The sequence below is a fragment of the Malurus melanocephalus genome, unplaced genomic scaffold (assembly GCF_030028575.1).
Source record: "Malurus melanocephalus ecotype Western Australia unplaced genomic scaffold, MMel_1.1 scaffold_335, whole genome shotgun sequence".
Classification (NCBI taxonomy): domain Eukaryota; kingdom Metazoa; phylum Chordata; class Aves; order Passeriformes; family Maluridae; genus Malurus; species Malurus melanocephalus.
The window spans coordinates 318750-384308 of record NW_026623567.1 but is presented as its reverse complement, the minus strand read 5'-3'; the positions used below and the strand labels follow the sequence as shown (position 1 = coordinate 384308).

The 65559-nt window shown below is 41.9% G+C and overlaps 1 protein-coding gene across 6 annotated transcripts; it reads left to right on the top strand.

Annotated features, from left to right (window-relative positions):
- Nucleotides 1–19447: 19447 nt before the first annotated feature.
- On the top strand, nucleotides 19448–57598 carry LOC130580453 (integrator complex subunit 6-like). Of its 6 annotated transcripts, none has more exons than XR_008966108.1 (19): nucleotides 19455–19693; nucleotides 19777–19854; nucleotides 37114–37263; nucleotides 37708–37797; nucleotides 38115–38298; nucleotides 39099–39227; nucleotides 41054–41217; nucleotides 42295–42447; nucleotides 43932–44064; nucleotides 49914–50008; nucleotides 50754–50864; nucleotides 52527–52742; nucleotides 53217–53340; nucleotides 53869–54011; nucleotides 54351–54582; nucleotides 55183–55575; nucleotides 56053–56146; nucleotides 56582–56883; nucleotides 57320–57598. XR_008966108.1 is itself a non-coding variant. In XM_057377956.1 (18 exons), the coding sequence occupies exons 1-18, from the start codon at nucleotides 19583–19585 to the stop codon at nucleotides 56679–56681; spliced, it is 2700 nt and encodes an 899-aa protein (XP_057233939.1). In that variant the 5' UTR covers nucleotides 19455–19582; the 3' UTR covers nucleotides 56682–57598. The 6 variants fall into 6 exon arrangements, 4 of the variants coding, with proteins under 4 accessions (XP_057233942.1, XP_057233941.1, XP_057233939.1 ...); XR_008966107.1 differs by having other exon boundaries at nucleotides 56582–56958; XM_057377956.1 differs by having other exon boundaries at nucleotides 56582–57598.
- The last annotated feature ends 7961 nt before the right edge of the window (nucleotides 57599–65559 follow it).

The following is a 65559-nucleotide window of genomic DNA, read 5'->3' as shown; positions in this document are numbered from 1 at the left end:
CAGMGTACATTCAGAAAATTATTATGTTTTTACTGAGTATTAATCCAATGGAGGGTGTTTCTCRTTTTGGAAACCTGTTTCAGGAGAAGCAGCAGACATAAACATGCCTCAGAGATATTCAAATTAATAACAAACAGAATGATCAAATAAAAGCATAATCTAAAATGGCTAGACTTAAAAGCACATTAATTAGACAAATTGGTATTTTCCCATTCATCCAGCTCATTTACAAAGAAAGGTCAGACTCTCTAAAAAGCAGATCTTATGTCTCCCTCTCTAAGTTTCCCAGGATACAACTTTTTTCTGTCACACCTTTAATAAGGTTTGCATCMACCTTTGGAAAATCAGGAATCGTGCTGGTCTTCCTCCTCTCCTGCCCATCGATCACTGTGGCTTGTGTCCAGATTGTTTTGTGATTTTTAAAAGCCCTGTGTTAACTCCATAAATGTGAAACTAACTGCGATTATCTCAAATCTGTGGGAAGTTCTCTCCTTTATCATTAGGTCATTGTTTMTTTTTCTTTCTCCTTTTTGGGCAGYTTTATTCTGCCCGAATAATTAATTATTTCTGGGTCCAGAGACAGACTGAGGTTTCATTCCTTATTATGATGCTGGTAGAGCAGGGAAACGATGRGAGGAGAAAATGTGGATGAAGATGACCACAGAAATACAAATACAGAGACATAAGATGCAGCAAAGAATCTGCAACAAGTTTGTCAGGTCATTTTAAGAGTGATCCAAGGTGTAAAAAAATGCTATTCCTGCAGTTTATATTTGGTCCTCTGATTTTTTACCTACCTTACAAACCTCTGTGAGTTATCTAAATGCATTGGTCAGTCTTCTGTTACATAAAATATTGCCTCCATRCAGCATGAAACCTGAGAGTAGAGTGTGCAGAGATGAAATGCTCCTGCATGACTCTGTGGTGGTTTTGGTTGCTGTGGTGATTATCCATCTGTTTAAATACTTCATATGGGAGATTCACAACTCATTTATCATGGAGAAAATTTTCTTAAATTGTAAGGAACACAGCATTATGCCTGATTCCTGTAATTTTGCRCATTTGATTAGCAAAATGTTACACTTTATCTGCCATGGCAAAAGAACATGGTGCAGCATTTAGAAAGAGAGGGTACCACAGTTGGATTCTGTATTCACCACTAGCCCAGTGGGCCTGGAACATTGGCCCRTGTGCAGTCACAGACACTGACTGCAAACACTTCATGAGGGACCTCCTCTAACGAATCCTCAGTCTGAAGAAGTCACACGGATTAAATTGTGTGTTTACAAATTCTGATAGGAAAAGAACAAGTAGATAGGAGAAAGCTAAACATTTTATGTATCTGAATATTACCAATAGCTCGTACTGCATTTAATTCTTACTCATGAATATTCTTAATGTGATGTTTTGTTTTTCTTGACAGTTCCCTTCTCCATGGCACAACATGGCAGATCCTCTTTGGCTTTGAAGTAACTCAGAAAAGGGAGTGACATATCTGCCTTTCATTTGCATTCATGTTTTCTTTCTGTAGAAACTCATTTGAGTTTTCTTTCTAATTTATACCATTTATTAAAAAGTCTCCATAACAGATTTTTTTTTTTGCTTTAAAAGACAAGCAGAAGAAACAACACTGTATTTAAACTACCACCTTAAAGCAGCATRCAACAGAAGGAAGAATTGCTCAACTTAAGCTGTCCAAGCCGTTTTTGTAACTTTAGTTCACCAACTAAAGTGTTTTGTTTTTTTTAAACTTGCTTATGTGGCAGGTTTTCAAATTTCCCCCCTCCAGTGGCAGCAAGCTGTATTCCCATTCTCTGTCACTGGGGACTTGGACGCATTCGTGTGTATTTTTCGTGTCAGAGGTTAGACTGTTTGTTTTTATGACTAATGATGTGGACCTTGGGAGCCACATATCTAAGCACCGTTGAGGAAATATCTAGACTTCTGTTAAAGTGTAATCCCTTTCAGGGCATGCCTACACAGGAGAGTTAAAGACAACTCGAAGCTCTCTCTGCCCATGCTCCCCACTGGCTGGAGCCAAGCCAGTTCCATCTTAGGAATCTTTTAGCTCAGTTCTCTGCCTGTGCTGCTGGGTCTCTGAGATGTGCCTATGGMCACAGTGAGCACAGCATGCCAGGGAATCACATTTGCTGCAGAACAGATAAAATTATTTGAGGAAAATATATTCTAAAGTGTCCCTGGTTTTAAAATAGTAAATGTAAACAAGGGCAGGTTTCATGCATGCTCAGTGAATAAGGCTAAGTGTGAGATCTAAAGGGTCAAGTCCCTGTCAGGTCTCATACTGAGTGAATTTTGCCCAAAATGTGTTACAGTTCAGACAGGCATCAGGGTTCACTTCCTTGTACTTGGTGTCTTACGGTTCTTCGTGTGGGAGCTCATGACATGCTGTGCTCCTAAGCCATATGAAAGAAGCCGTAATTGAGTCTTAGACACCGTGGTATTTATAATCATTTTGAAACCTCAGAGAGAACAAACATTTAGAGGTTTATAGACAGTCATCATCTTTATGAAGTGTAGGATCTATTTCTGCATTGTCTGCAGGACCCTGCTGAGAATCTCCATGTCCTGCTCATCAGAAAGCTGCAAACCCAGCATGGGCTCCATTTTTTTCCAAGGATGTGCGCATACATCTCTTATAAATAAGCAGTTATGGTTGTTTCGTTAGACCTCTAATAACATCTCTATTTTATTTTCCTTTCAAAGATGTTTATTCAGTGTTGACACATATTTATAATATCATCTCAACAGTAAGACTCTATCCTGTCAGATTTACAGCTATTATAAAATATGATGCTATCTGCATACAAATGGRTGGTGGGAGCCCTACAGACATTTCCCCTATTATTACTGCCTAAGGAAGCAATAAAAATTTAACATTTACCATCGGGAAACACCTGCAGAGATTAAATTAAAACTAGATTATATGCTTATCAGTTATATGTTACAAAAGCAAACTCTTTAGAGATTAACATAAAAATCATTGTTATCAAAATCTTATTAAAAGCTTCAGTTAATACGCTCCATTTTGCACCTCCACTGCTCAAGCATTCTCCAAGTGTGACTTATTGAGTCTTTGTGCAGCTGTGCTGGGGGGAGGCAGGGCAGCCTCACCGACAGCTTTGCTATCGCCTCAGCAAGTGCCTGCCCTGGTGTTTGGATTTGTTTGGATTTGTTGTTAAAAGCTGACCGCAGGTACCATTTGTCCTTCCCTCTGTGATCCCGGCCGCTCTCTGAAGGGCTCTCCACACTGCACGCTCTGTTTCTTGAGCATGGCGCCAAGGCAGGCTCCAGGCTTCCTCGTGGAGTTCTGCTGGGAATTACTCTGGAGAGCACTTGTCCTTCCTGCTGAACTTGTTCCTTAGTATGGTCAGCAGGACCAAGACAAGGGATTTTTAAGAGGCTTGAAGTTCAGGACAAGGAGCTGCTGTTGCTGCTAAGCAGATGATCTTGTGTTCAGTTCGTGCAGCCTTTGGCATTCTGCAAACTGGCTGCAGGAAAAAGAGGCCTGAGAGGCGACTGGGTTGATCTCTGACCTGGAAATTCAAAATGCTTCTGGATTTGGGCTTTGCTGCCAACCAACGATTGAGAAGCTTAGAGTGCGGATAATCTACCTGCTCTGGCTCGAAGAGGACACGCAGATCCTACCTGTGCCCGATTTGCACACACAGTGGTTAGGGTTTATTTCTCCATCTGGTATTACAATGACCCCTTTGACTCCAGGCATTAGAAGCAACCTGCCTTGGGCATATGCCAAACTGTGTTTGGGAGGGTACAACTCAGGAAAAACCTGAATTGCTTACACAGACGCCCAGGCCAAAACTCCCTTTCTGGAGATTCTTCCCACTTTGGTGGATCTGGAGGAGATCACACTATGAAGAGTTTGAGATCATTGTTTCTGTGACTGTAAAATAACCAGAGTCATGTAGCTTACTAAAGGTCAAACCCAGAAKAGGGTWAGGGAGTGTCAGACCATGGTTTCCTCAAGACATTTATTCTAAAGACACTTTTGATGTAGGGAATCTTCTGGCCATTTTTTTCAACCCCTCACCATCTCCTCTGGTGTGTTGGCACAGATTGTAATRTTTAGTTAAGTGAATGAGGGGTATTGGGGGAATCCAATTTAAAAAAGTCCCCAACAATAACTTAGGTTTATAAAAATAGACAAAAAYAGTGCATAGACCTGTGTGGTGGAGGATACAGAGCCAAAGCAGACCCAAAGATTATGGGAGTAGAAATGGCTGAGGGTTGCTTTGCAGGGCAGAAAAAAAGTCTGTGCAACCATGGCCTAACATTTTAAGTAATAAGGGTTTGCTGGCCCAGCTGATTTTTCACTGAAATAGGTTAGGGAGTGTTCAAACATGTATATCCAGATCAGAATGATGGTAACTTATTGCTGGGCAATGCTCACCAGCCTSTGGGCAGACTGGGGGAGGACTGTGCTGTCAACAGAGCTGGATTTGGGAGGAGAATCGTGTCCACAGGCTGACTCCCAGCACTGTCACAGCCTAACTGTGTGCCTCCCTCTCAAAGCAGCTGGACAGTGCACTTTGCCTTCCCTTGCAGGGATGGGCAGGACATCAGCATTTTTTTTAACAAGCTCTGTTTGAGAGGGGGCAATGACCAGACCTGGTCGCTTTGGCAGCAGCCATGGGCACATCCAGATTCTGTGTGGAAGCCTGAGTTCTGTCATTTTACTTGGACAAATCACTGTATTTAACTTGGAAAGGCCTGCTCATCCTCTCTTGCTCCACTTCCAGGCTCTGAGCAGTGTGAATTTCCAACAGRGGGATTTAAGATTTCATTTTTCAAAAATGACACACACTTTTGTATGTACATACCTATAGCCAAGATGTAGAAACTCCTTAACTGTAGTCTGAATTTTCCATAGTCATTATGCTAAATAATTCACTTCTGCAGCCACTAGAGGTATAACATTCACTTGAACAAATACCAAAGGAAACATTTAGTTGGAAACCTTGCCCATATTAATATTTCATTTTTCAAATAATGTTTTTGATCTGGGTTCTTTTGGAGGCCTCAGCCTACTTTGCCTATTCCTGTTGGGCAGCCTTTCTTTTATTGAACTACAGCTGGCTACTCCTGAGATGAAATGCCACTTTGTGATTAAAGGGTACAGAATTGAGTGCTCATTTAAACTGCATAAAAAGCTAAATTATAGTATCAGTCATTGTATCAATCATCTCTGACTACCTCATGTGCAGCCTTGTACCAACACATTTTTAAATCTAATTCCACATCAATTCTGGTGCAAATTTACATTTATTCTGAAATGCAAACATAACAACATTTATTTTAAATAAATTTGCTTTTTTTYCCCCCCATGTAATAACCAGCTCTCAGATATAATCTCCCTCTTGAAAGTCATGAAAATGTCAGTGAGGACAAGGGTAGCAATGAAGTTTCCAAATTTCCTTTGGCAGGGGAGGAGAATTGCTGCATAACCTGGGGTTTCCTGGCAGATCTGCAGCTCCTGCATGGTCTGAGTGCAGCCCAATGGATGGCTCAGCTCAGGGGTGATGGTTTATTGTAAGGACGTCCAACCTCCTTATGGGAAGATTATGGGAACATAATCTTTGTCTTTTTGAAGTTTGTAACCTTTTTTTCAAAATGTGCTGCCAGGCCCAGAGCCAGGCTCTGTGGGCATTTTAGGCACTGTAGGCATTATAGGCACTGTGCTATGTGTCACAGGAAAATTATTTTGGAGAGAAAATATTGAAACAAGATACTAGATGATCTCAGAAGTTTTCCTCTAAAATGAAATTTTGAGGAAATTATTGATTGCTTGAAGCATTTCATTACAGTAAAAGTGGGCTTTAGCTGAGAGAGGTGTTCCCAGCATAAGTGAAGCACAGATCCTCATTAAACTCCTGGCCKTGTGCAGTCTTTCCCCCATACAACACTAAAAGCACAGTTTGGTATAGACTACATACATAATGTGCTTGGTATAGCCTTATTTTTGTTTCTTTGTTAGTTTCTTGTTTAGTTTCTTAGTTCTTTAGTTACTTTTTTAGTAGTTCTGATAAATTCACCAAATTCTTATTACACTCGAGAAGTATTTTACTAAGAGAAACAGTGTACCTTTGGGTTACTCAAATTATATTAGGATGAAAGTCAATAAAGTAATACCACTGAAATTACAGCAATGGGAGCTAAAAATTAGATCYATGGAAATTATTGMAAACAACAGCACTGCTGTCTGACCTCATTTCTGCCCTCTATACAGTCATAAGCAAGACCATGCCACTTATTTACAGYTTCCTCCTTTTGCAGGCCCAATCTYAGGCACTAAATTTGATTGCAGAAATATTTGCACTGAAGCAGTTGTGTTCAGAATAAAATTACCAACATACTTTCTCCCCCAAATCAGGAAAACATGTGGCAACCTTGTATGCTTTGTCCACAATTTTGATAACTTCCCAATGATACAGTTTAGAGTCAAGTTGACCTTTATGGGTTTCACAGCTAAGGCAACAGTTACATAAAAAGGATGAATGAGCAACAACAAAAGAGGAAGGCTGGAATCATATAATCTGAACACCAGAACTGCCTGCATTTATACGTTACTATTTCAGTGAGGGAGGCAGCACTGGAGAGTGATAAAACTTAGGACTTTAAGTGAGGAAACAGAGGTTCTGCTCTCATTTCTGCCTTTTATTCCCTGTATTGCCCTAAGTCAGTTAAGATCAGACTGCAAATGTTACCTTGGATTAAAAAGGCAGAAAGTGTACGATACAAAACAAACCCCAATAAACCAAACTTCTTACCAGTAGTCAAAATTCTGCTGAGTGGTGAAGAAAAGGTGGAGTTTTCAGTCAAGGTGGTTTTCAATGACAAAAGTCCATTTGACTTYCACTGATAAGACACTCATTTCTTCCTCAGTGAATGAGAATAAAACACTGGCACCATGTGAAGTGTGTTGGATGTGAGTTGGTTGGTATGACTRTTAACAGTTGGGACTAATATTTGTCACTAAATTAAAATATTGGCAACTGCACAAGGAAGAGGAGAGCATCTCTTGCTCAGTCTTGCTGGTTGGTTATRCTCCCTTCTTTAGTTCTGCTGAGTTTATACACAAACTAATAATTTAATTATTACAAGAAATGTATGACATGGCCATAACCATGGTTGGTAGAAGTGTTTCAATTTGTTATGATCCTAAACCAGATTTGGGCTCTTCTGGAGAGCTCTTTCCAGCATGGCGATCCTTGGTTTTAACAGGACTTYCCTTCTTTTCTCTGCATTATTCTGGGGCAGGCATCTGGGATGGCTTAAGGAACTGGATAAACTTTGGGTCCCCTTGAGGGACTAGCAAAAAGCCTCTAGCTTTTATGACACAAATTCATATTTTTGTCACTGAGTTCTCAAAAATTGGCCTGTTTGTCCCTCTCTCTCAAGATTCAAAATGGAAGGGASTCCTTTGGAGAAGCAGCAGGTTGGCTTTGATGCCATTCAAGACAACAGAGTTTTTGTTCAGTTGATGTGTTTGAGGCCTGCCTACTTCTGATTTTAACTGTTCTTAAAATATTTCCACACTAACAATGCGGAATATTAACATGCATAAATCTGCRGGGCTTGCTGAAACAGTTTGCTTATAGTTTCATTGACCTTGACAGCAATAAACAATAGTGTTTCCAGAGGGAAAACTGAGTTTCTCTRTATGTTTCTTGGTTCAGGATTTTTTTTCCACTATGGTCCGTTAAAATTTGTTTTATCGCCTATGTGACATGGTAACTGGTGCTGAAAATCTCTGATGTCTTTTGGAAATGCAATAGAAGCAATTTCCAGCCCATGTYGCAGGAAATTTGCATGTTCCAATGAATAAAAATTAAGATGAAAGCAGGATGTGTGGGAAGACCTGGTAGTGACAGAATCATTCCCAGCTGCTTTCTTGGTTGCAGAGTAATCACAAAACGAGGATTTTTACCAATCTTGTTTAAATCCTCATCACCAGATTTTGAAAGGATGTGGCCACTGCCAGCTGCCTTGTTCTGTACCTCTGTAAAACTCATGATTAGGCTCTGACCAGAAAACAAACCTCAGTGAGAAAGAACAGTCAGCAAACCCCTAAAGTCTGCTGTCTGCAGAGTGCCCTTTCTTAAATGAGCTGGCTTTGTTTTAATGTTGTTCAGGAAAAGCTACCTTTGGGGGCAGAAGGCAGAGTGTAGCCCTGGCCTCTGAAATCAGATCGCACCCTTTTGCCTATCTACTGGGAAAGGAGCAGCTGAGGATAAAGCTTGCACACAGGCAGCTCCGGATAGTGTTTCAAGGAAAGCTTTGGAAAAGATAAGATTCTCATTTTGTACTTTGACAAAGAGCTGCGCTGACTGCAGGAGTCTCCATGTTACACTCACAGCAAGTACAGCAGTTTTCTGGTGTTGCTGCAGCACTGCCCTACCTCGTTTTATTGCCRTCCCTGGTTGCCACATCAGCAGCTCCTGGAGCTGGGGGTGCTGTGGATGTGCCACCCCAGAGCCTGGAGGCAAAAGATTCATGGGAGAGCTCTCTGACTCTCTGCAAGCAATGGGAACTTAAGGGTCCAGCCAGCCTTTGGTGCTTTTGTTTGAAAATAGTAAACAAGTAAGAGAAATATTATGGGTGTATCTGGTATGCAGCAAAGTTTTACATTTGATTTTAGTGATCTTTCAAGTGCTCCACATATCCCTTATTTGACCAGAGGTTTGCAAACGTGGCCCTGGGAGGTTGCAGGGGTAATTGGCTGGCAGCCTAGGACTGTATTTAATTAGCAAGGAATGCATCGGCCCTAACTGCATTCCCTGTAGGAGCCACAACCCACATGGCTACAGGTGCTGTCCTGCTCACTCCTCAGGCCCAGGGACTGCCCTTCCTCAGGCAGGRGTGCTGCATGTTGCAGCTTGTGCTGCCTTTTGAAAAGAATACGTTTGGATATCGYTATCAGGACAAAAGTCTTTCTGTTTTCTGTTTTTTTGCTCTGCCRTGATGGCAGGCAATATCCTTGGATTTAGGGTCCTGCTGCCCTCTTAGTACATGAACCYCTGGTTGCCATAACCTTGCTGGATTCACATTTTTCAATGCCTCTTTGATTAACCATTTTGGGACAGCTGGGTCTGACTCTGACTAGCATCAGCTGCTGATCTTTCTGAGTTCATCTGGAGTTTCAAGTGATTGATACCTCAGAGAATTAAGCTCAAAGTGCACCAAGCAAGACTGCCTAGAGCTAAAATACCCACAGTCAAAGCCCATTAACTGAAACGTCTGTGTTTCACTGAAAGTCTCTTTGGAAAGCTGAGGCTAATTTTTCCTTTGTTGCCACCATTCTGAAGTGTTCGGCCTTAATACACTAAGATGTAATATACTCTTCTGCTTTTTTTTAAGCAGTCAGATGTCTAAATTCTCCCTTTAGTGCTAACTTCCAAATTGAAAAAAAAAATTAACTTTTATTTCTATGGTGATTTTAGCTTTATCAGGTGATTGTTTGCCTGGGACATGATTCAGGTAAGCTCCTCTTATGTGCATCAAAGGGTAATTTATGGTTTCAGTGCATTAAGTTATGTGTTTTGCATCATGGTGGCTCCTCCTAAAGAACAACAGGGACCTTGTACAACTGTGCTTCTCTGTTTGTTTTCCCTCTGATCTACATGTGTTTATATGTAACTATTTGTCAAAAGTTTGTTCCTTTAATTTGCCTCTGTACATCCCTCTTCTCGCATTTTATTTTCTCGATCTCTGTTCCTTAATGTGTGGGCACTGAGAAYACCTGAGCAACTGGAGAAGGAAAAAGAGCTTTGTGAGCTCTTAGCTGGAAATCCCAAGGGATTGCACTGAGATACAAACCCTTGAGGGGCACAGTCCAGAAGACTCACACCAGCTGCTGAACAACTCAGGAGCCCCCTGCCCTCAGTGATATTGTACCATTTGCCTCTATTTTTCATCTTAATGTGCTCCAAAGCTGAGAATACAAGTGCTGTGAAAACCCTGATTCACCAGGAGCTCATCACAGATTTCCACTGTGCCAGACTGTCACCAGGTTTTTGTGGACTTCTCTACCATGTCCTTTTATCTTCACTCTTTGCTGCTTTCTCCTCTCTTCTGCTTTTCTGCTGGGCAGTAAAATGAGGGAGCAGGATGTGTGTTGGGAGGAAAKGGGAGTGTGCACAGGGAGATGGCAGGAGGTGGCAGGAGGGTGGGGCTGCTGGGGATAAGGGACAAGCTGCCTGTCCCTGGCTCGGTGGTGATGTAGAGTGTGTGTTGTGCAAGGGTGGAGAAGTGTTGGGGTGATGAACGAGCGTGTTGTGACATGGCACTGGCACAAAGTCCCAGTTAAGTTGGATTTTCCTTGCAAACACAATGGGTTTAGCTGAATAGGGAATAATTGAAGTTTGAAAATGTCTGGATGAGAAATGGCATTATTAGGCTTTTTTTTTTTTTTTTTTTTTTTTTTTTTTTAATAAAAGGGTGAGCATAATCATAATTAGAAATTTTGGTTCTTTATAGGAATGTAGAATATAAAATCTTTTATTGCAGATGCTATTTAAAAAAAAATTAACCTGAGTGACTTCAGGGTGGAGTTTCTGGTTTTTCCTTTTTGTTTGTTTTGTTTTCCTTGCTGTCTGATGTAAATTGTTACTTTCATTTGGCTAAGGAGAGCAGTTGTTTGGTTGCCTTTCTTTCTTTTCGTAGAAAGTACTGAAATATTATTGGGGACTGATGAACTTTTTGACCAGTAATGGAAGCAGCTACATTTTCAACCCCTTAAATATAAGATAAATGCTACAATTAAGTGCCAAAACATAAGATTGAAATTTTCCTTGGTTTAACCTGAGCTAATGCAATATTCTCTCTCTGCACAATTATGAGCGTGGTTGCTCTAGGGAAAATGGGGGGAGGGTTGGATTGCAAAGCTCTGCCAGAAGCATCTCCTGCYCTCAGAGAAAGTCTGCTGGAAGGCAGAGCAGGGCAGGAGAATGCAGAGAACATTCACTGCTCCTTAGTGATGTGCAACACCCGGGCTCACAGCAAAGCACAGAACAACAGGAACTGCCACGCTGTTTCCAGGAACAGCCAGCAGCACTYAGGGAGGGAGGAAAAGGCCAAATACCGAATCATCTTCATTTGGTGCCTCCTCCCAGCTCTGGGTAAGGGTTTGAAAACCCAAAAGTTTCACCAAAGCTCAGCGTTTGTTTGCTGTTGATCACATTGTCCCACATGAATTTGTTTAATGCCTTTTAAAATCCATTTTCAGTCTCCACAACCTCCTGAGGCACTGACTGCCACAATGCAATTATGGATGGAAGGAAAGAGTACTTCCTTTTGGGTGTGTTTGTTTTAAACCTGCTGCTAAATGCCTTTGTTGGATGCCCCTTCAGTTTTTGTACTGCAAGAGAAAGTGAACAATTACTCTGCATTTACCTTTTCCATTTGGTGTTTTACAGACTGCCATCATTTCCCTCTGCAGTCATCTTTTTTTTTTTTTTCAAATCGAAGCATCTTTCTCTATTTCATTTCTTCTTGCAGTGAAACTGTTCTGTATCTCAAAAAAAGACAAATGTGGGCTTTTTATTACTCCTCTCTTTTTTTTCTGTTCTCAGAAAAAAGTGTCAAAGAAACCCTATCCAGGAATGCCATGGTTAAAAAAATTTTTGGTACTTCTTTRTGCCAAAATAATTAGTTTTTGGCTTTGGGAAATTACCAAAAAATTACCAGGGAAGAGAAAACTATTCTTGTAACCCTCTCCGGTTTGAAATTGTGTTAATATCCAAAATTAGGTAAGAGAATGCAGCAATTAAACACAAGTATCTGGGTTTGAAGCTCTCCTTTGTTGCCAACAAACCTTCCAACTTAATACACAAAAATCGAGTGAGTGCAAGGAAGTGACAAAACTGGGGCCGGAGAGTTCAGGAAGTTCAGTAAATCAGTCTGTACTGAGCAAGGTCGGCAGCACTAACAGGACACAGAGAGCAGCTCCAGAGAGAGTGGGGCTCTTTATTCTACTTAGTCCAGAATAGCACAGTACCTTTTATTGTGTCTAAATCTGAAGTGACAGAGGACTAAAAGAGAGCACATTTTTATTTTAAGTTTCTGTGATCCTATCTGGCACAAAWACTCCATCTGAGAGAGGCAAATGCAAATGTCTCCAGATCTGAGCACAACCATCTGCAGGGAGCACCTTGCTGTCCTTTCAGTCTGGCAAAGTCACAAAGCTCTTCCACCTTGTGCCCTTTTTTCCTACCTTGTCACATTTGAGCTGACTCTTCAAGACTCTGCACACCTACTTCTTGCTTCCTGCTGTGTCTCAGTTCTTTGGATTTCCCATCTGCTGTGTGCTGTTGCTGCCCTGCACTGTCTGCTCCTGCCATCTCCTCTTTCCAGGTCCCTACACAGGGAGCTGCTTTCACAAGATGAGGTTGTGCCCCTGCCTAAGATCTTCCTGGAAACTTGTTTCTCACAAACACCTACCAGATACCTCAGGAGATGAGCTTTCACTTCCTCTTCCTCATTATCTATCTTTAAAAAAAAAAAAACATTGAAGAATGCAAAGATCTTTGTTTTATTTTCCCATGCACTTGCTTTTTGCTGAGTTTCCTGCTTAGCTCCCAGTGCTGCTTGGGCCTCTTTTCCCTCCTGTCCCGCCTCGTTGTCTTGTTACCACCCACTCATTAGATCATGGCTGAAATTAGCTGGTGAGAGCTGCAGGACAGGCTTGATTCCTCTTGCTTCTGGAGCAAGGGCTTGATATGGTTTTAAGTGATTAAAAAAAAAAAAAAAAACAAACCAAAACCCAACAGTGAAAACAACAAAATAAGCATTTGTGCAACTGGGGAAATTGAGGTAGGAAGGCCAGGTACCCGTGGAAAGTGCTGGTGAAGATCTTCAACAGAGCCAGTGAGAGCTGACGTGGCACCAAAGCCTTGTGTTCCAAATAGATGATTCTGTTCATTTCTGTAACTGTCTTTAATGAAAAATAATCTTCAGGATTAAATACAGGATTTCTTTGGGGGAAAATAATATTTTGTGAAAATTGCTCATGGTAAAATGCAATGCTTTTATGGYAGAGTGTTTTCTGTAGTATCCTTGGGTGTTTTGGAAGAACTAAATCATCATAAATACACTCATGTGATAGAAGTGCTTGGTTTCAGTAAGATGGTGATGATATGTTAAGGATATGTTAGAACTGTAAATATTCATCCCTAAATGATATATCATATTTCCTATTTGGGACCAGAAAGCTACTTTAGATGCCCTCAGCACAGAATTAACATCCCATAGAGTGGTGCTCARTATTTTGGAGACTATCCCTAACTTTTTTTTAAGACCCAAGGTGCCATGCCAGTGGTGGATAGTGGGTGTTCTCAGTGCAGTGAAATGATGGTGAGGGGTGTAAAGTGACCTGCTGAGCTGAAATCAGAGGGCTGGGGCTCCRTGAGGCTTCTAGCAGGGTCTGCTCTGCTTTGGATCAGGCAAAAGCAGCATGTGGAGTGCAGTCAGGTTAACTAAACTTTCTCTGTGGGAGATACTTTGAACTCTGCAAGGGAGAATTTCTGTTGCAGGCGAGCCACATATATAGTAAAATATCATAACTGTGCCCAGAAATGAAATAGCCAAGTGTGGCTTTTGCTTCATGATAAATCTTGTCAGTTTAGAGCAGGTCCCTAGCCCACAAGTATTTATTTATTTAAAATAAATGCTGATAGGTAATAGATGAAGCAGTGTGAACTTCTCAGTTGGTGGCACAAATCTGTGCAGCATAGTCTGGGAAAATGACTCTCCTAACCAGTCCCTGTTGGCTCCAGTCTATTTAAACATATGTATTTTCAGGTTTCAGTTCTGGTAACGATATGCTGCTTTTATGACTCTTCCTCACAGGCAGAAAGATGTGGTTTTCCTCAGAAGTGGCAATTTTTTAGTCTGTCTTTATATTTTACATTGTAGAATGTAATAAAATCCAAATCCTGCCACTTTGCACATTCATTTAATTCATATTGCTGCTTTCCACATCGGTAATACCCTGGATTTTTTTTTTTTTTTGATGCTTTTCATCCAAAGATCCCAAGCTGATTTGGCCTGATTCCCAGGTACAGCTTAGCAACTCTTAGCATAAGACCAGTAAAAGGGAATTTCACGCAGTTCTTGGCTGGCTGTCAATTCAAATGCACCTTCAGTTGGAGCATCCCTGGCCTGTGAGACCCRGCTTCCCATGGCTGTGACTGCCTTGTGCAAGGCTCCTGTCTTGGCCACAAATCCCTGTCCCATTCTCTTACCCCCCAGATCAAGCTCTGTTGTCTCCCAGTGTTTATGAGTGATAATTGATAAATCTTTCTGTGGGGAGAACTTGGCAGAACATCTGGGGGCTTGGGGCTGGGGGTGCCACCCCATTAATCTGATGTTATTTGTTGCTGGATCAAAAATATGCCCCAGGCTGAAGCACACTTTCAGTTTTGTGTCTCCCTGCATAGGTATGTGCACAATTTGAATTCCTGTTTCTCATCTTCAAGTTTAGACTAAGACAATTCTCCGGTTTGCTAAACCGGAGAGGGTTTCAGTTTCTTTTTCAGCAGTCAGAATGTTTTTCAAACTTCTATTCTGAATGTTGTTTTTTCTTTGGAGACACTCTTGGACTTTGAAACTTGTTCTCATATGGAAAGCCTTGCCTGCCTGGAAATCTGTTCCGGCTTGCTTTGCTGTTCAAAGTGCTGCTTCGTGGGTTCATTTTATGTCTCCTCGGAGACATTTTGTCAGAATTTTGCTTATCTACCAGTATTGCAAAACGATCCCCCATCTTAGGCAACCAATCACTTCCTCATCCCCTTCTCAATGGTCTTTAAAGCAAAATGGAAATTAAACCGTGTCTGCTGTTAGGCAGGTTGTGRATCTGGCTTTCACCTTTGGACTGTGGGCACTATTAGCTGTGCTCACATGAAAACCTCRCAGGAAGAGGAAAGGTGCTCTGAACTGCACACAGCAAAGGGTTAACACAGATCTAGGAGAGAAAGGGAGAAAATCAGGATGGCTGCACTCTGCCCCTTTGCAAAGTGGCTGTTTTTTTCTGAAGTGTGAGGAAGACAGATGAAAAACCTCAGAGTTGCCCTGAATTATCTTCCTGAGCATACAGCTCTCTCTTTTTGTGGTTAAATATGACAGTTATAGTGCAGTATTTATGCACAATCAATAAATCAGCAGAAAACGTGCTGCAGTCAGGGCATGTATCCATASTCTGCTTCTTATACTTTAGCTGAAAATGGGATTCCTGAATTTGCTGAAGCCAGGGAAAAGAAATTCAGGTGCACATCTCCATGGGAGACTTACACCAAGTCTGATGGCTCACTTGAGGCCATAATGAGGGTTTGCTCTTTAGCTTCCATTACTGCCCTCCCATCTGCAAACCCATACTCCTGAAAGGCCGTGAAAAGGCAAGTTTTGGATTGGGCTCCCAAACGCTTGAGTGGAATGATTGAAGAAAGGAGACGGAGTAAGTGAAAGGGACAGAAATCTTTGAGGGTGAGTTACAATTTTGTGGAAGTTTGTAGTGTAGTTACAAAACAGTGGGGACAAGAAAAGTCTTGCAGAGCAATATCCTGGAAAATACTGGTTTGGGGGTTTTGTTTATGTTTGTTGGTTTGGGGTTTTTTTTCTGCTTTGTTTTTCCAGAAGGGGCTATGTGACACACACTGGCAGAAGCAGCCTGGCCTTTTCTAGTGTTTGGCTTAAGAGCAGCTAACTGCTGACAGGGGAGAATATTTAGCCCTGATACAGCACACAATATCAAAGGACTTGAATTTGCTCAGCTTCTGCCATCTTGAATAGAACTCTGAAGGAGTTGTTACTTAGCACAATTTCTTGCCTTTCATACCTGAGTCCAGCTGCACACAAATTCTTTAAGTTAACAGGGGATTTCACCTTTCTGAAAGGAAYAGCACTGATCTGTGGCTGGCTAAGWGCTAAASCCTTCTGAATTCTCAYTGTGGTGCTGAAAATTGCACCTTGTGTGGTGCCAAGCAAGTCCCTTAGCTCTGGTGGCAGCCTATTTTCTTGTGTGATAGGGATCATACCTCCCAGCTCATGGCATGGATTAATCCATGTTTTTGTGATGATTTAGCAGTGACCACTTCTGCTGTGGCTGGAAGTGTTTTAAATTAAGCAGGAAAGTCATCAGGGCAGCTGTATTACACGACCAAGATGGGGAGCCACAGCAGCAGAGGTAGGTTTGAAGAGTTTAGCTGTTGATCCAGATTTTAAGTAGATAATTTCTGACTAATGTATCCAGTGTGCCCCAACTTCAGGTGGCTAATCAGTGCCAAAGCTGAGCACCTTTGGTGCCTAAAGCAGTATGGCTTCTGTCTCACACGTGTATTTCTTGTTCAGCTAGGTGAGAAAAAAGGTAACAGATGAAGCAATATAAAAGTGTTAAGAAATTAACTGTTAGTGCTAAAATCCTGTTAGAGGCAACAGCTTAGATGTTAAGCTGTGTTAGGATGAGAAACAGAAAACAAAATACCAGCACAACAGGGGAAAAATGCCACTGATCTGTTTGGTTCAAAAATTGACTGGAATTATTAATCCAGAATTCTGTTCCTTTTTACTGTGGGATGGAATATCAACACAGAAACTATTTCAAAATATTTAATTATAGGAGAGCTAAATCTGCTATGGCTTTGTGATTAACTTCCTCATAGAGACAATTTCTTTAACTATTGCGGTTGAAGAAATGAAGACGAGTGTATTTTCAATTAAAAGCCAAGAAAAGTTTAAACTTTATAGAGGTGATGAATGTTTGCCGCCACAGCTGCCAGGTAGTCAGCACCACAAACACAAATWGTGTGGAGGAGCAGTAAAAGCTGCTCTAGCTGCATTCATGCATGTTAGCAACCAYGGTGTCTGTAATTTCAGGAATAAAAAGTATCTCATTAAATTAAATAAATGGCTTCGTTTGTGCCTGGAAGATTGCTAGACTTCAGCTCTTGTGGTGTCCAGCTGGAGCAGGATCCAAAAAACAAGATCCTCAACAAAGAAAGAGGGAGAATAAGTGAACCTTGCCTGTTGCTGCTCTTGGAAAGGTCAACCTGTGACATGGGAAACAAGAGTTTCATCTTGACCTTTAAATACTATGTTTAGATRGGGAAAAGTTGCTTTTAGATATCTGGAGGTCTGGAATTAAAAAAAAATATGGTGAGGACATGAACTTGTAATTGTTTAGCATTTYGTACAGCCAGTCGAGGAGGCTGCTGGACACGGGGCCGCTGGGCTGCCAGCTGGAATTGGCTGAGGTCAGCTGGAGGCAGAAGGGAGTCTCTGATCTCATCTGGTTGACATGAGAGCAATGCAAAGGTGGCCTCATCAAGTTCCCRGTGTCGGGACCTGGCGGTGTTAGGTGGCATCTTCTACCAATAGTTCAGTTTCCATTCAGGCCTTTGCAAATCCTTTCCTGTCCAGGAGTTATCTTTCTAGACTGACAAGCAGCAGTGCAAAAATACAGTATCTGCATTTTTATCTTATCTATAGAGATTCAAATCCCATTGTTTCAGTCTGGCTCCATTCATGTGCACTAATCACTTACGTAAAAATATTTATCTGTTTATCCYTCCTGGTATTTCTGCTATGATTGTTAAAATTCAGAAACCTTGATCACCGATATGCTCACACATACACAGCTTACAGAGAGGGCCTGGATAACAGAATGGAGTCTCCAAATTTGAAAGGCCTTTTTTTCAAAATGAGCTCCTTTTCAACTATTCATTTACCCCCTTTTGGTTCAATAGAATTAAATCATGTGACAATTATTATTACTTGAAAAATACCTGAAGTCTTTTTAAAAGATAAACTTATTTTTAAAGCAAATACAGAGACTTTGCAGGTCCTGTGTGCAGGTGTTGGGCTGAGTACGTGTTTGAATTAAATGAGTTTACATCTCTGATTATTCTGATCAAAATAGGTAATGGTATCTTTACCATCATTCATATTTTGTAATGCTTTGTAATGGGTCCATTAGAATTCACCTGTGATGTTGTGCAACAACAGTATTGTCCAAGWGCTTCACAGAAATGGAATGAGAACTGAAACTAATTCTGCCTGCTCTTGAAATGAATGGCAAAAAAATACACGGAAAAAGCCTTTGAATTTAAAAGCACTGGAAAATATTATCAGTTTCTTTATTATTTTAAAGTAAGATCCATGTTGAYAGTGCTGCTTTTGTGTGTTTTGGATTTACTCCTGGAAGCAAACAAGCATTCATGAGTGGACATAGTGCTAAATGTTTCCTCAGTCCCCTTCCCCTTATCTGGTTACTGTCGGTGGTGGCAGCCAGGCCCACTGGAGAACACCCTAAGAGGAGGTTCAGGAAGGACCTTATTTCTCTGAAATTACCTGAAAGGGGGTTGTAGCCAGGTGCAAGGTGGGCTCTTCTCCCAGGCAGCCAGTAGCAGGACAAGGGAACATGGTCTTGAGTTGTACCMGGAGAGGTTTAGGTTGGACAACAGGRGGAATTTCTTCACAGAAAGGGTGATTAGACATTGTAAGGGCTGCCCGTGGAGATGGTGGAGTCACCGTCCCTGGAGGTGTTTAAGGAAAGGCTGGATTTGGCACTTGGTGCCATGGTCTGGTTCACAAGGTGGTGTTGGTCCATAGGCTGGATTCGATCTCAGTGATACTTTCCAGGCTAATTGATTCTGTGATCCCTCCTTCCAGAGAAAACTTTATTTATTTATTTATTTATTTTTAAATCTGAGTGGTAGGAAATATTGCAGGGTTTATATATTTTCATTTTAATTTGTTGCCATCCTGCCTTGATCCAGGTACATTGAGGTGCCCTGTCGGGGTGTGATGCCCAGAACCAAGCACTGCCTGTGGGAGATGGCTGTTACCTGACCTGGGAAAGGMTCGCACGTGGAGGGCTGGGGATTTAGTGCTTAAGTGAAACCTCTGGAGACCAGAAACAGGGGCGATTATGTCACCGGGTGAGCAGCTGAGAGGCTTCGCTCGGCTCCCAAGGGCCAGCGCACAGCTCCCGCACTCCCCGCAGCCCCGCGGGGCTCCCCAGGCAGCGCGGGCTGCGCGGACCGAGGGGAGGCGGCGGGGAGGAGGTGTGAGGCGGCGGCGCGGTGACTCAGCCGCGGCTACCGGGAGGTACCGGCGCCACACGGAGGGACCGCCACCGACCGTGAGGGAACCCCCCCGACCATGAAGAACCGGCCCCGATCGTGAGGAACCGGCCCACGAGGGGCCGGGCGGGGCGCCCCTGGGGCGCGGGGCGGGGGACCCCGCAGAGGGGCGGGGCGGGCGCTCTGTGTGCGTGTGTGTGTGACAGGTGCGGCGCGCGCGCGCCCGCCGTCACCCCGCTCCCCCCGCCCGTCCTTCCCCCCCCGCCCCGCGCGCGCCGCCCTGAATATGCAAATGCGGGTATAATTGCCAGCCAATGGCGTGCGCGCTGGTCACATGGTGCTGGTGGAGGCTCAGGGAAGAGAAGTTGAGTCCGGGCGAGCTCGGGCAGCGCCGCCAGAGCCGAGCGAGCCGCGGGCGAGCGCCGCGCCTCCTCCGCAGGGAGCCCGCCGGCCGGGGCTCTGCCTGGACCATGCCGATCCTCCTCTTCCTCATAGACACGTCCGCCTCCATGAACCAGCGGGCGTACCTGGGCACCAGCTACCTGGACATCGCCAAGGGCGCCGTGGAGATCTTCATGAAGGTGAGTGCGCGGCGCCGGGGGAGCCGCCGCCCCCCTCGCCCCCTTCGCCCCGCTCACGCCGCTTCTSTCTGTTCTCTCCACAGCTGCGGGCCCGGGACCCGGCCAGCCGCGGCGACAGGTACATGCTGGTTACGTTCGACGAGCCGCCCTACTGCATCAAGGTAATGACCCCCCCCGGCCGCCTCGGCCTTGCGGCAGGGCCGCCCTTGGCGCGGCGCGGCCCCGTCCGGCCCGGCGGCGGCAGCAGCAGCCTGTGAAGATGGCGGACATTTTGCTTTTGTATGGAGGAGAGAGGCTGAGGGCGCTGCTGAGATGGAGGAGGGGGGGGGAGGAGACGGGCGGGCCGTGATTCACCGCCCCGGCGCAACGAGGGGCGGCCGCGCTCCGCCCCCCGCGGGGCGGTGGCTCCGGCGGGGCCATCAGCGCGCTCGGGCCCCGCGCAGCCCTGAGACCCCCGGGACACGCGGGCAGGGTGGGGCAGGCGGTGCCCGACCCCGCCGGGCAGGGCAGGGCAGGGCGAGTTACCCCTCACGGCTGCGAGGCRGGGGCAGCCCCGGCCTTTGCACGGCTGTGGGTGTGGGACAGAGCACCCGCGGCTGTTAACGCCTCTGTGGGGAGAAAACCACCAGTATTGGGGGTTTCCCTGTCCAACCCCTTGTTCCTCCTGCCGAGCACGGTAGCCTGCACCAGTTCTGTGGAAGGTGCTTGCGGTCTCTACTCCGCAGGGTTTTGGTGAGCTGGATTGTGGAGCCATCGAGTCATCAAGGTTGGAAGAGAGACCTTTAAGATCACCAAGTCCAACCATCAATCCACTACTGCTACAGTAATTCCTGAACCACTAAACCACATCACTCAGTGCCAGTGCCATCACTCAGGCTCTTAAACACCTCCAGGGACAGTGACTCCACCATCTCCCTAAACAGCCTGGCTTCCTGAATCACAATTTTTTTTTTTTTTTTTCCCTAGCATCTAATGTGAATCTCATCTGTCCCAGGTTAAGGCCCTGGTCTTCATTGCAGGCACAGCAGAAGAGATTGGCCCCCACCTCACTGCAGCCTTTGGTAAAGCTAAAGGTAGAGAACRATGAGGTTCCCCCTGAGCCTCCTTGAGTGTAAAAAAGTCTGCCTGGCTGGCTCCTCTTGTTCCTGTTTTCTCATTCCTCGAGCTTGAGGCAAGTAGGGCCATGCTGTTCACATCACATCAGCTGCACCACGATGTTTAGGTAGACATAAAAAAAAAAATCGTGGTGCTGCATCCCTTATGCTCTAGGCTGCAGCTTGCTRATAGAGACATCCTAACTTGAAATACTCAGATAAAGCATGTCACAGAAAGCATTGCTATGGGAGTTTTAGAATCCATCTGAATAGTCCTGGATTAGGACTGTATTTGCCCAGAGTAATACAGTACTTACCATAACTTGGGCTGTAGACCCATGCTATAAAGGCCAAAGAAGTTCATGTACAAATACACTGTTGGTCATCCTAGAGAAAAAAGGAAAACATTCTGTAGTTCTAACTCGAACTTCTTGAGAAGTTTTAAAAATGAGTATGCTCACTGGTGCTGTCTTACATTTTTGATAATGAGGAAATGTAGTTRCCGTGAGCTCCTTTCATCTAATAAATTTACACAGCTTTCTGAAGTGACAGAAGTCATTGAGTAAGTATTTATTTGGTATTGCACCTTTTATTTCCTCAGAAGGAGGTGTGGAAGAAATTTCTGTCAATTCAAACCATCCTTGATTTAAATTGAGAAACCTACTGCCARAAAACCTACATCTGCCTGGGTGAGGTGTTTTTTAGACGTGATGCACACACCATTTGCCCTGTCGGTGGCTGGATGCAAACCCCAAATCTTGGTTATGCCAGTGTTAACTCTGTGTTTCATGTGTCCTAGATTTCTCCTAGTTTTGTGTCAAATATTTTACAAGTATATCTTATGTTTGAGAAACGAACTTGCTCCCTGCAGTGGCATCAAGCATACTGGTGATGTAATAAAAAAATGACTTCGCTGGTGGAGGTGTGTGTTGTAATGCTACAGGTTATTATCACATCTATACGCAGATTTGCTGAGGAAGATCCTTGTGTTTAATGAGCATCTGTGTACATTCTGATGTGCTAATGAGCATCTGACTGTTCACAGTTTTAGTAAATAGTAATTGAAATAAATGGGACTGCGATACCCGTCGTAGCATTCAATCATACAGTAAATAATATACAGTAAATAGCCAAGGGGAAAAAAATGTATTGTGGTTCTTGTAACTTGCTAATGTCTCTTCATAGAAATTTATATTTCTGCCTTTAGCACACTGGTTTTTAAATTGGACCTTAAACAGTCTTGAAATATTTTTTCAAAACACAGTAACTTTCCTARGAACAGGCTGCAGATTCAATAAATATCTGATTATAGTAATTACGATCACAAGTGCAGCTCAACTATTGCATAAAGACTTCATAGCATAAATGAGTGTTATTGCGCTGTCATCATGTCTGTTCCTCAAGCAGGGAAAGCCTCATAGCAGTGATGACTCCCTGTTTGAAGACTTGTTCTCAAGACCTGCACTGGTATTTATGATGTTCCCTCGGTTGTGTTTCCTTACAGTCATAGTTGTTGAAAAACTTCCTGGTCTAGGCCAGATTCTTACAGAATATGCTTGCAAAAGACATAAAATTTAGTTACTTTGCTAATKCTGCTGCAGTTAAATACTTTATTTCTCTTGGTTTAGAGAAGGTGAAAACAAACTTGGCAAGTGAATGTGTTTTGCAGGCTTGCTTTCCAAGTATGTGCAGCAGTGCTTGCTTTATCCTCTTGTTTTCTTTATGATTTATACTAATTAAATTACATAGTCTCGCAGATAGTTTAGCAGTGAAGCACTTAAAGGAAATAATCTGATAGTGGAGTTGAGACCACCTAGGAGGCAGAGGAATTACGGGAAYTTGAGCTTTCGAGTAGGGGTAGGTGAGATAAGTGCATTGGATTTGTTTYCTTCCAGAATTTGTTTGCCTGTAGCATTAAAGTGTTTCAAACCAACAGCACTGGTTCACTTTTGATGGACAAGAATATATCAAGAAAGTATTATGCACATGTATTATATGGTKCTAAGTGGAAGGATCATGCTGTTGCACAAAGGATTTGTCAAAATCTGTTAAAGTAAGGTGGTGCTTTTGAAACTGTCTTTAGAAGGTTTGTAATTATTTACAAGACCTGTTGCTTTTGTTTATTTGGCTGCTTATAGCTCTGGGTGCCACCCTTTTTTAAAAATGGAATTATTTAGTCTCTAGTGGAGCTGTGCAAAGAACTGTGGTGGCAAATGTCTGGAGAAGAGTCATGGTGCTATCCTGGGAAGGTGGAGACAGGAAGATGGGGATGGCAGGAATTTCAGCCCCACGATGGCAGCCGATGCCTCTGGAACCTTGTCAGCTGTTTGGCTCCTGTTTGTTATATAATGTATAGGTGGTGATTTGTGACAGCAATTACGGTGCAACAATTTAGAACTCTTACTTTGTTTCCAAAATACTCTGTAGTAAGAGACAAATATTTAGTATTTTAAAGCATATTATGAAATGTATTAACCTTGTAATTATCAAGTGATGTGATCCYGAATAGGTCAGTGGAAAAATATCTGCAAGTTACATTGGATGTTGGATCAAACTCTGATTTTATGAAGCAGAGGAAAAAATAGCATGCTATTTCATGAAGTAAGAACGTTCAGCCTAATTGTTTTAGTGAGTATTTTAGATTAAAATTGTGATAAGGTGCTATCAAGTGAGTCTTAGTTAGTTAGTGGCATGTTAACATGGAAATGAGCTAGTCTGTTCTGGTGTTTGGGTATCTGATTTTGTGTATTTGGCGTGCTGTGGTAGGTAATGATATAAAACATCTTTGCAAAAGGTGTCTGTTACTATTACTATTAAAACACTAGTGATAAATTTAGGTATGGCAGGAGTGTGTATCCCTTGGGCAAGAAAGATGGGCTCAGGAACAGCCTTGCTCCCTGGCAGGGTAATGATGCTTCTGAGCTGTAGCTAAGAGAAGTTTATTGTCTGATTCAAAGAATATGRTACCTGATGTGTCCTTGTTTTGAAGACTTTCTGTCCGTGGATTGCTGGAACCCAGAGCTTGCTCCATCGCAGCTGTGCTGTGACCTGGTGCTGCAGCACCTGCAAGCCTTGTGTGCCAGCCCCACCCTTCTCATCCCTTCCTGCACAACGTGGCTGATCCGGAATGCCTGGGCAGGAGGGTGGGAACAGGCCAGGCCTGTTATTGACAATCCTGCAGAGCACTTCCCAAGCTCCCACGGTTTGAGGATCAGGGACCCATCAKGAGCTGTTGGTATGGCCCTAATGGTGTTCTATGGCTTTTTCCATGTATTTGCCTGGTTGATTTTTTTTCAAATCACATRAATTTCACCATCCTCTATCGAATACAGATGTTTCACTATACGTAAGCACATGCTGTGGTATAAGTGGACAGAATGTTAAGCCATTTTGTTTATTTTTTTCATGAAGTAATGGTGCTAGAGTAAAAGTATGGGTAAAAGGGAACAGTCTTTCACTGTCCTTTCTCCCCAAGCTTTTCCTATTTTCCAGTGATGATGTTTCAGCAGGATCTGTCTAGATATCTGTGAAACTGGAGCTCATGTTAAAACCTTAACCTAAAAAGAGTTTCTGAAAAGGAAAGCAAGGCTTAGCTTCATTTATTTTTTTCTGTTCTCGATTTTCRTGAAACCTCACATCCTGCAGTTTGTGGTTTGCTTGTGGATTTGGGCTGCAAATGGCGTGTTCAGGCCCAGACCAAAAAACACAATGGTGGCCTTATGTGAAGTTATTGATTAACTGGACTGCCCTGTTCCCTTGTGACTGATATCTGGCTGCTGGCAGTGATACGGCCTTTCCTCAGGGCTCGAGGAATATTATTTATGATCTGGTCACAAAAATAYGACTTCTGTTTTATGTTCTTCTGAGACTCTATAGTCTGACCTTCATAAATGATCTGGTCACAAGTCAGAGGACTGAGAGAACATAAGTTATGTTCTGAAATACGTATTTTCCTCCTTCTGTTATGTGTTATACTGAATTCAAGAGTCAGCTGTGACTGCACTACAGAAATAGGTTCCATGAATTTGAGTGCAGAAAAATGTACGTAGCTGTCTAAGAAGTARCTCAAATTACTTTATACAGTGTGTGAAACACTGCACTGTTTGAGATGTGCAAACTGGGACTGATGGATAGGATGCCATCCAGTTCCGCTGCTGTTCCCTGYTAGCCTGAACATATGTTACACTGCTAAAGAGCTCCCTTGTGGAAGCAGCTCTTCATGATGGACCCTGAGCAACCTTTTATTTTTTCCTCTGAAATTCTGGAGCTGGATTGAGATATCTTAGAAGCTGGAGCAGGAATTTGTAGATGGTTTTTTTTAAATATCTACCGAAGAGTGCTTAGTGTATGTAAATAACTTGTTCATTTATGATATTGAAATAGTGCTTCAAAACAGGGTTCATAAGGTTTCACTCTGCTGTCTTTTATTTCAGTGGCACAGAAACTTTTGCCAGCATTTTTTGATTTTGCTTTCACATGGAAGCTTTGGTGGTGCAGAATGGAACTGATTACCACTGACTCTGCACAGGGCAGTGGCAAATGAATAGGCTGTGCTGCARRAAGAGAGATGTGAGATCTGTTTGTCTRTTTCTGGAAGAAATTAGATCAGAGCTCCTGACCCTGAGCTGCAGGGAGAAAGAGAAACCCAGCTGTGAAACCTGTTGGGTTTGAGGCAGAAATCTGCAGGAATGCTGCCTGAGGTGGTASGAAGTGCATTTATGTGTTTTTTCACTTTTGTGAGGGAAGAAAACCAGAGGAATGCTTAATAAGCCAGAKCACTGTAGCAGATCCACAGAATAAGCATAACTTGATTAAGCTTTTACAGGAATCTTGAGATACTGAAAACCATCAGGTTTTACATGTGCTTGCCAACAGCCAAACCTTTTACAAGTACTTGGTGGTCTGGCCTGTGCTGTGGAAGGGGTGGTGTGAACAGCTGGGAATACGGTTGGAGGTTTGCAAGCTGGCAGTGGGGTGTGCAGGCAGAATTGTTGGTGCAAGGCAGATAGCAGCTGCAGGGGCAGGAGGGAAGCTGCTATCCGGGAGGTGCAAAAGGGAAAGAAAGCTGAGGTCAGTGGGAGAGGCCTATCTTTCTCTCCAGATATGCTGTTAATAATGTACACACTTAGTGAACCTRCTAGCCAGGCGTTGTTGGAAGGAGGGGAGAAAAAGGTGCAGAATGTAGTACTGAGGAACTGGATGAAATGAGGCAGCACATGCTGCGTCTGTTCTTGATAATTAATTGAGGAGGCTATATTCTGTACTTGTTTAGTGGAGAGAGATAACCATTCCAGTTTTACCACCATACAATTTTTGGGTCAGTTAGAGCAGTATTTTTATTTCTGAGCACCAACATCTTTCATTGCCTGTGAAGTACTACACACAGCTTTCCTCCACATCTTCCGCTATGCTTGTTTAAGGCTTTGTTGTGAAATTTGTGTATTTTCAGAAGGCTGTCGTTTAGCAGAAATGACTGGCAGGTTAAAGTCAGCAATTGCAATTCCCTCTGTTAAACACAATGACTTACGGAAGAGAAACAAGTCAGTTGTTTAAGGAGCGTTCATGCAAATCCTGATTGTCTAGTTCTTTTTGAAAGCAAAATAAAATCAACTTAGTACTGTTAGGGAATAACCATCAAACAGTTTTTACATGCTCGTTTTGATTTAACTGCTTTATCACTTAAATCTGACGGAAGAATGTGTGCAAAAAAGTGCCTATTTTTAAAAAATTAAGCATCTATTTTGAAATTTGATAAATAAAGCCATAAACAGAAGATTCTTGGTGCACGTGGTAGGTTTGTATTTTATATACTGCAGCAAATGTCTCTCAGAATCTGAAAACATCTAAAAACCCATTTTACTAAAATCTTCGTAATTATAAATCAGCATCCCTGCAGCAAGGAATGAAGTACTGTAGCCGCTTTTAGCTTAGAAAGGAACAAAATTGATTCCTGTAGAGAGTGTCCTTTAAAAAGCACATTGCCATTCCTGACAAACATCATATTGGGTAGTGTAAAACATGCTAAAATGCTTTTAAACATGCTTAAGCATGCTGTCTTACTTCTTCGTGTCCTGTTTGTGAGTTCTRGTGAATATCTTCTTCCAGGAACTGGTATTCTGGTGAGGACAGAACATTATAATGAGGAATTTTGTGAAAAGTAATGTACCTTCTGCTTTAAAAAAATCCCAGAGCAGTAATAATCAGAGTGATTCATTCTTCTAAAAGGAATAGTTTTGTGCATTCTGAAATTGAGGTATTTTGTAAAAGATCAAGTTCATGCAAGAACTTGAAGGTGGTGGTTAAATTTTTGAAAGGAATTGATTTAAGTGGAAGGACATTTCAAAAATTAACTTCTTGACAGAYATGATGGACTGAACTTTGCTTGGCTGTCCTTTTTATTATTATAATTTTGAAGTCATTTAATACTTGGAACTTGTGCTTTCACTTCTGTCTGTCTTTGCAGAAGGGTGAGTCTCTTGCTAGGTTAATTTTCAATGAGACTATTTTGACTGGTTCTGTTTCCATAGGAATCTGCTAAGTAAAAGCTTGCTTTTTCATCTGAGGTTGGTTTCTGCTTTGTACTGTACAGTAGATGAGATGCCAGAGGCCTTGAGTGGAAACCAGTGTCTGTTCATAGCCACTAGTGCAATTTATATTTCTTCTTTTTTTTGGTTCTTTATTTGGGCTTGGACACATTCAAAGATGTAAGCCCTTAAGACTACAGGATAAACTAGACAAAAGTAGATATATTTGCATTAAGAGGCTTAACTCATCCTCAGTGCAAAGGTCACTTTTATTTTAAAAATAGAAGCTTAAAATGTGGAATCAGACACAAGTTGGGTTGGATCTCCCTATCTGTATTTTTGTAGCGGGATGTTCTGTAAGGAGGAAGGTGCTTTGTGAAGTTGGTGATTCCCGTCACATGGAATCTTTATGGTCTGCCTCTCCTCCTTTTGTGCTGTTACTATTTGAGCTTCACATATGAGGTTTTTGAAAGATGTCTTTTTTGTTGGTATATTTATGTAAGAAGGCCTGGGCCTTGTACCTGTGGCTGTGTGGTGTGGCTAAAAACACGCACAAAGTACATCTGTGATACCTTGAGAATGGGCATTCATTCTTTTTAAACTTGATGAGAACTAACATAGTATTAAAAGCTGATTGGCTGACATTTTGACAGTGGAACAAGGTAATTAACATTGCAGACACTTCTACCCTGCTCACCCTTGCGTATTTTATAACAGCTTGCCAGGAGGAACTGTGATTTGCAGCGGTGGTGCAACAATGATGTTTTGAGCTTGCTGTGATCTAGAAAAGATGTAACTTAGTGCTGTCGCCTACAGTGTTCTCATACCTCAGGCAGTATCCAGCRGGAAAGAGCACGTTCTGTACCGTGTGACCTGTGTTCTGGAGCTGAGTGCTTTTGGAGGGGGAGCAGTTCTACTCCAAGGGCCTTGTCAGAAGGTTCCAGATGGCTCCAGCCTGAGTGATTCTTTTCACTGTCTCTATTTTGGATGCCTGTATCCTTGGTTTTATTTAATAACACAGTCTTTTTTTTTTAAAGCAAAACAAAAACAAAAGAAAAAATCAGTGGAAAGAGCAGCTGATGCTGTTATGAATTTTAAATGCAGATTGTTACTTAAGTAATTCACTCGTGTAGATTGAGTCTTGGAATTTTGTCTTCTTTCTTAAACTTTATCCTTACAATGTACCTCTTAATAAGCTAACTCTTGTGCTTTTACACCCCCCAAAAAGTATAGCAGGAACTAATTTAAAGGAATTTTTTTTCTTTGTATTTTTTCTGGCTAATTTTAGAATAGCCAGAAAACACTTACGTAGCAATCAATTTCAGCTGTAAGCAGCATGTTCTAGGGTTGAGGTTTTAGGAAGGTGCCAAGAAAAAAGTATGTTCTTGTAATGAGACTCCGTTATTGTGCAGATCAGAATCTGTGGTTGCCCATTGACTTGTATTGATCTGTATATTCACTCTGCAGAGTATTCAAAAGAGAAAATGTCTTTGRGTGTAAGAACTGAGATTGACAAGGATCTCTGAAAGTTGAACTGCATATTGTCAGATAAGTCAGCAAATCATGTTTTATTTTTAAATAGCTATTGTTATTATTGTTTTCATTTTCTAGCTCACAGTCTCACAGTTTACCCAGTTACAATTCTGTCATTGTGTACCTATGCAAATTTCAGGATAAGCAGCACTAGATTATTTAAATGTTACTCTAGCCCAAAAAAAAAGCACTACAGAGTTCCGTAATTTTACTTTTTTAAGATAAGGCAGTTATTGATTTGTGTGTTCTCACATATGTGTTTAAAATCTTAAACGTATAAAATAGTATTTAAAAGAATAAGAATCTTGTTAAGATGGATGTCTAGTAATTAATTGGGCAGAAAACAAAGATCTACAGTGTGGTTAAGCTGGTGTTGCCATGCTCTGCTTCTGAGTGAGAATAATGCATTAGCACTGGTCTTCATAACGTGCTGATGGTGCATCCAGTGAGTTTTGATTTAAAAAAAAAAAAAAAAAAAAAAAAAAAAAGTTAAGCTCTGTTTTGTGAGAGAATGTGCATCTGTTGAGGCAGAACACTTGGTCCTTTAGCTGCTGCCAGGCCTCCTGTTGGTGCTCCTGGGCTGGGACATGGTGGGACCAGAAGGCTGGATCAGGACCCTGTGCCCTGCACTCAGAGGGCCTGGCCTGGGGGAACTTCTGTAATCAAAAGAGCTTAAGCTCAGGTAGTTACTTTTGATSCAGATGATTCTTGCAATATAAATAAATCCAACCATGCCATCATCTGAAATAAAAATCTGACCTATAATAATGCTCCCAAGGCCACCAATGTATTTTTGGCTGTATCAGAATGAAGGTGAAGTTGACTTATTTGCTAGGCTGGCTAGTTGGTATTTCAGTGACGATATATATGAATTTAATAATCATCTAAAGTTTTTTGTTTTTAACTGCATTTCAGACATGAATTGAGGAAAGCTGTTGATTGCATAACTCCTTTTAGATTTACCTTCTTGAGTTTTGAAGTAAATTTGCAATACCTGTAGCACTTTGGTGTGCTGCTCTAGTTCTGTGGTATGCTTTTGGGAGGAAGGAGGAAGGAATGTGGCAGTTTTCAAAATAAACATGAATCATACTGTGTTGGTTCAGCTCTGGGCTTAAAAACTAGAGTATCATCAGTAATGCTCTTCCACTTCATTTCCAAAGATGTGCCATGAAGAATCCCTTGTGCTCATAGCACCTACTCTGTAACCTCTTAGCTGTTGCCTTTATTCCTTGCAACTTYTCCATCCATGCTGAGTGTAGGAAGGGACCAGGAGAAGGACAGAGCTGTGCCTGGCTGGTATTGAAAGTGTATTTGTTGGGCTGGAGGAGCAACAGGCGCTGTGAGTGGCTGAAAATGTTTGATTGAAACCTCCACATTTCAGCAGTTGCCCTCTTTACAGTGTTTGGATAAGATGCACCTATAATGGTATTTCTGAAACGACTGCTATGCTGCTGAACAGGAGCATGGAGCCTCTTGTTATGCTTAGTGTGCTAGGGCTGCAAACTGTGATTATTTCTGTGTTCYCTCTCCATTAAGCTGTTTTGTAAAATGTAGCTTGTTCTGGTTCAGCTCTGTGCTGAAATGTCCTGGCTTCTTGAGTGTTTCTCAGAAATAGGTGCTTTTTTAACTGGATAGTGTTTTTCTCTTTAAATAAGAATGTCTTTTGGAACAGGATGATACCATGATCTCTGTGGTATTTATACTTTCCTTTCTTCAGGTGTTTCCTTTTATCCTTGTGCAGGAAAAAGTGCAATGAGAGTAACTGTCAAAGTACATGAAATGCTGTTGACCAAAAAGCTAAATCCAGAGACGAATTGAAGCAGGAGCAGCAGGTAAYAAATAAAAAGGTAGTGTAGGCTTTTTTCTTTCTGCTTGGCGTTGATTATTATCACTTGGTTCCAAGCAGTTTTCAGCTTTGAGTTGTTCATACAGCATCTGCATTTGACATTCCTAAAGGAGGAGATGCTGCTTCTCTCTAAATGCTTATATTAAAAAAAGGCCCCAGTACTCATTTTGTGACTGGAGTTTAAGAACCTCTCTGCTAGTGTTTTGCAGGAATGTTGTGCTTAAATGTTATTTGAGTTGTTCTTGCATAAACATCTTGAATTCTTCTTGAAGGAAAAGCTGTGTTATCAAGGTACATAGTGTGTCCCAGAGAAAGAGGAAGAATTGTGATACCTGTCACTGGATGGAGATAGAGCAGTGTGCATCAGTTGTGTGGGATTAACAGAATCATCTACTTCAGTGTCTTMTTTTTTTAAGATGTGTTCTTTTCTAAAGATGTGTTAAAGCAGTTAATTATTCTCTGGTCTCTTGGAGACATTTTACGTATACTAAACTTCTGTGATGTTTTATTTGACTGAAATTTAAGTGCTTTTAAAAAATAAAATTTTTAGAAAGTCCCCTCTGGATTTAAAGAAGCACTTCTAGTGGATAGTTTTCAGTTTTAAGTGTCCTACAAAAGCAGCAGAAATAACTTTACAGGAAGAAACAATTAGCTTACTATTCAGAATACTTCGTCTTAGCACTCTGACCTGATGCTCASTAGCTCTGATGTAAGGAGGACCAAGTGATGCTTTTGTAGACTCTTAACTGTACTTGACTGCTCTGTGGGCTCATTGAGGGAGTAGTTTAAATCTGCTGAATTGGTTACCTGCTAAAATACTCCTCAGATGAGAACTGAGAAGGAGGGGTTTTGCTAGGCAGGTCTCACAGGAGACAGCAGTGTACATCTGCTGGAGCAGCCAGTGAGTCCTGGCTGCTGCCTGCATTCAGCACTGCCCCAGTGATAAGCTGATTTCAGACCTGGGTGCCAGTGTCATTCTGTGCTGGATGTGTACTGATCGCAGATACGAGAGGTGGGTGCTGTGCTGCTCTCCCGTGCTGAAAATGAAAAAGGATTGATCTTGTGAGATCCTTTGCTAAGGGCTGTTTGATGCTGTGCAGTGACAGGACTGGTGCGTTGCATAGAGCAAACTAGAGAGAAGTGGTGCTGAAATGAGAGAAGAGTTCTCCTGCAGCCAAAGGTACAGAAAAGCTGCGAGCTCTGTTGCCTCAAAAATGGCATAAGTATTTCGAGGGGAGTCAATGTCTGTCTTTTAGAGCTGTTTTTCTGCACCATTTACAYAGACAAACATTTGTGAGGATGAAATTTGTAGGTGATGAAGGTAACGTGATTTTGAATTATTTTAGGACATRRAAAATGTAAAATAAAAATGTATATGGTGTTCATAGTGTAGTCAGCGCCTCATTTCTCCTGTGTGCTTTTTTTAGCTAACAAATCTCTGAACATCAAATAAAAGACGTGGGGGTAGCGTGGGCATTGGCTGTTCTGTACTGACAAGCAGCCTTTTCCTGTCCTTCATGGGCAGGGGGACACATGGTGCCAGCATCTCTCCCCTTTCCCTGTTTGCTGAGTTTTATTGTAGCACAAATGGGGTGACCAAGAGAGCCTTTGTTTGCTGGAACTCCTATCCCAGAGTTGCTGAAGCTGGGGCAGAGAAGCTCAAGGCTACGTAGGAGGTTATTCCCTACTGCAGAACCCACTGAGCAGTGCTGCAGCTGRGTTCAGGAGATTACAAAGAGGTAAAAATACTTCGGCATTTGAGAAGCAACCCCTTGAGTTCTAGGGGGTCCAAAACAACAATTCACTACTGTACAAAAGAAACAGGCACTCAAATTTGGCTCAGACATGAGCAGGTCTGAGTTGTGACCAGGTGTGCAGACACCACTGAACAGAAAGGTAACTTTAAAATGAACCATTCTGATGRTTTGGAAGGCAAAATGCTGTACTGGTTTCACTGTCTTCCCAAAGTATTTGGAAATTCCATAGCAGGAGTGGCTTCAGATTTCAACAGCTGATTTTTTTTTTTCTTACCTTATTTTTTCCAAATGATTGCTACTGACAATCCAGGATGCCACAGGCATATTATTCTGAGCTGGTCTGYTTTCCTAAGATGTGTGCATTTAATAATAATAGCTTGAATTATTGAGAAACTTAAATRCTTCAAACAAGTTGTAATATCTGAATTGCAGTTGTTCTTTCTAGGGAAACAGTAGCAGAACTCTTAAAACTGTGTGTTTGAATAAATATTGAGTACTCTCTGTAACACAGGCTGYTGTGATTGACATGCAAGATTGCAAATTGTCTTCTTGGAAGATCATTTGTAGTAATGTTGCAATTTTTGAACCTGATCTGAAAACAGTCCACTGAACAATAAACTATAAAGTTCAGTCTTTCGGCATTGCTTATTAGAAGTGCTAAAGATGAAGACTTGCAGCCTGAAAAGCACCACCTCCCTGGACTTCATGGAGCTGGTGAAACTGGGAACTGCTTTGGGCCTGGAATTGTTATGCTCTAATACCCAGCCTTGGCTTTGCCCTTTTTTTTACCAGCTGACCAAACTGTGCCAAGAAATAGTTTGAAAGAATAAAAGAAGCACAGRACCAATTCTAGCCAGAACAAACTAACAATGAACCAATAAAAAAAACTTACAAGACCAGTAAACCTGAAGTTAAGCCAGTGGAGCTGAGACTACAAGATCTGTATATTATAAATACTCAAAATTTGGTACTGTTTTACTTGTGCTTTAATATTGCTCCCTTTTATGTGATAAAGGTTGGGTCGAGTGGTTTGCTTTTGTTTTTTTAACTCCCACTATACCATTTTATAAGATTTTCTTCCCTGTCTCTTACAACTAAAATGTTCTGTTTCTCCTAAATCTTGAAGGTCTTCTTCAGAAGCTGCCGATTCTGACCAAGATTTCCTTTTGCTTTTCAACTCTGTTCCTTTTGATGTTCAGTTTCTCCTGATTCTGATTGGTCTAAATAAGGCCTCTTTTTTTCACTGGATTTTTCACCTTGGTGTTTGAATTCTTGTTAATCTGGGCCTTTCTCCTGTCGAAATAAGCTATTTTGACCTTACCTGCTTCATGAGGCAACTGAAATACTTCTATAGCTGTATGGTGAAATAGAGCAGGGCATGGATTTGTCTGAAAACGAAGTCACCAGAGAAAAATGTTACTTTTTAAGTATGTTATTTCTTGTCAATATGATTTGCTTGCAAAGGCTGAAGCCAGGAGCTGGAAGGTGGTGTGGTGCTTCCARATCTCTGGGTGGTTTGTAGGATGGCATCCAAAGCTTGCAGAAGGCCAAATGACACTGCATTTTTTGCCTGTTGTTGGCATAAGCAAAAAGGGTGAGATTTTTGCTTTTAGTACTTGTTTTTTCCTAGCTATTTTTGAAAGTCTTTTGCTATGTGTTTAGAGTCTAAAATTATTTGTCCATATAAATTATCAAAGGAAAGGCCAGTAACGTACTGGCAAGGTAGAGGCTGCTCAGGCTGCTATTAATAAATTTTGGGCATAAAAGTGACCTAAATCGGAATGTAATAYTGAAGATCAGGAGGAACTACTCTCACTGTTCAAATTGGTTCATAAACAACTGAAATAACTAATATTCAGGTCTGACTTCTTAGTTACTGACCTGTGGAGGATATGTAGTTTTGTGGAATATGTTTGTGTTCAGTCCTGTAAGGTTGTGGAGGTTTTTTTGGTCATTAGTGTTTCTGCTGGAAAATAGAGCCAGTGTTTTTTTTTTTTTTTTGTAAGCAACATTGGTGGCAGTATTGTGAATTTAGGAAGGATTATTATTTAATCACTTTAACATGAACTGATTGTGCATCTGCTCTGTGTTGGGTACTTGACTCTGTTTTGCCCTAAGAATGTTGTTGCTCTATGTATGGAAGAGAGAATGTGTGGACTTCTTCAGGGCTACAGTTTCTGTCCGTGAAATACATGTTTTATTATATACATCRGCTTGAAACATTGTGGAGAAAAACATTTTACAGAAATAGACCTTCTCATTGATTTAAGTGTTTTTGACTCAAGGATCTTTTTTTGAGGATAAGGTAGAGAATATAGTACATTAACTAATCAGACTTTTATTTAAAGCTGGATATGGAAATCTTTCATTTGATGCTCTTGTTCGGTTAATGAAAAGTTCTTCCACTTTACTCTGTTTATTTCAAAGGCACAGCTCTCCTTGGCTTTATCTTTAAAGATCCTGTGAGAGCTGTGAGATGAAAAATAGTTTTCTTGGACAGCAARCCATCGATGATCAGCTGTTCCTTGTACCTTCAGCTTCCCTACTTATGCCTGGGGAAATGGTACATATTTTATTTTGCAGGCAGTTGACCACACTGCAGCAAGTTCAAACAGAGAACTGGAAGCTGAGCAAACATTTTCACAACGGGAAAATAGCAGAAGCTCCAAATATCAGTRAAGACTCTCACTGTTTATTTTATAAAGAATACTCTTAAATTCATTGGAGTTCAAATCAAGCAGTGTAGACTGGGAATAGTGTTTCCTTTGTAAATGTTTTGTTCCCCCCCACAATGTGCTTTTGTAACAACGTAACTCAGATTGTCTTTGCTGGAAAACACTTTTTGAGCTCCAGCTTGTACCTTCCCAATAAGCTGGACTCATTCATGGGTGTTCTTGCCAGACAAAAGGGAGCAGTCTCCCTTATAATTGTGACAGAACTATTTTGGTAATTGTTCACTTAAATTGTTTGAAGGGAAGCTTTTTTAGTATGAGAAAAATCATTTTGTTGGGGTTTGGTGCTATTTCACTCTGAAAAAATACCCTTAAGTCATTTTTACTCCCAAAAGAGTGACCCTGTGCTTACACTTCATTCTTGCCTTGAGCTGACCACAGGTGTGGGAGGTTGCTGTGGCTCTGTTGATGAAATGCTGTATTTTGTTAAGTTGTGGTGGTGTGTGAATGTTGATGGTGTTTTATTGAGAACGATCYGGTTCTTTTGAGCTTCTGGGGCAGTTTAATCATAAAGCTGGACCAGTCCTGATGAAAGTGTGCAGTAGTTGCCCTATTGCAGAGTTTTCTCTCTTCTTTCCCTTGTTTTAATCTCAAGTTTGAAGAACTGGTTAGGGGAGCTACACTTGACCAAAATGTTCTTGGTGTATCATCTTGATAATTCTCCATTCTGGAAAGAAATCCACCCAGCTCAGGCTCATAAGCTCAGCAGAGATACTGATCATCATATGTCTTTCCTTCTACTCCATTTTTACATTCTGTTATGGCTCTGAACATGACCATTTCAGAGYCCTCAGTGTGTACTGAAGGTTGGCAATGGGATATAGCTGCTTAAAAAAGCACATGAAAATCCTGTCCTCTCGTGTTCTTGCATGGCTTGGCACTGTCAGCAGGTGGCTGCTGCTGAGCCCAGCGCATGGGGAGGAGAACCTGCTTCACCTGGAGGATGTGTTGCTCAGAGGTTGTCCCAGCAAAAATCAGGCTGTCTAAATGATCTTCTCCATGTCTGCATGGCTGGAATTCCTGGTGGAGCATGGGAATGTCTCTGGTGCCAGATGATAGTGAGCCTGGGTGAATAAGTGCTTGCTTGCTGCAGGAGTGTTTTGCAGAGTACCGTGTAATAGCAAGGCTGAGAGTTGTGGGAATATCCAGGCGTTTCAAGCTTTGGTTGTTTTTTGCTGAGACATCTTTAAATCCTGTACCAATTCCTTGTGAGCTGWTCTTTCCTAAAATGGCTTCCCAACTGTGCAGCAAACTGCTTTTAAGGCAAGGGTATATGAACCACACCTGTTGGGCCTGCTCACCCGAGGGTCCAGAGTGCTTCGTGTGACTGGTGCATCTTCATCCCTTTGATCCCTAGGCTTTGTCTGCAATAACTTTTTTAAAGACCTCCAAAACTTCAAGCTGTTACACTGAGACACTCTAAATAGTGATTTGGTTCTGTCTTACRTAGAGTGTTTGCAGCCACTGCTTTATTTCCTTCCAGCCTCAGTTTATGGAAGAAAGGACAAAAGGGAAATGGGTATATGCCAGAAGAGGCAGTGACATTATGCTGCTTTTATCTTGGTTTTACCTTTGCTGTTACTTTGGCAGCTGCATTTCTGATTTCCAAACATGGCAGTTTCTCCTGAAAAAATGTCCACATGCTAAATCCAAATACTTCTATTAACAGCATTATCTCTGCAGCACTTTTCGTGGTAACTTTTTTCCAGTGCTTGGCACTGTGTRTTTCTTGAGTCTCTCATTGTAGGTGTAACTATGTTTCACATCAAGTTGTGCATACCTGGATTAGGTGTGTGCAGCATGTAAATGGTGCAGTGCATCTGTTAATCAGGAATATAATTAATTTTTCTTGGGAAGAGAGATAAGTGCCAACTTGCAGTTGATTGCAGTTTGCTGCTAGAATAACTAATAAGCTTTTTTGTTTTATGTAACAGGCTGGATGGAAGGAAAACCATGCAACATTCATGAATGAACTGAAAAACCTTCAGGCTTCAGGACTAACAACCCTTGGTCAGGCACTCAGGTCATCGTTTGACTTGTTAAATCTCAATAGATTAGTGTCTGGAATAGACAACTATGGACAGGTAACAAATCTATTCATAGTTTCTCTCTTATATTTCTGTGGTTTTTTGAAATTAAAGTTGGGGAGGGATATTGGTGGTTCAAGTTTGGTTTTGCATTTAACTTCTTTTTTTAATGTTGGATAGCTCTGTCTCAGAGCTTGAACTGGGAGCTCTTTTTCTTATTATGGCTATTGAAAATAACCTGGAAAATGCTGGCATTTTTTTCGTTGCGGAAGTACAAAGAAGCAGAATATAAATGCCTCAACTGTGGACACATAAGAGTGGCCCATCTTTTGTAGTTCTGTGTGCTTCCACACCTATTAAAAGAAATGCACACATTAAAATAAATACAGGATTATTTTGGAAGATTGCTCATCTTACTGTTTATTTTATGATGACAAAAATACAAGCCTGTAAGCCTGWGTGTTAGGATTACTCTTAGCATTCCTGTGTTTTTGTCTGTAGGGAAGGAATCCGTTCTTTTTGGAGCCATCTATTTTGATTACCATCACAGAYGGAAACAAACTGACAAATACGGCTGGAGTCCAAGAGGAGGTAAACTCACATTAAGTTCTTTCAAGTGATGATTGTGCAAGTTGGTGCTGTGCTGAGATGAGTATTAATTGGTTTTTTCCTGCTAATTGTACTTCTGCATCGTTGACCTGTTTTTATAGAGAATAGAAACCAGCTGTCCTGTCACTGCCCAGCCCCTAGATTTAGAGTCTGTAAGGATTTTGGGAGATGAGAACTTCAGATAAATTAGTGGGTTGGAGAGAAATGGGATCTTTTACAGAGAAATGAATGAATTTARATATGATGTTCTTAGATGGCTTGTCAAATACTGGAAAATATTCTGTAATCTTTTTTACCAGCTTCATCTTCCGTTGAATTCTCCTTTGCCTGGAAGTGAACTAACCAAAGAACCATTCCGTTGGGATCAAAGGCTGTTTGCTCTGGTACTGCGTTTGCCAGGAGCTGCATCTGCTGAACCAGAGCAGCTTGGGAGTGTGCCTACTGATGAATCTGCTATCACACAGATGTGTGAGGTTACAGGAGGTAACTGGATGCTCTTTTGCTTTGCTTCATGTTTGGCATTTGCCTTGAAATATTTCTTGTCCTTTAATTTGCCTTCACCTCTTCCTGTTTTCTCTCTCTGAACTACTCAGTGTCCATGTGAATCCATGTGGTTCTTTCTTTCTGCAGTAATACAGGAGAGCTTTAAAATAAAGCAATAATCCTATTTCAGATCTAGATGTGAGAGCATTTTTGAAATGCAGTAGGAGGCTTTGGAAAATTTATTTGGTTATTCCGGAGGTTGGCTTTTCACGAGATTTTTTTTTTTTTTAATTTAAGTGTTGAATTGAACAGGACTGCTATTAGTGAGATGTTAATTCTGCTGCAGGGCTGATAAGCTAAATTTAACCTTAAAAGAATTCATTCTGGAGCCTATTGCTTGRTGCGTTGATCAGAATTTTTTTTTTAATTGGTGCTTGGAGAAATTGTTGTGTGGGAGGAGGAGGTTTGGGTAGACAAAAGCAGATAGATTACATAGTCTTGCTGAAATCAGGCCTTCTTAATGGCCTCTGTAAACTTGGCCTTGGTCCAGCCTGATGAAGCCTTAATGACCTCTTTTAGTAACAAGTCTCAGCAGGTTGTGGGGCTTTGGTGCTTTTYCTTGGTTGTATTGCATTTGCAAAGTATTTTGCCTTTTACATAAACTTGTACAGAGTTTGTTGCCATTGTTTTGGATGGAATTGCAAGCCTTGGTAGTGTGACTTGGGTAATAAAACGCCTTCCTTGATTTAGATTACTCAAAACTTGCTTTTCTGTTTCCCCATCTAATTGCTCTCTTGCAGGTCGTTCGTACTGTGTTCGGACACAAAGAATGTTGAATCAATGTTTAGAATCTTTAGTTCAAAAAGTCCAAAGTGGAGTTGTTATTAACTTTGAGAAGTCAGGACCAGACCCAGCTCCTATTGGAGAAGGTACAGTGATTGATGGGTTTTTTCCCCTTCTCCTAATGATTAAGACAAAATGTTTTGTTTGTATGTAAATATCCTTATGTGTCTCCATGTCCTTCCTGCCASCTTTTCCTTGTAGTGTACAGGATACATTTTCTACAAGTATTGGTTTGATCCTTGCTAAATTAAATGATGCGTTATATCTGCACATGCTTGTATAGATCATCTACTGCTGGCTGGCTCTGTGTCACTCTTTTACCTCTTTTTGGGTGGCTGAGGAAAGTGAATGTTTGCAGGAAGCATTTAAGTTTGAATTACAGTGTTGTCAAGACTGTACTTAAAATAATTAAATCTAGCAGTAGTGTATTTAAACACTTYAACATCTCTAAAGCAATCTCAGTGCTTAATTTTCTGTACATTTTCATTCTGCTAATTGATCACAGAACAGTAAGTTTCAGGTGCATRTTCTTAGCTGCAAGTGAAAAACTGTGCAAAGAACAAGGAGTGACTTTGCTGCCTGTGAGTCAAGTGCATAAGAGAAATAAGGAAAATGCACTCCACATGTGGAGCAGTTCTTTAGATTTGCAGAAGTTCATGGTTTAAAGGAAGTGAGAGGGCTGACCAGTTCCGATTTAGGAAGTTTGGATCCTGGAATATCACAAAATGTAACAGCTTTTAGCATCACGTGAACATTCTAGCAAAGCCAGCTTTATTCCTGCTTTCATTCTGGAATCACCTYTTTCTATGTTTATTTTCTACTTTTGCTTATTTAAATGTCATTTTATTGGAAGGCTTTCYTATAATGCTGTGCAGGACAGCACAGCACCAAATTCCCAAGTCTCTGGTGGCCCAAATGTTCYCTGCTGTGTGGCAAAATGGCTGGTGAARTTTGAGGGGTTTTTTGTTTACTTSATGYACTGTGGATGTGAATGTATAAAAATGTCAAGACTTCTCATCTCTATGGGAATTGAGAAAGTCCTAAACTATAGAGAAATATGATATGATTTACCCAAGCTGTAGAAATAATTGTTTTTATAATGCAGACAAACCAAACTGATGTGTCACTAAAACATGGTTGCCACAATATTACTGACCAGTTCTCTAAAGCAAGGAAAACTAGTAATGTAAAATATTTTTAAAACAAAGAAGATAATTTAAGTGAGTGATCTTTGCTGTGCTGTTTGTTTTGGAGAGCAATATTTGAAAACTAGAGGTAACATCGGTAGAGCTGCAAAGTTCTTTGTCCACAGTGTGCAGKGAGGTTGTGCTGGTGCACTGCAGTGGACTGGCAGGGAATGCTGGCCTTTGCAGCAGGCTGTGGGGTTTAAGTGATCTGTGAATTGCTGTAATTAAAAATGTGGCAAAAGTCAGATGCATCCAAATTCTCCATGAAACTTTCCTCCTATTTCAGTTTCCACTAGGGCAGCATTAGTCAGTGAGTGTTGCAGCCCATGTGGAAATRTAAATGCCAATTTTCAGCCTTTCCAGGTGCAGCAGAACCAGCAGCAGTAGCTTGGTGCTGCCTGTGGGAGCTGTCAGACACTGAGCTTAAGCAAATACATTTTCCATAATATGTGAGTATGCCTTGCTGCACTCACTGTGTAATGGCTGTGCCACAGGAGCAGAAGGGAGATCAGGGCAAATGTTATAATTGTTTCTCAGATGATTCTCTGATACACCTGGATGCATAAGTTACTTCAGCCCCTGATGTAAAGATCTGTATGTCTTTGGAACAAGAATAATGAAATGCCTTACTGGCTGCTAATACAGAAATTTTGCTAGCAGACAAATGCATGCATGTAGCTTTTCATTTTCTTTTTGTTTGTTATTTTGCTTTGTTTAAATTTTAGATGGACTTGTTGATTCATCCAGGCCCATCAATTCATTTGCTTCTCAGCCGTGGCATAGTTGTCATAAACTCATTTATGTACGGCCTAACCCTAAAACGGGTGTTCCTGTGGGGCACTGGCCAATCCCAGAATCTTTTTGGCCTGATCAGAATTCACCAACACTGGTAAGTAAAATAAGAACTGAAAAAAGGATTCTACACTAATAGTTGAGCAGCCTGAAATAAGATAATGGATAGAGTAGTTTTTACTTTCTCTATTTATAAAATTAAGTGACTTTGCTTTAAAAGGTTAAAACTGTTTTTAACARAGTGGTGTAATCTAATGTGGATACCATAACCTGTGACATTTCTTGTATSCAGAAAGTTCACTTCATGTATATGGTTAGTTAATTTGGTGAATGGTTTTTAAAGGTTATAAAATTTAMCTGTAAGTTAATTCACGTACCATGAATCATAGTGAGCCTATTAAATTTTAATCAAAACTTCATAAAATTCATTTACAAGGAAAAAGGAGTATTTGTTTTTGAAAAAAGTCAACCATGGGGATTTTTGCTTAGTATTATTTCATATGTGGAGTCTTCCTTCAGTAGCGGGAAGAATTAAAACTGAAACAGAAGAGCTCTTCTCTGCAGAAAATGAGGAGGAAACAGTATTCATTTCTCCTTTTTTGACTGAAATGATCATACATTTGGCATGCCTTATTAGCCTTTCTAAACATCTCTCTTTTGTTAGGCATGTCCTGTTCCTGCACTTTGCAAGTGCTCAAGGTAYTGTCTGTCCATTCCTCTTGCTCCCACCTCCTGATGAAAGAGGGGAAAAAAAAAGAGATTTCTAGAAAATTTCTTGAGAGATGCTTTGTGATTGAGTGTAGTCTCACACCTGTTTTTTGTGAATGTCAAGCTGGGAAGCAGAGTTGAAGTTTCCTTTAAACCTATCTGTGTTGTAGTTTGATTGACATGAAGGCTTTTAAATATCATGATAAATAGTGGCATATTAACATTTTTCTCTTGGTGGGAAGAATGTATCTGTGTGTGAKCATTTTTTTTCACTTAGAGAAATATTTAGTTAATCGATATTCTATTATGGGAGCTTGTATTTTATTCTCTTTGGAGGAAAATTGTGGAAACATTTTCCTGGAAGTGTTTTAGACTTATAAGATGGTAAAATGCCTGGTTTTGGATGTTTTAAGAGAATTGTTCACCATAAATATGTGAGAATTGATACCCTTTTCCCCCCTTTCAGCCTCCGCGCACAGCTCACCCCGTGGTGAGGTTCTCCTGTGTGGATTGTGAGCCCATGGTCATAGACAAGCTTCCTTTTGACAAGTATGAGCTTGAGCCTTCTCCCCTCACCCAGTACATCTTGGAACGAAAGTCTCCCCATACCTGCTGGCAGGTACTTGCCCTTTCTTTGAATCTGGAAATGTGACGGGTAATCTGAGGTACTTCAGTCTTTGCAAGTCTGGAGAATTTGGGTCTGGTTCAAATTCTGCAGCAGATGAGAAGAAACATGTCAAGGTTTCACTTACCTCCTTTCTAAGAGWATTATCAGCAGTCAGAATGAGTGTTCCCTCCACAGGCTTTGTAATCTCATTTAATTCTCTTTCTAGGTCCATCTCATTTTGCTAAGAAATGTGCCCCCCAGGTTCCATTTTTGGCTAAATTGAAATTCTCTGCAGGCTTCCATTTGCTTACAGGGAAAAACCCAGCACTAGTTTCCATCATGTTACCTAATGAACAGCTGCAAATCATTTTCACTAGAGGTTGAAGCTGCTAATGGGAATTGAATGGAAGCTGTTGATCCTGTTGACTAGACTGGCCTTGAAGAGGTCGAAGTTCTGTTGCTGAAATCCTTTGTCACATGCTCCTTCTGTAATTTTTTATAAGTTTCTGTGTCCTCTGTAAAGTAAGGCTCCCTTCTTGGTGGTGTTCTTGTAAATAATAGTGTACACCAGGCGTATGCATATTCAAAAGAAAAATTCAAATTACTTWAAAAAACCTAATTTCAAAAATGTCCTTTCAACAGTCATTGGTACATTATTTGCCTGAGTTACTAAAATTACTCTGCTGTTTTTTCAAAAACTGCCTTTCCTCTCCCAGCTATGCTTCAGACCCTTACAAATCAGAGAAATAGGCTCATTGTCATAGAAACCATGTAACAAACCCAGTTCCTTATGCCCTGAAAAAAACAGAGGAAAACCACTTGCTATTTGCTGCAAGGTTTATTTTTTTCTAGGAAAACTATTTTTGACTTAGATGTGGGTTATTTTGCTTGCCTCAGTCAAGAATCTACCATTTTTATCCTGTTGAAATATTGCTTACATGTATTGCTTTTSAGGGTTAATACCCTCATATATGTGCACTTAAAAAAGTGAAGTCAATTTTAAGAATGTTGGCACTGGGCATGATCAAGATGTTTCTTCAATGTTTGTTTTCTTAATTTCTATGCTTAAAAAAGTTTTGCATTTCTTYTTGTCAGTGTTGTAAATTTTAGTTGTGCTATTTTATGAATCAGAAGACTAATTTCAAATAGTTTGTTTATTTGGCATTCCTTCAAYAGATGTCCTCAAACCTATTTTAAATAATTTGAAAAACTCTTCAGGGCATCACTTCACARTAGTTTCACTAAAGCAGTAAAGATGGCTCTGTGAAGAACATTTCCACACTCTCTGGGGATACACTAAATGTTGCATGTCCCACTATTGTGACTGGGGAATGTAAGTCCACACTCACCCTGATGTGTTCAGATTTGTCTGGTCTTGATAATTTACTGTTTTAATGCAGTTGGATTCAGATTAATTGGAATTTTTAAATGCCTTGTGTTTWATATTTTTTCACGTTCTTCATTCTAATACAGTGATCTCTCTTATTCTTTGTCAGGTATTTGTGAGTAGCAGTGGAAAATACAGCGAACTTGGCCACCCGTTTGGGTATTTAAAAGCAAGCACTACTTTAACCTGTGTAAACCTCTTTGTGATGCCTTACAACTACCCTGTTTTACTTCCATTGTTAGGTAGGTAACACATCTGCATTGGACTGCCAGTGCAGCTGCTTCAGAGTAAAAACAAAACAATAATGGTTGGTGTTCTGCCTTAGTTTGAGACATTATAAAATAATGGAGATCAGAGAGTAGAGAATGTTGCAAACTCTTTTAACATACTTTGGGAGGAGAGGATTTTCATACCCCCTCTCCCTTTTTTTCTCTCCAGCAGAGGAGGAGAGCTACCTGCTTCCAGTGCATGTTTGATGCTGTTCACCTCCTAGACACGTAGCCTCTTCCTTAACCTGGAGTAAGCTTCAACCTCCATTCTTTTCCCTCATTTAGGGTGTGGTGTATCCAGGTTTTGCAGTTGCTCTTGTAGCAGCTTATTTTTTACTGGAAGATGAGATGCAGTGTTTGTCACGGGTGTTGGGAAGAGGGAATTCCCTAATGCAGTTTAGAGCASTAAGAAGGAATTGAGCAGTGAAACAGTCTGCATTTCTTTCCTGCCCAAAGGACCAGGTTTTGTTTTTGCTTTTTTTTTTTACTCCCACAATGAAATTTATTTTCTAAGGAAAGACGATGTGAAAAGGTGTTGTGTGAGTAATTGCCACRGTAACTGTGGTTGGTAGGGATCTGGCATAAAGGTAATGGCAGAGAGGAGTTTCCCATGTGCCACTAACCATTTAAGTTGCAGATGCTGTAAGACTTTTATGTTCTAATTTTTGTGGGTGTGTTTAGTGATACARAAGAACAGTGATCAAGAGAATTAACATTGAGTCTTACTGTCTTACACAGGATTTTTCCATTCATTTCAAGGAAAAAAGAAAGAACGCAGTTCAGAAATGCTTTTTCATAATCCTGCTCATAACCAAAATAGAAGAAACTTGTGCTTGCTGATAATGTGTCTTTTATAGTTATATATGTAGCCTGGTAATTGTCCCAAAGTATGCGAGGAGGATGAGAGTTTCTGWGACTTTATGGTTCCTGAAATACTGCAGCAGATCTCCTAGCTGAAAAGCTGTCACTGATCCTAAATTAATTTCCCTGTTCATTTTGATGTTGACATTTGCAGTTCTGCTGTGTCTTCCCTGGCAGCTCTTCCCCCTGCCTTTTTTTTTACAGGGGTGTAAAGCTCTTCCTTCTTTTTGAGGAAAGGCACTTTTAAGTGTGTGCAGTGCTATCCTGCAGTTTACTCACCTGGTAATCCCACTTCTTAAATTTCTGAAGACTCTTTAAAGGAAAATGCAGAGCTTCTACATTGTCTGAGTTGTAAAGTGGATGTTTTCTTCAGGGCACAAATCCTGTGCATTCCATATTGTTCACACACACACACACACACACACACACACACACAGTTACCTTCAGATCTCCTGCCAGGATTTTGTTTATCCTCAATCTCTAAGGCATGGTGGAATTAAGTTCTGTGGAATATACATTCAACATAAAAATAGATACGGACTCTTTTCTACTTAGCAGTACAGAAAATGARTGAGATGATAAGTAGCATAACTGGTAAATTATTTGTAGATGTTTCTAACAGTACTGACTCTGTTCGGCTCTGTAGGTCGGTAGGAATGCTCCCTGTGTGTCTTGCTTCGTACATGCYTATAGTAGATACTAATGGTTCAGCAGAGGACTGATTTGAGTGTGTAAAACCAGTTTTTCATTACTCTCACCCAGATTTAAAAGRATGTGAGAACTCCCAAGACCAGGAGAAGTCTGCTCCATTCAGCCACTGCATYCCATATTGGTGCATCAGTGCTGTTCTAGTGGCTCCTGCCCTACTGGTAGAATATTGTATTGGAACGTTGGTTGGGATAGATTATCCATGGTACTATCTCTGTTCCTTCTGGTGACTCTTTCAAAGACAAAACCACTTTACAAATGTATATTTGTACTGTATTAGCAAATGTGTTCAGCCTTATAAACAGATAGTAAGATGCTTAAGAATKTTTTGCTTGCATATTTGTTTTCCTCCTGCATTCCTGAGCAGGGGAAGTTTAAATTCTCTCTTTGAAAAATAGTGTAAGACACAGCCCTAAAAACAGGTAAGATAGGTAAGGATGAGGAAACTTGCTGGCAATTCTTGAACAGACTGAGTGGTCTGTGGCTGAAGGAGGTGAATTGTACCATATCCTATAGCTTTGGTGATTTTATGTCTTGGGTTCTGCAAGAGTGGATTTGGGAGTGCTGTAGCTTCTGGATTTTAACTTACAGAGCCRGCTTTCAGAAGCCTTTTAAAGGAAAGGAGACAATTAATAGGGCTTGATAAAATAGTGAAGCTGCAGCCTGTGTGTTAACCTAATTCATGCACTGTGTTTGGTTGTCTGWAAAAAAGGCTGCTTTCTGGTCCATTTCCAACGGTGATGGATAATGTGGGATGTGCAGTTGGAGCTGAGCAGCTCCAGTTTGCTGTCAGAAGGCTAGAGARGAGTCCTGACTAGCTTGGTGGTTTGCTCCCAGAACTGAGGAGGTGGGGTGCAGTTCWTTCTGTTCAGTGGGAGGCTGCTGAAGGCAGAGCTTTTCACAGGCAGATGCTGACATGCTTCAGTGCTGAATGCTTGGCCACAGATGATAAAMTTTTTCTCTTGAAGGATTATTGCAAAGCTGTTGTACTTCAGGTGCTGTTTTGTGTAGAAACATTTGTATAGCGAAGTTTCATGAAGCAGAAACCAAAGGAGGGGTTTGAGGTAGAGCTAAGTAAAGATGGGGTGTATTTCTAAATGCTGCTGCCTTGCCTAAGACATTTCCTTGGCTGCTTTTAGCTGCATCGGTGGGAGGGCAGGCACTGCTGGGCAGTAGGAGTGACTGTTCATTGGGGGTGTCAGCAGAAGTGGCAGTGAAACAACCACAGAGGAAATGCCTTGAGAAGGTGGTTAATACCCTTTTTCTGTGGGTCTGAATATGCAGCAGGATGAGCAGTTAGAAAATGTCTGCCTGTGAAGGACTGCAGTGTGGACAGATTCCTTTGATGCTTTTACAGGCTCTGTGAGAGAACCTGCAAGTAATGATTTTTTTATTTTGGAATGTAAGGGCTGTGTTCTCACCAGTGTGARCACAGCATGCTGTGGCTCTGGGATGGAGAGCCAAATAGATTTTGATGTGTTTTGTATCAATGGAGAAACAGTGACACARTATCTTCCTTAGTTAATGATGGATGCTGTTTTCCATTGCAGTGCCTTATTTTTGACTAGATGGTTTGCAGGGAAGGATACTGTTYTCTGTGAATGTAAAATCATGAATCTATTACCTAGAATAGAGAACTATATCTATTAGTGYGTAATTAGGAGAATTACAGTAGTCAACAGGGAATGGTGATGTAGTTGCTCAGGTGGATTAATGTGAATGGTTATTAAAAAAAGTTTTACTTTGGGTTACATTGTGCATGAACTGTTGTAATTTAGGCTCCAGCTGAATGATTGAAAYTACCTGCTGACTCTTCTCTCTCATGCTGTGTTTTTAATGGTTCACTGATCTTAAAAGGTGCATCCAGTCCCCTTCTTTAGTACTGGGTGTAAAAGGTGTATATTTCTGTCCTGTTTGTTACAATTCGGTTGTTTCTTACATTAATCTGAAGTGGATAAAGACTTTGCAATGCAGTTTTCAGTTAACAGGTCTATGGGTTTTACCTGATCTCCTGAGTTGTTGCATCTCGCAGCCCTTTCCTAATGGTTTTTAATACTGTGTTCCCAATTATCCAGTGCTTTTAGCTCCCTCTGAGTTCAGAAGTAAAAAGAATTCTGCATTAAGTGGACTGTACAGTTATTAGTATCTGAAAATTAAAAGGTTGAAGCAAAACTAAATTACGTAAGGTTTTTTATCTGCAAAAGTTTGGGTTTAATCTGTGAAAGACATAGTTAACTGTATTATTGTCAGTTTGCTTATTTGTGTAAATCATTATGTGCAGCCCAGGGCACAGAGGAAAAAGTGCCTTTCAAGTGCCTGTGTTGCAATATTCTGACAGTGTGCATCACAAACTCTCGAGGTAGAGGCAGGTAAGATGCTGATGGTGAAGTTCTCTTTGAAACTTGTGGCTGCGTTTACCACCCTTGTTAGAGGGTGGCAGTTCCTGCAGTGAATTTGTGCTGTGGGGAGACACTGATTTTAAAGACAAATGTTTGCTGAAGCTCTGCATAGGTTTGAGAGCTTTCTCCGTGGATAGCAGGGATCAGACAGGTGCTTTTTCATTTGATGTCTGGAAGCAGAGCTGTGCTATGGATGGAGACTKGCAGCTGGCTGAGCTGAGGAGTGGCTGTGCCGTGTCACAATGCCTGTGCAGTTACTGGTACAAGCTCACAGTGCAGATTGTGAGACACTAATCAAGTGCTGATAAGGAGTTTAAGGTTCAAGCTGTASTCAACCAACCCATAGACTATAAAACATTAGGACATACTATAATACTGAACATCTTGCCTTTCAGGTTTTTTTTTTATGTTGAATTTTGAGAGGAGGTTGTAGTTTACCATTTTGCTGTGAAAAGATAATAGGTGTATGAGATAAGAATGGATGTTATTTTATATTTGCTGTATGTCATGGTATCATCCCAGGTTCTTTTGGATAATWGTGCTATGCTTGTGGTATATTGAGATTTCAAATGGAATTTTGATTTGTCCTCTCAAACTCCAGCCCACTTTCTTCAGGCCAGGGAAGAGAAGTAGTAGCATTTGTAGAGTGTTTTTTATATACAATCCAGAATTCATTTAGGTTGAAGAATACCTGTAATTGAGTATGGTTTGTCATGAGAAYTTGGGAAGTAGTATCATAACATCTGTTTCATTTGTGCAGAGTACTATGCAAGTCAAATTTTCTTCTCCAAATATATCTTCCTGAAAGCTCAGTCTGGAGAAAACAATTTCCTTGCTGCATCTGTCTTTTGCACACCCTCTTCTGTGCATCTCTGTCTCCTGCAGCTCTCCCCAGTTGATTTTTGGACATCCCTTTCTCCAGACCTGCATATCCTTCCATTAGCCTCACTTTGCCAGCATGCTATCACCCTACTAAGACGAAACTTTATTTCAGCAGATAATTCATTATTTCAAATAGTAAATTGCAGGATGCTGTGTTTGGTGTAGAAGACCATTGCCACAGTTACAGTGTGCACACAGCTACATAATGTGCACAATAGTTCCACGCTTCACCTCAGTGGTTCCTGAACAGCCAGGTCCACACCTGCACTGAGCAAAGTGCTTCTAAAACACTGTCCAAAGAAAATGAGTGTCTGGCTGCCCCTCTCTTAGAGGGCAGCGGCTTTTGTAGCTAATTTCTGTCTCTTGTCTATACCTCCTTGTGGGAGACTTTGCTGCCCTGGCATGAGGAGCAGGTGGTGTGGCTGGAGGTAACCCATTCTCTGCCAGGGTGCTGCTCCTGTTGGCAGCAAGACCAGCAAAGCTGGCCAGAAGGATTCCCCAATTGCATTTTTTTTCCTTTGATACCAAAGATACTGATACTGGAGACCAGAATTCATCATACATGAACARAACAGAAGAAAGCTGGTCTGAAAATGGAAATTAAACCAAATTGATGTTGTTTGGTTTAATCAGATACRGGGACTCCCTGATAATGCAAGAGAGGCAAGGGAGGTGAAACYCTTAACAGGTGGAGCTGTTGCACCTTCATGCTGCTGGTAGTTGTGTGCAGTGTTTAAGTCTGGTGTACCTTTTAAGTTGCTTGCACTCAGGGCTTGCTCTGGATTGCCTACTGCAGCTAGGACTGGGAATTACCAATCCTTCACAAGTAAGGTTAAGAGCAGCTTTTGGGGGGAAGCCCCATTGGGAGATGGGTGGAGGGAGAAAACGGGAAACCTGGCACATACGAATTTGGACAAAACTAAAGGTCTGGGACTGTATAAATGACACCTTCTTCTGTTTTCCTTCTTGCAGATGACTTGTTTAAGGTTCACAAACTTAAGCCAAATCTGAAGTGGCGACARGCTTTTGACAACTACTTAAAAACAATGCCTCCTTACTACTTACTGGTATGTTCCGCTTCTCTTCTTATCCTCCGGGGTATAATGGCTGGTGTGACCAGAGTCCTTTGCATCATACCTCTTCCTTGTAAACTTYTTAAACGTAATTATGATGGCATTTTATGTAGTTAACACACTGCCTTTCAGAGGTATGTAGATCAGAGCAAACATTTTTAAAGAATTAAATAAATCCATGGAAATAGTTGTAGTAGCYATGTTAATATCTTAAGTGTTTAATAAATATGTTTTCTGATCATTGAATATTAAATGAACTTTGATCAAAAACACTTTAGAATGCTCAGAGAACCCARATTTGACATGATTTTTGTAACTGGTCAAGGAAAATGCAGATTAGTTKGTTTATTAATGTGGGTGAAGTGCTAAAACTTGGGAAGCTGACTGGGCCAAATGAAGGGTGGGGGGAGGCACCGTGTCACCTTTTACATGTAGCTTGGACAATGCACCTCAATATGGACTTGCATCATCCCGGCTATTCTGGACCTGAGCCTTTCAGTGGAAATTGCCAGTGGCACCACGCTGTGTGGTGTCTTGGTGATGTGGCATAACGTCCATTGTGAGCTAGTTAGACACCAAACTCACGTCACATGTTACCTGAATAGACTTGAATTTTAGTGGCCAAAAGTGGAAAAGCTAGAGCACTAATCTATGTGCCTTAGCTTCCTATAATTGAGCTTATAAATCTCTTTTTTAAATACTTACTCTCTTACTATTGTGTATTTTGTTTTCCTTATAGCCATTAAAGAAAGCCCTAAGGATGATGGGAGCTCCAAATCTGATATCAGATAATTTAGATTGTGGACTTAGTTACAGTGTTATCTCTTACCTTAAAAAACTCAGCCAACAGGTAGTATTGATAAAACCTTTGCAATTAGAAGTGCGTTGATTATTTAGTTTGTGGTAATCTCATTATAAAGCAGTTAATCCCTGTGGGAGTTCATATGGGTGTACAGCATATGTCATAACTGAAGATTGGTGAGCATTTCCACTGCAAATATGGATGAATCCAGTGTGGTTCTRTAGCCAGTGATTGTGCCTTCTGTAAGTGGTGGAGAGGAATGCAAAGGAGACCTCTTCAGCTATACTTGAAATATCTGCTAGACTTTAAACTCCAAAGATAATCACTAATTTGATTTATGGCTGCTCTTGCCATTATTCTTCACAGCTGAAATCAGAGGCTTGCTTGTAGTCTCATCTTTATTTCCATGTGTCCCTTGGCAATGTGTATTTTCCAAAAAAAAAAAAAAAAAAAAAAGTCTTTTCTATGGGGAGTAAAATCATAGCTCAAGCTTTATACCTGAGCTTCCTGTTACGTTCAGGTCAGAGTCATTCTGTGTGTTAAGTGTAACCTGGTGGGAAATAGTCTCATGTATCTTTTTGTCAAGACTGCCGTTCCAGGTGTAAGGGCCTGGAAGCTCTTCCTCCTTGGCATGAGTGGCTCTTAAAACAGTAGTTTCATATCTAGGAGGCAGTGAGGAAGCAGTGCAGCCTTCAAAATTACAAATTAAAATCCTCCGCCTTAAAGAATGCACAAAATACATCCCAAAGCCTCTGAATGACTGAGCATCTCCTAGACATAAAACTTCCTGTGGTATTTGGGTAATCTAATGATATGCAAATTCATATTATTTATCTGCACTGTGGAGTTGGAGTGACTCGAGATGGCTGCTGTGGCTTTCACAGACATTCTCAGCGCATGGAACAGTGTGAATGTGTGGAATGCATTTTAAGCTCCTGTATAGGCACAGGCAATTCCAGAATTCTGCTGTGCTCCTGCTGTCCTTAAATTCAGTTTCCCACAGATAATGAAGCAAACTCTGCAGAGGAGGAGAWCTGGGGGAAGTGGGTTGCAATCACTGTGGGTTTTGGGGKTTTGGTTGGTTGGGTGTTTTTTTTTTYCCTTTGGAGTTATTGCTACTGGGTAAAAAAAGAACTTACTCTGAATACAGTTAGAGCTTAATACAGTAAAATTCTCTGTAGCTATAATAAGCAATGTTTTAATTGGAGGAGTGATATGTTTTTAGAAATTTTCTCATGAAACATTTCTTCTACAACTTTTCTCCATTACCTTGTTAGAAATGTACGGGCAAACCTTAGTTCATAGGTTGCTTCAAAAATAAACTGAACTTATATTACTATATCTGAATAATACTGTTGTTTTAGATGCAACTTTACTGTAACCTAAGGCATCCTACCTTCCATTTTGTGTTTTCCTTTAAAAATGGTTCTTCAGGGACACAAGAAAGTCACAGACTTGCAGCAAAATCAGGGATATTCACAGACCTCCTACTGGCATATAAATATAGATACACTGGCTAAATATTTTCCCATATGCTAGCACATTAGGATTTCTTTATGCTTGTGATCTAATCTATGTAATACCATATATCCCTGGGTAGGTAGTTGGGAACTAAATGTGTAGTTTTATTCTGCTAATGTACTGTGTGTTTTATACTGGAAATGTGCAATGCCTGCTGATTCTTTAACTCACGGTGTGATTCCATTTTAGACAAAAATAGAATCGGAACGGATAATAGGTTCAGTGGGTAAGAAAGTTCCACAAGAAATTGGAATAAAAGTGAAAAATCACTCCAGTGGCCTCTCCTTGGTACACAGTAGGGATTTTAAACAACTGCTGCAAGGGATCACTGGGGAATCTCCACTGAGACTGTCGGAAATGAATGTTAAAGAATTTGCTGGATTCCACATAGGACTTTTAAACAAGGTAAACAGCACAGTGATCTTGCATGRCTAAGCACTTAATCTCATCTGTTTTAAATGGGTAACTTTTATGCACTTAGTGTAGAAGGAAGTACCTTCGCTGAACTGTGATGAGTACAGTGTAGACATATAGAGGGAGAAAAGTAAATGCCATTTTTTTACACTTGATTTTGGACATTGTTTGAAAACCCTGTGGTAGCAATCAAAAATTACCATGTCAGAAGTGCCAGTCTTTGCAAAAGACAGCTATTGTTGTTCATCAGGAATTAACATGCTTACTCTTAATGGAGCTGAAAGCACTAATGCTGAATTACAGTCGTGTTGAAAAGACAGCCAGTGAGCCTGTTGGATGCAGTTACAAAGCTCTGAAGTTACTTAATATTTTTAATAGTTAACATTTTTATTGTTCATAGTGGAATTTCCCCATGCATAAGAACTGATGGATTAACTGGAGTTACTCATTTTTTTACAAAACTAGGACTTGAAGCCACAGGCATTCAGAAATGCATATGATATTCCTCGACGCAGTCTTCTAGACCAGCTAACTAGAATGAGAACCAATCTTCTGAAAACACACAGGCTTATCTTGGGGCAGGATGAAGGTAAGGAGTCACAGTTCTTCATTAATAGTTTGAACAGGATACAGCTRTAATCATTACTTCCTTAATGTAGTGGTTTTTGTCTCTGGTGTGGGAGCAGAAGTGGCCATTGCATCTCTTGCTGAGTCAGAAAATGACACTGAAGGGGAGGGAAGGAAATTTTTGCYTTCTGTCATGCAAGATGTCATGCTTGCTTTCAAATTTAAAAATACGTTTCATGGGAGAGCTTTCACATTCACCAGGGTTCATCAGACATGTATTATAGAGTGATGGGGGCTTTAGGCAGAGAGGACCTCTCTTGTTTTTTGTGAGGTGCTGGTGGTCTAAAGATGCAGCATAGAAATTAAACTTGATTATTTTTCATTCTTCTGCCARTTAAGCTCAGCTCTTGCCAGGCTTATTTCCGTAATTGTAGTCTTCAGCTCGTCCTCTGTAGTGAAAAATAGTCAGTTCTAGTTCTTGAAACTGAGGTATGTGAAGTTTGTATTGCTTTAATTTTAAGACTAAATTAAGGTCTCTTTTCTGCTGCAGACTGCCTTCATAGTGTTCCTGTTGCTCAGATGGGAAATTACCAGGAATAYCTGAAAATGATGCCTTCACCTCTTCGGGAAATTGACCCGGATCAACCAAAAAGACTTCATACATTTGGCAATCCATTTAAACAGGATAAGAAGGTAGGAGGGGCCTTGCTGCCTGCTGTGCCTTTATATTTAACACAGCTTGAAATAATTTGTGAGTAGAATTTCTCCCCCATAACTACAGTATATTGGTAACCTGTGGAGCCTGTGGAAAGGGGGGATGTCTCCCATGTGGTCCAAGAGGAATGTGTACAGAATCATGCTGGCTTAGAGTGGCACTGGGCTCTCTCTGCTTATGTTGGGTATCTCTGTTCTGAGAGCTGTCAAGTGTCCTGAAAGCCACTTGAATGTGAACACAGAAGGACTCAACTCATCAGTGAATGGTGAAACAGTTGCTGGTTTGTACCATTACTYAAATTATTGCTTTCTTTTCAGGGTATGATGATAGACGAAGCCGACGAGTTTGTGGCGGGGCCCCAGAACAAGATCAAGCGTCCTGGGGAGCCCAACACGCCGGCGTCGCTGAAGAGGCGGCGCAGCATGTCCCCCCTGCTGCGGCGGCCSCAGTCACCGCCCGTCGTCACCAACCACGTGGGTGGGAAGGGYCCACCCGCTGCTCCTGGCTCCCCCTCCTACCTGAACCTCAGGGGTGTCCCAGCAAATAAAGGTATGTTGAGCTTGGGTGGTGGCGATATCTAGGGAGGAGGGGGAAAGGTTCTGTCAGCGTGTCTGTGCTTYGCTCTTACGTAGGAGTGAGTTTCTTTTATTGGCCTAGATAAACAGGCTGCTGCTACAGCTAATGAAATCTGAAACAAAAAACCCAGTTTGGAGATAGAGGGTGTCTCATATCAGCTTTTAGTTTTTCTTCGTGTGTGCTGTGGCGAAGAAGGGAAGTTAAAATACAGTTGTTTCATTTCCCACAAATAGTAATTTCYATAACTGCCTATTGCAACAAATGGAGTAAGAAGAAAACTCCATTACCTGGGTTTGGGGGAGAGAAGGAAAAAGTGAGTTCACATAAGGGTCATGACATTGCACTAGGAATACAGAACACGGTGACTCATTATAGTGATACGTGCTGGTAATAGTCCAAAAGGAAATTATTCCCTTGATTATGTCTAAAGTTGAATAAAAGTACTGGAGCATTGTCCAGTACTGTCAGTTCACTATACAGCACTTCAGATGTAATGGATACAAAGGTGTTTCTTCTTGGTTTTTTGTTAAGCTGCAGTTATACTCTAGTAAGATACGTATTTTTCACTTGTAGATACCAATAACAGTGTTGTCCAAGATGGCAATGGAGAAAAGAAAGCAGAAAATTGTCAGTCATTGGAAAAGCAAATGGATGGCTTATCTGTGCAAATGGCTCCTGTGGTTCCAGCTGCTGTGGGAGAGGATGAGATGTTACCCAACGACTTAGACTCTCTACCTGTTGAATTCAATTGTTTAAGTGAAGATGGGTTGGATCATAAACCTGGTACCAACGCACTGGTGCGAGGGCCTGTGAATTACAGTGTGAGTGGAGATGACCAAAAGCGGGCCATGGAGTCTACTTCTGAATCTGTGCCAAATTCCTTTAAAATAACACCTACCATGTTGGAGGGGAACAATGCTGACATCAAAATTAAAGTGATGAAAGAGGTTCGCAAACCTGGAAGAAGTAAGTAATTTGGGTTTGTTTATTTTAGTAGTATATTATATGTGATGTGAGAGAGAAGACTTTTCCTTGRGAATAGGAGCTTTTTTCAATATACACACAGCTTCAGATTTTGACTAATTTCTGCTTTCAGAAACAATGGCTTCAGGCCAGATCAAAGCTTGGTGGCCCTGTATGTTAACTGTGATCCTGGAAATGGGAGGCTTCTCTCWACCCAGCCTGCATTTGCTGCAGATAGGTGTTGCTAGCTGCTGCTCTTTAAAGAGAACCTTAATCTATGGTGCCACATTTGAATTCCCAGATCATCAGTATCACTTCAAATTGGCTAATGCAGGTGTTTTTCTTGGCTTATTCGTTTTATCATACACAGATAWATGAAATAAAGCTTTGTTTCTCTTTTTTGGCTCTTAAACTTTTCTGAAATTTCATCTGCAACATTGATTTTTAATACATAGTTGAATTTTTGTCTCTTTTTTTCAGATTATGAAAAAATATTTTCTCTTCTTGAGGAGGTACAAGGACCTATGGAAATTCAGAAGTATTTCATTGAATTTGCTATCAAGGAAGCAGCAAGGTTTGTATGGATACAAATGACTCAGAATCATAATTTAGATCATGATAATAAGTAATAAACTTTATCAGTGCTAGTATTTTATTTTGACATATTTAAATTATAATTGTTTTAGTGGTCGAACTACTGTTACATTTTTATGGAGTAAATAGTCTTTACTTAAAGTTTAAATGTGAATTAGAGAGATGGGTTGTTACTGAAGACAAACCCAAAGTTTGGTTGGGTTGGGTTGGGTTGGGTTGGGTTGGGTTGGGTTGGGTTGGGTTGGGGAAGGGTGGATGTATTAAATGCAGTTAAATTTTCTAGCCATTCTAATGCCAGAAATAAAGCTGAAAACCGAGCCTCTGGTAATACAATTTGTTGTGGGTGAATATTCTTTAGTTGTTCAAYTGTATTTTTGGAAGAAGAAATTTATATTGCTCTCCTTCTCTTCTGTAGGTTTAAAAAACGGGTCTTAATACAACACTTAGAGAGAATACTAGAGGAACTAGATTTCACCAGCCCACCCAACAGAGTTAATCATGTCAACAGTAGATAATAATGTACCAGCCAGACGAATGCGGACCAGGAATGAGTTTGCTGTGCCACAGAAGAGTGGAAGAGGACGTGGCTGCTGCCCTCACCATCTTGGCAGTCAAGTGATTTTACTGTCACAGTCTGAGAAGAAGCAGTGGAGCTTTAACTTTAAGAGCCTGATTCGGCAGAAGCTGGGCTATAACCTTAAGGATTTGCTATGAAAGGTGTGGCTTTTTCCTGTGGAGGGTGCTGTTTGCTCAACAGGCTGAAGAAAATAACCATTGCTGCCCCTCCTGCAGGTGATGAGAATTTACTCATTTGAACGCTGTCATTAGACATTTACGTGCTATAGGCAGCAGGTTGCACTAAAATGGGGCACTGTCAAATGCACACACTGTCTGCATCGTGGAGAGAGCCCGTGTGTTCCCAAAAAAACCCTCCCAGAAACACCTGCACTGGTAAAATTGCATGTTGCCACCACAGAGACAAGGGTCTTGTTCCCAAGAACTGCTAGCCATGCCTTTAAACTTGAGATTCAGTGTAGATTGAGAGTAAAGAAACTGCTATTGTGTTAATGAAAGCTAAAGACAGCCCTGTGACTGTTACCACCTGATGGTCACTAAACAATCTACCTCAGACTCTCTTCTGTTTTGTCTGCAGACATTATGAAAGTGCACCTGAGGCTTCCCAGGTCCCCGACTTCAGTTCTCTTTCATCCTGTGAGGAGGACGGAGATTCTTCAGGTGGCCTTGGCACACGCTGTGCTTTGGAAGCACTAAAAGGAAACGCTTTTAAAAACGTGTATTTTAATGTTCATACAAAAGAGATTATTTTGAACAGTATTGTTACCAGATCACTAATTTGATATTTTAACTGTATAAATTTTTTGGAACATATGTATATATAAAATAAACCATTTTATTAATTTTTAAGAAGTGCTRATCTGAGGAGTCTGTAGCGGGCAGCACTGAGTTCCTCCAGTTGTCTGTTACCGACAGACTGAGGATATTTTTGTAAAACCAGCTGAACCTGGTCTTGCACATCCTCAAACACAGCTTGYGGTGGTAGCTGCAGAATGTTTTTGTGCCCTGGAGCACCTGCCCAGGTGTCACTCAKCTTGGCCTCTGTGGGGTGCACATTTTTACTCAGTTTTGAGGGCACTAAATTCCAGTTTGCCAAGTCCTTGGTTACCTTAGCTGGTATCCTCTCCTCTGTTCCTCTTATTATTTTGTCCAAAGGTAATTCTGTGTATGACAGAACATACAAAGAAGACTGAAGCCACCTGCGTGATTTTTTTTCTCTTTAAAGCAGTACCAGTAATGTGCCAGCGTTAAGTAGTTCTTGGGATGCATGTGTATTTTCAGTTGTTCACTCATAACATCCTCTGATCCTCTAACAGCTTTTTTAAAGACAGGTTGAAGTTGTGCTCGTGTTGACTTGTGCTCTTTGCCTTGTACGGGAAATATCTCAGGGATTCCAGTGGACTGGCCAGGCAGGGAAACAGATTTTCATGATGAGCCTATTCTCTGTGCTGGTATTTTTAGTACAAGCCAGCCTGTGAGACATCTCCATCCACTCTGAAGCTGTGGCCTTGGTCTCCTTGGAAGATACAGTTTGACCATTGGAATGACACCAATGAAATTCAAGAAGGAAATGAAATTCAAGAAGGAAATGAAATCCAGCAACAGCAAATCTCTGTCATGGTGTATATGAATGAAGTGACATAGAGGCAGGCCTTACTATGAATGTGCCCTCATTTTTAGAAATAACTTTTATTCATCTGTGCAGATGAATAAAATTGAGTATTTTTCTAAAACCTCCTCAGAAATACCTTGGAATGATACAAAGGGGGGTTTACTCCTTCAGAATTTCACATGGAAGTCGTTTGTCACCACGATGGACCTCCCAGGCCATATGGTGTACTCAAGAAAGGGACTTTATTTACAGAGGGCCAGATATACTGTGCATACCTCGTTGTAAACTGGCCTGGTTAAATGCATCAAGTTGCATGTAATGTGCTATTCTTGAAATAGTAGGTCATAAGAGGAGACAGCTTTCTTCCATACAGTTAATGGCTGTTTAATTTTCATCACTGATTCCAGAGAYCGTGACTTGATCATTGATGTCTGAGCAGGGGCCAAATTTTTGACTAGTGACTTTGTTAGTGTGCAGAGCTGCTCTTTTGGTGGGTTGCAGTTGGCTGCCAAATCAGCTCCAGGGAGCTGGTAACTTCCATTCACTCGTTTGGAATCTTAGACCTCAGAAGCTACAAAATACTCTATTCAAGTGCAAGCAGTGCGAATTTCCCTTTACCTCAGCATTATTTTATCTGAATAGATTGAATTTGTGTTAGAATATTKGAGCAGAAGAAACCATTTAGTGGACTGGACATGAGTCTTCGTAAGAAGGAAGGAAGATATCCTCAGAAGTTGTGTCGGTGCAGAGATGAAGAGAAAGGAGCAGCAGCAGCTGTGAGAAGCACAAAGCATTGAATTCTGCATGGTGCACAGCACAGACATGGCTCCTTCAGGAAGCAGAAAATGCTCTACAAMTGGGTTAAGGAGACTACCTTAATGGAGAGAGTTCCTTGTGARCCAGACCACAGTGGGTGGGACATGCCTTGAACAAACAGTCCCAATCTGTGCTGGCACTTCAGGGACAGCCAGGAAGGGTCACGTCGGTGTCAGGCCTTGCCTTTCCTGATATAGACCATGGCCCAGCAGCAAGAGCTGCGTCACCAGGGCTGTGACCTGTGTGACAGTGAGCAGGAGTGTCCCTCAGCAAGGGCTCAGGAGAGAGGATGGGTCCACTGATGCATCTGGGAATTAGAAGCTGTTTGTGCTTTGCTCAGACTTGTATTTTCGGGCCTTTATGTAAGGTTGAAGTAATGTGGCACAGTTGAATGCTGGGAAGTAGGGAAGAAATACGGCTCTGTGTTTCATGTAAGGAGCACAGTTTAACAATCTGAATTAACAATTTTTGCAGTTGCTTTCATGCTGTGGGTAGAGGGGTTGTGAGGTGTTTTGGTGTCGGCATACCAGTGTGAGTTCCTGGCTCTCTCTTAAGTAGCCTCCTCAGTGCATATTGGTATTTTTTCACTTGTAGACATCAAGGGGTTTTCCTCCTAAGCCATGCAGCTCCCAGGCTGGTCACTCTGATAGGTGTATTTTGGGTACTGCTGTTYCCAGGTTGGGAGCACAGTGCATTTGTGGTGGGCATGTGTATTCTTGCCCAGGTCTAACCAGCATCAGAGAGTGATTGTCATCTTSCAAAATAGCAGCTGCAGAGGTTGTTACTGTGCTATGCTTTACTTTGCTGTGGTCAGGCAATTGTGTGACTCCCTTTTCAGGAAACKAAAAAAAATCCCCAAACCTATTTTTTGTTCCTTTTTTTTTTAATCTGSTAATTTTCTTCAGGTTCTTCCTCTAAACTGCCTGGCTAAAATGGCAACAGCGTAGGCTGTTGTATTTGATTTCTTTCAGTCTGTTCTTTTGTATCTACTGAGAAACTTSTGATGGAAAAATACAAGAAGAAATGCATTACCTAACAGAAACAAACTGTTAAAAAAATCTGTATATAAAGTTCAATTACAGTGTTTCATACCAGCAACATGGCAACATCACACCTTCAGCAAATGGACTTGAGAGTGCTTGTCTTGAGAATGTGCAACCTAGCTAAGCAGAAAACAAGGCCAAAGACACTTGAGATCTGGCAGAAAGGAGGTTTGGCAGAGATCTGAAGGAAGGATGTTAGTCACTGGATTTCAAAGGAATTGCTGCTTGCAGGTGTGCAAAAACAAGTTGAAGTCTATCCTAACTGAAAAAGGAAGAAACTGGAGAAGAAGAATGCCTTGGGATTTAGGAGAAATCTTGTGGCTTGCAGGAATTGTTAAGCTGTATTCTAAATCTGAATCTTGGTATCATTTCAAAGACGGACTAAACAAAAAATATTGAACTTTCCAGAAGTTACCATTCAGCTGAGGTGCAGGCTGGCTTGTTTCATCCCTGAATATAGGCTGTTGGCTTTGGCATTGGTGTTTTTCTTCTCTCAGTCTTTGGAGTGTTGTCTCTTGGTAGTGCCTAAAGCAGCAGGGCAGGGGAGCCCTGTTGTCCATGGAGCAGGGAGTGCAGGCAGGAGCTGTGAAGAGTTGGTGGGAAAGGCAGTTGCTGCTTGTGAGTGGTGGAAAGTGTGGAAAGTGCAGCTTCACTGTTCCACTTCCAAAGCCTTCATTTTAAAGATGTTCGAGATGCGTCTCGGGGCTGGTAGTGCAGATCTGGTGCCTTGAGCAGCTGATGACTCGAGTTCAGAGGATGGATGCGCCAAGGAAGGAGTTAAATAGTTGTACAGGCTTGTACAGCCTCGTGGTGAATGCTRGAGGATATTTCCAAAGGCAGTGGAAGAATTCAGCTGCACATGCCTTCAGCCACATGGCTTTGCCAGCAATGGGAACTGCTGGTACCATGTAAGGAAAAATGCCCTTTACCAGGAGCTGGGAAGTGTTCAAAGTGGCTGCATATTTCTTCAGATTTTGAGCTTGGGCTGAAGCTCTCAAACAATGTACTTGAAGTCCAGAAGAAAAGTTTGGCTTGGGAAAGGCAATGGAATGGAATCTGATCAGATTTTTGCTGGAGATCTGTTTTTTTGAGAGCTTGGGGAAATTTTATCTCCACATCTGCAGTGGGAATTTCACGGCTGTTTCCTGGTTCTGGATCAGCTCCAGCTKCAGTGGAAGTAGCTGGATCTTTGGCACTTGTATATGTTTGCTGTCATCTCAATCACTGTCACTCCTCTAATGCAAACAGTCTTKCATAATGTCCCTTAAAATACTGGATACCTCTGACAATTTGCTGTATCCCCGTGCTTCACTTGCCATATCTGAACAGCTGGTAGGAGGGAGAGAGCTTTTTGGGAATGATCCCCATGGTGTGTGCTCGTTTACACAGTACTTTGAGCCCTGTAGGATGTTCAGCAGGAGGAGGGGGTTGTAAAGCATTTTGGTAGTTAAACGGGCAAAGCTCTTTTGTGTGGTCAGCCTTGTTTTTTGTCATTTACTCCAGAGTAGGTGTATATTTTAATGTTAAATTGTATTTGTAAATATTTAATATGTAGAATATGTCAAAGAGAGGTTCAGTCTTTTGTAAAGGATTGACCTGGGAGACTTCCCCCCTTGCTTTGCCTTGCAGCTGTGACCCATGTGTGCAGAGAATGATGCTGGGCTGTGCTCAGGTTTTTCACAGGGAGGGACTCTGCTCTGGAGCCATCCCAGGTCTTGGTATGTGACAATAGGAAACTGGATTTTTGCTGGATTTCTGGAAATGTACTTAGAGTTTCTTGAGGTGGTGGTAGCATGTGAGCTGTTCCTGTCTGGGCACAACTTTCAGAGCTGGCGAGGCTTTGGGGTATTTGGGGTTTGAGCAGCAGGTCTGGTCAGGGCACGCTGCTATAGTGGCTGGCTGATCCCTTGGCAGTGGCTGTCTYGGGATCAAGGGTGCTTTCCTAAGTAGGACAGAAATAAAAATGAGCCCTGTTCCCCAAGACTAGAAAGTGATTAAAAAAAAGGCATTTTGCTGATTGCAGATGATTATAATGCAGCTGCTCGACAGTGACATCCCTGCCATGGAAAAATAACATTGATTCTTTGAGCTGTTTTCCAGTCTGCACAGCATATTAAAACCCTTCATGCACAGCTGGCACATTTAACTTTGATTATGTTGTTGAAGTGACTGATCTGAGAGCAGCCTGGATCCTGGTTGCTTGCAGAATTTGAAAATAAGATTGTTCCAATTCATCTGCAGTTGGTTATTTTGGAAGAGAGACAAACTATCTCGAGCACTTTTAGGGCTGCTAATTAAAGTCTTGTGGCTCTCCTCTGAGAGAATCTTTAAAGATGGATGGAGGGACTTACCCAAGGTCATATAGTGTGTCACTTAGCAAAGATGATTATAAAATCTATGCCCTAATTTGGTCTTGCACACTTGAATTATTTCCCTGGTGTGTACAATCCCACCACAAACCAACACACTGGCTGCTGTGCTCTTGTACGTGTCGGGTTGCTTTTTCCTTCTCTCCCACCTGCCGGGCTGGTTTTGGCACATTGGGTGCAGCGTGAGGTGGAGACAGGATGGGCTCYCTRCTGCTTCCACACAGGGGTGGCTGCAGTGGGTGCTTCTGGGGCTGGAAAAAAGCAGGAGCTTGGAAAAAGGGATAGGCTGCAGAGAGGGTACCCAGGCCTATATACACTTGTGGTGGTAGTGCCTCTTTGTTAGAGTTTGGTTTCTGACCCAAGCTGCTCCAGCACCTTTCCTTTCCCTGCAGTGTGAGAGCGTGTTCTGAAATTCCTTTGTCATCCGTGGGCTCAGGGCTCCTCCCTCTGCACACACAGAAGCCGCTCTCCAAAATGATCGTTAGTGGAAAAGGAGATTGTGGTGGGACTCGGGAGCTCTGAAAGAGACTGTTTTGGGTGTATCCCATCCATCAAATCCTCCCTCAGGAGTTCTGTCAGAGAAAAGGAATGCCGGTGTGCAGGGGCAGCGTTTGGCTCGCTGGGAGCTGGATGTGGGCAGGACATGCCAGGGCTCGGCGTGCTGGGAATGCTCTCACCGAGCTGCTGCTGCTGCTGCGGCAGCCCCTGCGGCTTCCAGCAGGTGAAACCGGGTCAGAGCGACTCCTGGGAACTGGCTGTGAATTCCCTGCAGGAAAGGCAGTTACTGGTGAGTCACGGCCCAGGCTGTGATGGGAAACGCTGGATAATAGGYTGAGTGATGGTTATGGCTTTTCTTCACACAGCAGGACCCTGAGGAGGCTCTGACCTCGTGGGGCAGCTGAAAGCTGTTTTTTTTTTTGTCTGGGTTGCAGGTGGTCAAAGCTGAATTCTGGCAGATGTAGATACGACAGGCTTTCCTTCCCATGGTCTGCCTTGCRCCCCTGGACTCAATGTGCACACTGGTGAAGGGAGAAGGGGTTATGAAAGGAAGGAGATGAAAGGGACAGCTCTTGCAATGATAGGAAACMAAAAAGAGCTTGAAAGCCTTTCCCTGTTCATCCTCAGGCATGAGGTCGAGCTCCTCTGGGGCTGACCAATGGTGATCTGGGGAGGTTGGTGCAGTGCTCGGTGCTCGGCTGGTGTGGGGTCCTGTGAGTGGGGTTCRTGTGATGGAGTGCTCTGTTCTCTCTGGAGCTCATCTGATGTGACTCACCCCTTATTCCAGTGCTCCTGTTTTAACTTGCATTTGATCTCTGTAGAGCATCCCATTGTTCTCCTCCCAATTATGGTGGGGTTGAGCCTCAGGTCTGCCCTTTTCAAGCTTTGCAGTTGCTGRCAGCACAAGAAGCAAAGGCAGAGAAAAGAGTGCCTTGCAGAGCTCCCCTGCCCCTGCTCCTGTGCTGGGAGACAGCTCAGGCTGTTTTCAACATTGTCCTTYCTGCCAGCCCAGGACAACCCAAGGAATTGGGAAGCCATGCTTGACCACCAGTAGACCTGGGTTTGTTAACCAGCCCTGGGCATCCTATAGGATATGTGTAGGTGTCTGTGTCCCTGCTATGTGGGGTGAACATGGGCCTGACTCTGCTGTGGCCTTTCCTTTGTGATCAGAAGCTGCTGTATTCAGACACGTATGGAAGGAGCAGCTGGCTCCAGCTTCATCGGTGGTGCCGACTTTGACATTGAAATGGTGTCACTGTCCCCAAGGCCCCTCAGCAGAGATGTGTGTGTGATGGGAGGCTGTAGAGCAGCGTGGTGGCCTTAGGGAAGGGAAGGGACATTATTTGGCCCCTTCTCTCCCTTCCAAGATCTTTGCCTTGTGCTGTGTAGGTGGTGGAGGCTCCAGCAATGGCCCCGGGAGTGACAGGGGATGTGGATGCAGGGAAGAGAAACCCCTCATTAGAGTGCCTGCCAAACTGGCTGCTCCAAAACTGCCTTGGGATGCAAGTGTCTTCTTGTTCTGTGCACTCCTGTGTCCGGGATGGGGAACTGTGCACACAGGATGCTCCTCCCGCATCCTGCACTGCAGCAGAGACCTCCTGGGGCAGGGACAAGGAGCACCTGGGGCTGCGAGGACACCAGCACTGGCCTTTTGTGGCTGCCTTGAACTGCTGTGAAATACACAGCAGAAATACCTTGGGGGAGGAGGGGAATATTTTCTTCCTTTCCTTTTTTTTTCCCCCTGAATTCCAAAGTGCCCCTGCAGCATGGCCTGCCTGCAGCTGATCCCGGGGAAACTGGTTCAGCCAGCGATGGTCTGGGCAGGGAGGGCACTGCCAGTGCTGGGTGCTCTGCCCTGCAGCACTGGGACATGAACTGGGAATAAACAGCCACATCTCTGTATGGGGGGCTGTGGGTTCCCTGGGACCACTGACATAGGATGAGCCATTGGTTTGATAATCCAAGTGTCACTTTTTAATTTTTTTTCCATCTCGTTTCCTGTTAAAATGGCCTGGGAAGCTGTGACACCACACAACCCTGGGCCCCTGCCAAGGAGCCCTGGGGCTTGTGTTCCTGCTCACACTGCCAGGCTCCCGGCTGCCTCGCTGCTCTGTGAACTCCCATTTGCCTTTCTTGGCTGGAAAAAGGATTAAGTTAGCAGGACAGGAAAATTAATTAGCTGCCATTTTAAGGATGTAGCTTTCATCGTAGTCTAAAGTGTTTTGAAATGGCATTGTGTCACTCAGACCAACCTGGGGCTGATTAAAAGGCTTTTACCTGCCGGAATATCAGATTTATTTCCTCCGGGGTTCTGCCCCTGGTGATTATGGCTTCAAGGTGAACCTCAAGGCCAAATCCARGGAGTGTTTTGCCTTTGCTGTTAGTGCTGGCTGTGGAAAGCTGGTACCAAAGTCTTTTCTGCTTGTTTAACATTCAAAATAGCCTTGCTTTGCCCTTCCCCTCCGCAGGCAGGCTGCCA